Genomic DNA, 72089 nt, shown 5'->3' with positions numbered 1-72089 from the left:
CTGCTCATATGCACTGGCAAGATGTGTAACAACCAAATCAATTTTCTTTGTCAGTAAAATGGTATCTTCATAGATATCCTCAATTTTACAATTTTTCACTGTATCAACTGCTATACAAACATGACCTTTCAAAGAATCAACTCCACTAAGGTTTTCAAAATCATTCTGTGCAACTATGCTCCAGCTGTGTCACTGGAATGAAAGCAAACGGCCCAAGCAGAGCCACTAATGTGAGTCATTAGTCTATTGTGTCTTCAGGAGAATTAGATGACCATCAAAAGTCATCCAAATATGTAAATATTATAGGAACTCAACATGTAAACTGTGAAAGACAAAGCAAATGTTTAACCCATAGTTGCTACATTCAGGAGTCCAACTGCATCTGCATTCTGCATCTATGCACTTAGTCAAAGACAGATGAAGTATTTGAAATACAATTGGCATCTGTACTATAAGGAGACTATTGTTTTGCCCTTATTCTCCAAAAACAATACCTATAATAGCATATTACTTGCACAATGGTAATATTGCAGTATTATTTAGTCATTTAGAGATGTCTTTCAACATCCAGAAAGACTCAGAGTTGTCATAAATATATCTAGAATAGATCATCTTTAAAATAGAGAATAATATCATTCCATGCCTTCTACACTCTATTCAAATTCTATCCTTGTTCTTTCCGTAGCACAAAATGCAAGTGACTGTCTAGCCCTCACAGTCTCTGAGGAGCAAGGCTCTGGATCAGCCTTTCCCATTCAGTGACGAGGCTCCAACACATATCACTGCAACACTGATGGCCTCCGGTTAGAAGGTCTATCCTGGTGCAAGAGCACAGCCTCCTAAGCACCCCTTGTCCTTTCCAATCATGATGCTCCTTGTCATGGCCCCTGGCAGTGGGCACCAGACCAGGTAGCACTCTGGACTCTAACAAAGACGGTCCTCAGTGTCCCTCCTCATTCAGAACGCTTGGATGATTGCCCTGCTACTGCAAGCAGAACTGCCAGGTGAGGCAGCTCGAGACAGGCCCGTGCAGGCCCGAGGACAGCTGCGTTGGAACTTTGCTTGATTCTCGAGAACAACGGTCACTCTAGTTCAGTGTCCCTCGCCTCCCGGACATGTCCACAGTTCTCGGGAGAGAAAGTCGCTCTCAAATGGTCCTGCTTAACTGCTTCTTTCCGTGAGTCACCACAGGCAAGTACATTCGCTCCCCCTTCAAGTGAGAGTAACCTATTCCTCATTACTCCTTTCAATTTCCTTGATGACTCAAAATGGCCAGACGTGTGGAAAGGGGCCAGCAAGATTCAGCACAGACTTTACCGTCTGACCATAGACCGGGGTTACCGAACCTCTACTGCCTGGGACCCCCTTCAGTGTCCCCCAGTGGGGGAAGCACCTGACCAGCAAAGACCCGAGGGTCTTTGTACCTCCGGGGCTCATTAGACCGACTAGGCACAAGTTTAGGTGCCCAAAGCCCTATAAAGACCAGAGATTCCAAGACCGGATGCTAAGTTACAGAAAAGCTACAAATGAACTCTGGCAAATGGTGCGGTAGTTTTTCATGCCCTGAAAGAGCACTTTCCAATGGATTCACTGGGCAGGTACATTGTTATTTACAGTTCGTACTGAGAAGGCAATGGTAGCTTAGATGGTCAAGATCCAGAATTGTGATGGCGTAAAGACCTAGGTTAGAACCAAACAGGACTTTGGCAAAAAAAAAAAAAAAAGTCAATGAAATAATTTTTGATATTTGGCTGTACTCATAGAACACTGCCTTGCCTAATTCTTAGAGCGACTTTCTATAGCAGCTGATGGGAGAATATTCAGAGATCCAGAGCCAAGCATTTAGTGGTGCTGAGGGAATCAAGTGGAAGATGAGGAAGAAGGGTGTAGGAACCAGAGGGTCAAGGACACCAGAAGAGGACAGCCCACAGAATCAACTATCAAGGTTCATAGGTGTTCAAGATGGAACCACGGATCCCCTGTGGGTCTTCAGTAGGCTCTTTGCATATGTGCTGCGGTTGTTTAATTTGGGCTTATTGTTGGACTCCTCACAGTGGGGGTGGGGATGTCTCTGACTCTTTTGTCTGTTTGTGGGACCATTTTCCTCCTACTGGATTGCCTCATCCAGCATTGATAGGTTGGTTTGTGTCTAGTCTTGCTCTATTTTTTATGCCATGTTCAGTTGATGTCCCTGGGAGGCCTGCTCTTTTTTGAAGGGAAACAGAGGAGCAGTGGATCAGGGGGAGAATGGAGGGGAGGGAATGACTAAGACAAGGAAGTTGGGGTGGCTGCTCTATAGCATGCATTATATGAGAGGAATATTAAAAAAAATCAATGTAGCCTTAGAGGTTACACACATGTAAAAGGCTTCATTTGACCACATTCTTTGACCAAATGGAACACATATTTCATTTATTCCCAAGGTAGCATTATATATACTCTTTGGAATATTATTACCTCATACCTTGCAGCATTATTTCATGCATGCTCAACTCATTCCCTTATGCATTGGGGCAAAACAGACCTATGCTACTCTAAACAAGAGAGACTTAAACCTTCCACTTTTAACCTGGGTGCCTAGAAAAACATCCTTATGACACAAAGGACCTCATACCACACTGATTCATGGTTCCAGAGCCCAGAACTCATGTTATGTGTCTTTATGCTGGTAATCAGACATAGGAAAATCTACCCTTCATACCAACCCCTATGTAGCTGATGATAAAATTGAGATTACAGAAATAATGACTACCAGACTGGTAGATGTACTCCAATATTGCTGTCAGCCTGCAATGGAGTTTCCAAACATATGTCTACTCTAGACTCTGTGGATGAATGGACACTGAGTGGTATTGCGGATACGCCTGGTCAGAAGGAATTCTTTAGTATTTTTCCTTTGAACAAATTATCTGAAAGGTTTAGCATTTTGTTCCAGAGGATTTGCTCCTTGATGTTTGCCCTACTCTGCCTGACACTACCCCTCTATTGTCTGGAACAAGAGACTTTCCATTTCTGCTAAAAAAAAAGACATCAGTTCTACCCCTTCTAACCCAAGAGGAAGTGTTTTCATACTTTCCGCATGAGTGGAAGTGCCCTTGGAATATTCCACATTTCACCAAGGCTGTCCTCTCTGGTTAGAAGTTCAAGAATAAAAGCTGGTCCAGGAAATCAGGAATAGCCTTCATTCTATTTACCCATAATGGTGTGGTTTCATTCACACACAGATCTGTGTAGCAGAACCCAAAACTGAAGAGGTAGTCTAGCTTGGCATAGCTATCCAAGCCATGAACAAATAATGCAATTGCTGCTGGGTATCTTAAAGTTTCTACAAATAATATGGACATCCTATGCTGTAAGGAACTGTAGATTGAGAGTACAATGTTCAGACTGTTCCATTAAAGAATATATAAGTTTGTATTGAGGTGATTAAGTTCTTGTGTTTCATGTGTGTAGTTTCCCTCTTTGTGTTGGAGTTTTCCTTCTATTAGCATCTGTAGGGCTGGATTACTGGAAATATATTGTTGGAATTTGCTCTATTGTAGAATATCTTGGTTTCTCCGTCTATGGTGATGGAGAGTTTTGCTGGATATAGTAGCCTGGGCTGGCATTTGTGTTCTTTTAGGGTCTTCATGACATCTGTCCAGGATCTTCTGGCTTCACATTCTCTGCTGAGTAGTCTGGTATAATGTTGCTAGCTCGGCCTTCATAACGTTACTTGACATTTTTCCCTAACCAATTTTAATATTCTTATTCTAGCCTGTGCATTTATTGTTTTGATTATTATGTGACTGGAGGAAATTATTTTCTGGCCAATTTTATTTGGTTTTCTTTAGGCTGCTTGCATATTTTTACTATCTCTTCTTTTGGATTAGGGAAGTTTTATTCTATAATTTTGTTGAAGATATTTCCTGTAGCCGCCTGCGGCCACAAGTCAACTGGGTTCACCTGAAAGTGGGGCTGGGAATGAAAGGGGAAGGAGGGCGAGAAGAGATGAGGCCAAGACAAAGTTCTCTGATCAAGGCCACAAGCTTTAATGTTCAGCTCTCAATTTAAAGGATAAGACCCAACCCACAACCACTCCTGGTTTCAGATGGGTGGGATAATCCATAGTCCTTTCCAGGTCATGGCCGGAGATGTCTCAAGGCAAGCCCAGCGGCAGTTCTGCTGTGTTCCGGGCAGCCAAGGTGGGTAACTCCACCTAGATCCCGACATTTAACCTTCCTGTGGCAACCAAGGTCTCTCAGTCCTGCTCATGGGGGGAAGAGTACAATTTCCTGGCACTTTGCATTGGGATTCTTGTTTCTCTTCCATTCATATTATTGTTAGGTTTTGACTTTTCACTGTGTCCTAAATTTCCTAGATGTTTTGCGTTAGGAACCTTTTGAGCTTTGGATTTTCTTTGACTGTTGCATCAATATCTTCTATGGTATCTTCTGCACCTGAGATTCTGTCTTGTATCTCTTGTATTCTACTGGTGATGCTTGTGTCTATGACTCCAGATCAGTTTTCCAGATTTTCCATTTCCAGGGATGTCTCCTTTGTGTTTTCTTTAGTGTTTCTATTTTCATTTTTAGGTCATGGAACAATTTATTCAATTCCTTCACCGATTTGATTGTGATTGGCCTGTGTTTCTTTAGAGAATTAATGTGTTTCCTATTTAAGGGCTTCTACTGGTTTACCAGTGTTCTTCTGTGGTTTTTTTAAAGGGGTAATTTATATGCTCCTTAAAGTCCACTATCATCCTAATGAAAAGGCATTTTAGGTTTGAGTCTTGCTTTTCAGGTGTGTTAACAGAATCCAGGGCATGCTGTGGTTGGAGAACTGGATTGTAATGGTACCAAGAGGCATTGGCTTCTTTTGCTTATGTTCTTGGGCTTGCCCCTCACCATCTGGTTATGTCAGGTTTTAACTGGCCTTATTGTCTCTGACTGGGTCCTGTCCTTCTTGTGACCCTGTGTGCCTGATTGTGACAGAGCTCCTGGGACGCTAGCTGTCTCTGGGTGTGGGAGGTGGTCTGGAGCACTGGCTCTGCCCCAGGCCAAGTTGTGGGCCAGAAGGAAGACATACCTTTAGCAGGGCAAGGCAGATAGTGTCTGTCTCCACTGGGTCCCTGGAAGTCCCAAGTAGGCCAGTTATTGGGACAGGGAGTGTCTCATCTGTGAGCCTGATTATGACAGACCTCCTGAGAGTCAAGCTGTATCTGGATGTGGGAAGAGTGCTGGGACACCAGATCTGTCCCCAGGCTGAGTTGTGACATCATGATGAAATCTTATCCCTCTGGAATTATAAGCCAAAAAAATCTGTTCTTCTATCAGTTGCCTTGGTAAAGGTTGTTTATCACAGCATTAATTACTACACACACATTATGTTTTTATATGGTATTTATTCTATCATGCTTTTCTATTTTTCTCACCAAGATTTCTTTTCTTCTCTTATGCTTCATTTTCTAGTTTAATGAACTATCCCCACTCACCCACACACATTCATAAAAGATATAAATTTTACCTCAAACCCACATGAAAGAAAACCTATGTCAATTCCCTCTTTCTAAATCTGTGTTACTTCACATAACATAACAATTTCTCCTTTCATCCATTTGTCTCCAAATGCCATGATTTCGGCTACCTTTTCAGTTCACTAAAATATCATCACATATGTATGTATGAATATATATGATATGATATATATATATATATATATATATATATGTGTGTGTGTGTGTGTGTGTGTGTGTGTGTGTGTGTGTATATACATATGTGTGTGTGTGTGTGTATTCCATTTTTTCTATTAAACTCATAATGGAAAGAAATGGTTTATTTTCTTTGTTAGTGAGAATATTGCAGCAATAAACATACATTGCAACAATGTCAGTAGTAGGACTTAGGGTCTTTTGAGTATTTGTCCAGGAGTGTAAGAGCTAGGCCATAAAACAAGAATATGTTTGGAAACCTATGTAGTGATTTTCACAGTGCTATACTAGTTAACAACCACATATAAGAGATTAAAATAAGAGAGAAGGAAGTCAAATAATCCCTATTTACAGAAAATGTGATCCTGTGCTTAAAAGCCTTCAGCAGAAAATTCATATACATACATTTTTATGTCACTATTCAGGTGTTTAACATACCACCACATATGTTTGTATGTATGTATGTACATATGTATCTTTCAAATACAGAATAGTATCAGTAATATCATTCCATGCCTTCTACACTCTATTCAAATTCTATCCTTGTTCTTTCCGTAGCACAATATGCAAGTGGCTGTCTAGCCCCCACAGTCTCTGAGGAGCAAGGCTCTGGATCAGCCTTTCCCATTCAGTGATGAGGCTCCAACACACATCACTGCAACCCTGATGGCCTACTGTTAGAAGGTCTATCCTGGTGCAAGAGCACAGCCTCCTAAGCACCCCTTGCCCTTTCCAATCATGATGCTCCTTGTCATGGCCCCTGGCAGTGGGCACCAGACCAGGTAGCACTCTGGACTCTAAGGAAGACGGTCCTCAGTGTCCCTCCTCGTTCAGAACGCTTGGATGATTGCCCTGCTACTGCAAGCAGAACTGCCAGGTGAGGCAGCTCGAGACAGGCCCGTGCAGGCCCGAGGACCACCGCTGTGGAACTTTGCTTGATTCTCGAGAACAACGGTCACTCTAGTTCAGTGTCCCTCGCCTCCTTTACACATCCACAGGTCTTGGGAGAGAAAGTCGCTCTCAAATGATACATCCTGCTTAACTGCTACTTTCTGTGAATCACCATTGGCAAGTACATTCACTGCCCCTTCAAGGGGTAATAAACACTCTACCATTTCTTCTTTCAATTTCCTTAATGACTCAAAATGGCCACACGTGTGGAGAGAGGCCAGCAAGCCTCACCACGGACTTTACCCTCTGACCTTAGACATTAGCTTTCCCAGCCTCCATGGCCTGGGACTCCCTTCAGTGTCCCCCATCCGAATATTCACACCCTACCCAAAGTGGGTAGGCACTTGCAGGGAACCCCTTCAGTATTCCCCAATGGGAGAAGCACTTGATCAGCAGAGACCTGAGGGACTTTGCACCTCCGGGGCTCATTAGACCGACTAGGCACAAGTTCAGGTGCACAAAGCCCTATGAAGACCAGAGATTTAAAGAACTGGACACTAAGGTTACAGAAAAGCTACAAGAACTCAAAGCTCTTATAAAGGCTTCAGTCAATAAGAGTACCCTGGACCCTCTGAGGGATCTGAAAGAGAAGAGGACATTGACAGCTCCACTGCCTCTGAGGGTTCCTGAGGGCATGAGTAAAACACTGACTAGGGACATCAGACCATCTGTTTTACAGCCTGTCACCAGAAAAAGAGTGGCGTCATCTTCTGTGCCCATACCTGGGAAGGTGAAGAAAAGCCAGGCAGTGTCTACTGGGTTTGAAGAACCTATGCACTTTGACCAGTTGGGTCGCAGCGTACCTGCAACATCTATAAAACACAGTACTGAAGATGCCAGTTCAAAGTTCAAAGAAGATCACACTGTTGCCGGGACATCTTCTGCTGACTCTTCGGCTCTGCCTGGCACATCTTCGGACTCTTCTGCTCTGCCTGGGACATCTTCTGCTGACCCTTCTGCTGTGCCTGAGACATCTTTTGCTGACCTTCCTGCTGTGCCTGGGCCATCTTTTGCTGATTCTTTGGCTGTGCCTGGGCCATCTTCTGCTGACTTCTCTGCTGTGCCTGGCACATCTTCTGCTGCTTCTTCTGCTCTGCCTGGGCCATCTTCTGCTGATTCTTCTGCTGTGCCTAGGCCATCTTCTGCTGATTCTTCTGCTGTGTCTAGGCCATCTTTTGCTGATTCTTCTGCTGTGCCTGGAGCATCTTCCCCTGACATTTCTGCTGTGCCTGGGTCATCTTCCTCTGATTCTTTTGCTGTCCTTGGGTCATCTTCTGCTGAGTCTTCTGCAGGCCAACGTGAACAGGTAATTTCTGCACGCATTCAAGGTTCCCTACACCCTTCCCTATCTAGCCAAGGAGTTCTGGGACCTTCCCCTTCTCCACAAGATGCTCATGGATGGTCTGTATCCCACCAAGGAGTTCTGGAAGCAACCAAATGTTTTCAAGGGTCTGTGGGACATTCCACATCTGCCCAGGCATCTGAAAGACTTCCCACTTGTGCTGAAAGGATAATCATACATGTCTCCTCTTCCAGAAAGAGGTTCAAATGTTTGTCCCCTACCCTACAAGTCTCCAAACTTTTCAATTGTCCTCCAAAGCATGTTGGACAAGACCCCTCTGGTCAAATGGACCTACAACAGGACCCATCAGAAAAAGACAGATGCAAACCTTCTTCTCTCAATAGTAAGATCAGTGCTTTCTCATTTTTCACAAATGGAGCAAGTCCTTCCACTTCTTCTCAGAAGAGTTTAACATGTTTGACAGCTGCCAAAGCAGGGCAGAGAGATATGTCCTATCACAAAGACAACCAAAAATGTTCCCCCTTTTCCCCAATGTGCCCTAAGCAATCTGCTTCTATTAAAGCAAGCTTGAGACCTGACCCTGGTGACCAAGGGAATTTCAGAACTTCCCCAATAAGCCAGGAGGACTTTCAAAGTCCCCCACCATTAAAAAATGGGCTTAGGTCATCTTTTACAGTCCAAAGGGGACTAAATACAATTGCAGTTCCCCAAGTGAGCCGCTAAACATTCACACCTGCCCAGGTGGAGACAAAACTTCATACACTTACACCAGGAGCTCAAGGACCTTTGTCATTTTCAGAAGGAGTTCTTGAGAGTTCCACACAGACACAAGATGTGGTAGGAACTCCTGAGTCCACCCAAGGGACTCTTGTGCCTTCAGCATACACACGAAGTCATCTAAAACCTTCACCATCTTCACCAGGGGTTGTGAGACCATCCCAATGTGTCAGGAGTGCACTAGGATTGTCCCCCTCTACAGCAGATGGTCAAAGACATGTTTTCATATATGCTCTCCCATATAAAAGGAGACTAACATATTCTCCTTCTATGAAAAGGGATCCTGAAAATATTCACTCCAGCTAAAGGACACTGAAAGATACTCCTTCTGAAGAGCTGGTCTTCAAAAAGTCCATATCTGACAGAGAATTATTCATATATCCCCTAACATCCAAAAGGGCCCTCCTGACTTGTCATCATGACCAGAAGAGTCAAGGTTGTACCAAAACACTGCCAGTAGGCCATGCAAGCTCCATACTTGTACAGTGTACTGAGACGATACAACCTTCCCTGCCTCCCCTTGGGAATCTAGATCATTCTGTATCAGTAAGAGAGGCTCTAAAAATTTCTACTAACACATCAGATATGCTAGAATTTTCCAAATCTGTACAAATTTCTACAAGTACTAACCTAACTCAGGAAGGGACTGTGGGACAGAATACATCTACAAAAGGAGTTCTAGCCACAGCCCCATCTTTAGAAATGGCTTATGGATGTGGCACATCTACAAAAGTTGTTCTAGGACATATTCTACCTGTACAGAAAGTTCTGGATCCAATCCCATGTGTACGAGGGGCTATGGGACGTGATGTGCATACACAAGAGTCTGTAGCAACCTGTACATTTAAAAAAGGGAATTCTTTGGATTCCACCTATGTACTAGAATCCATGGGATCTCCCCAAACTTCACAGGATACTATGGGAACTTCCCCATATCTTCAAGAGTATCAGCCATTTTCTCCAACTACACAAGGTGCTATAGACTCTTCCTCAACTGCACAAAGGGCTGTTGGTCCTTCTCCATGCCCACAAGTGTCTCCAGAACATATTCCAAATACTTTCAAGGCTCTGGATTCTACCTTATCTTCCAAAGGGGCCTTGGACTCGGTTTTGCCCATCAAAATGGCCATGAAGCCTGATGTTTCTATGCAAAAGTTGTTATCCCCTTCTTCAGTTGAAAAATGTTCCCATCGAACTTCCACATGTACACAAGGAGGGGGTCTAGAAACTTCTCAACTTGCCCATGAGGCTCTTAGACCTCTCACAGATGTCCTTGGTGCTCTAGGAGAGGCCACATCTACACAGGTAGCTCTAGTACATTCCCCTCATGCTGAAGCCACAGTAAAGACTTGCACAGGTACACAGGGCACATTAAGACCTTCTTCATCTCAGCAAGAGGCCTTAGGATGTACTATATCTGATCAGGGAGCTCTACAATTAATTCCACCTACCCAAGAGTGTTCCTTGTATGTGCCTTCTCTTGGGGGAACTAGTAGACGTTCTCTCTCTAAAAAAGTGGTACCCAGGCATCCAGTTTCTAGGAAAAACAGGTTAAGAGTTGATCTTTCTGACAAAGGAGGCTTCAGAAGTTTCCCATCTGATGAAGACAGTTTTGACCTTCCCCCTTCTGCAAAACAGGTGCTTGCATCATCCCCTGTTGCCAAAGAAACTTCAAAAGCTACACTACTCCTCAGGTGAGTTCCACACCATCTATGTCTCTCCCAAAGGCCTTGGAATGTTCCACAAATAACCAAGGGACTCTGGTAAGTTGCCACTCTACCCAAGGACATGCTGGACAATCCATATCTTCCCAAAAGGCACAGGGGCCTTCTCTGTCTACCCCAAAAGCTCTAGTATGTTCACCATCTGCTCCAGGGCTTCAGGGAATTTCTTCATCTCTCCCAAGCGCTCCAGAACATGTTTCCCATGCTCAAAGTGATTTGTCACTTTGCAAAATAGAGTTCAAAACTCCAGAATCTTTTCTAAAGTTCCAAGGGTCTAAGGGAAAGTCCACATCTAAAAAAAATTGTCTAGAATGTGTGTCATTAGCCCAAACATCTCTGAATATTTCCACTTCTTTTAAAGCATCTAAAAATCCTTCTGCACAAGGGACCCTAGAGCCTTTGATATCTGAACAAGGGGAAGGGACAGAATACCAACTAGAAAACAACAATCTGAGACAATCTATATCAGCACAGGGGACTGGAGGCCATTCACCATGTAATACAGGGGCGTTAGGATCTACTTGACATGCACATAGAAGAGAAACAATATTACCATCTAATCAAGGGGCTATGCAGAAAAACATTCTCTGTCTCCGAGAGGGGCTAGGTAACTGCCCAAATCTGAAACTAGGACTCTAGAGAATTTGCCATCTAAACAAGGATCTTCTTCTAGTACCAGAACTAAAAAACCATTGTTATCTTCCAAAGGGAGTGTGAAACCTTCTTCATCTGCAAGATGTGCTCAGAAACCTCCCCAAGTGACAACAGTGACTCTCCCAACTGTGGGATGTAAAAAATGGCCTCTAGAACATTCTATCGTTGTCCAAGAAACTGTGGGTTCTTTCCCATCTATCCCAGAGTTTCCAGAGAATTCGACATCTATCCAAAAAGAGCTAGGGTACTCATCACACAAGGTAGAATCTCAGGATACCTCACCTTCTTTCCAAGGGACTACAGGCCATTTGCCATGTCCCTCAGAGCCTACAGGACATTCACTATATGATCATGGATCTCAGGAATCTTCTTTAGAAATCTGCAGTGATCCAGCACATTTTCTGTCTACCAAACTTTGCATATCTGCACAGGCAACTCTGTGCCAGTCACGATGTACTCAACATTCTCTCCAGCAGTCATCATCTTCTCAAAAGACTCTGGGAACATCTGAGTCTGCCCAGTGTACTCATAAGCATTTGTCTTCTGTCTCAGGTTTTTTAGGAAGGTCACAGTGTGTGCCGAGGACTACAGGAACTTTGCCCCATGCCCCGAAGCATTCCTCACCAAAACAAGCAAGTCCAGCCCCTACATCATCTTTGCCAAAAATTGTGTCAAGTTCCCTATATTCACAAGCAGCTCTTGAGCCGCCTACAGTGGCACAAATTTCTCCATTACCCTCAGCATTTACTCAGATGCCTGCACAAGCTTCCCTTTGTGAAGAAAACACTTTGGGAAAGCCCATAGCTGCCCAGGAGATTAAAGAACCTTTGTGTCATAGCTCAGGGACTCTAGGTTATAAAGAAAGTGACAAGCAGGAACTAGGAATTTTTCCATGTGCCCAAGTGCCTCTGGGAATTCCCTTATCTGCAGAAGGAACTTTGGGATCTTTGTCATCTGCACAAGGGGTTCTGGGAACTTCCCTATCTGCCCAAGAGTCTCTGAAATCATCCACATCCAAACAAGAATATACAGAAACTGTGTCATCTGTTCCAAAGTCTTTGAAACATCCCACTCCTTCCCAGAGGGCTCTTACATTTTCTCCACCTGCTCAACATACTGGACAATGCTCATCATGTTCCCCACAGACTACTGGATCTGCTCCAGGGGTTCTAGGAGCTTTGCTATCTTCTCAAAAGCCCAAGGAACTTTCCAGGGCAGCAGAGGAAACTTTTTCTGTGGGGCAAGACAAAGAAACACAGAGTACCTTGGGCCATTCTTCCCTGGTGAGGCAGGGTGTATCATCTTCTCAACCTGTGGCAGTGACTCTAGAAACTTTGCCACCATCACCTCCAGAACCTGGTAGACATTCATCTTCTACCCAAGGAGGTGCAGAAACTTTTGCATCCAGTCAAGGGTGTCTAGCACCTTTGCAATCATCCCAGGGGCTTCTGAAACTTTCCATCTCAGCCCAGGCAATGATAAATGCATCACAATGTTCTGAAGGATTTTCTAATCCTCTGGGTCTTTCCTCTACAGAACAGGGAACTCAAGCATCTTCAGCTTCTGCTCATGGAGCTGCAGGTCCCTGTTTATCTACACAGGGCACAGTATGTCAATCCACATCTACGCAAAGTTCTGGCTGTCATTCTACATCTCCCCAAAGGCTTTCAAGTCCTTTACATACACAAGGTACAGGAACACAGTGCACCTCTACACCCTACACAGTAGCAGATTCACCACCTACTCCAGTGTGTCAGGGATATACACACCCTGCTCAAAAGACAACAGGAACTTTGAAATCTGAACAAGGATCTCTGACAATTTCTGCAACTGCACAAGGCTTTGTTGAGCCTTTGCCACCTCCCCAGGGCCCTCTAGGATATTCATCATCTGCACCAGGTGTGCAAAAATCTTCAACATCTACCACAGGACATGTGGTATCTGGTGGCTCACCTCTGGAACTTTCAATATCTGCCCACCTTATTCCCTTACTTTCTTCCCTAAGCCTTTCGGATACTTCCCTTTCTGTAGAAGGGACTTTTGATCTCTCAAAACGTACAGAGGGTACTCTAGGACATTCTTCTTCATGCCAGGGACCAAATGAGTCTTTGAATTCTGCTCAAAGGGCCCAACACACAGATCCACCTGCTTCAGAATCTTCAGGATCTATGCATTCTTCCAAAGGTCCTATGGTAATTTCTTTATCTGGACAAGGAACACTAGGATCTGTATCATCTTCCCTAGGGCCTTTGACAATGTCTCTATCTGTTCAAGTGAATCCAGGACCGTTGTTATCTGTTCAAGAAGCTGGAGGCCCTTGCCTGTCTTTACAGGGGAATCTGGAAGGTTACAACTGTATGCATGGCAAGCCAGGAATATCCAATTCTTCAACAGATTTCAAATTTTCAGCATCTACTACAGTGAGTCTAGGATCTTCTCCATCTGTCCAATTGGATTTGACAGTGCCACAGCCTGACTTATTATCTCTCAACTCATCCCTGTCTGCCCAGGGTGTTCTAGGAACATTGACATCTACCCAAGGGTCTCCAGAAACTTCCTTGTTATCCCAAGAGCCCCCAGGAACCTGTTTGGATAAAGAGACTGTAGGATATTCACCATCTAATCCAGAAGATCTTGGTCTTTTTGAATCTGCCCTGGGCAAACTAGAAACATTGCCATGTGTGCAAAACACTGCGGAAATAGCACCTGTTGCCCAAGAAATTATAGAGCCTTTGTCACTTGCAAAAAACTCCCTCAGGTTTCAACCTTCTTCATCACTTAGTCCAGAGTCAGAAGAACCCCTGCCATCTACCCAATGCATTTCTATGAGTTCAGATTCTGTGTCAGGGACTGTAGAATCTTTGCCATCTGTGCCAGGGGCTCTGGGGCTTTGAAAAATAATGAAGGTGCTCTGGGTCTTTTAGTATCTGAAGAAAGGATTCTGGGAACACCCACATCTCCACAAGAAACTCTAGAACATTCTCAACCAGCCCAGGGGCTTCTAGAACCTACGCCATCTATCCAAGACACTGTAGAAACTTCCTGTTCAACAGAGTTTCTCGGACTGTCCCTTTGTGCACGTGATGACTTTGTTTCTATCTCTCCTCATAAAGAACGCCAGAGGCGTTTCTCTTTTCCCAAGAAAGGCCCTAGACTTTTCAATTCTACCAAAAGGGTATTGAAATCTGTCCCATTTCCTGAAGGGGATATCCAAACTTCCCTTTCAGAACTTGATGTCTTAAAACGTATCTCTTCTGCTGAAAGTAGCCTCACATCTTTCAAGTATGCCAAAAAAGACTCAAGTCCCACTTCCAGTTCCCCTCCTAAAGAAGGTGTCATTCCTTCTCCCTCTCCAGGAGGTTGCTCCAGACATTCTAATATGGTAGAAACAAGATCAAGACATGCCTCTTTAGACCAAACAGGATTGAAATCTGTGCCATCAGAAGATGAGGGCTGGGAACTCTGCCATTCTTCCAAAATGGGGTTAAGAGGTTGCAATTCTGACAAAAGGGGTGCAAAGCTTGAAACTGAGACCAACAGAAACTTCACCATTTCAGATTCTGCCAAAGGAGCCTGTGGATCCTCACCATCTCCTGAGGAGGGCCTCAGAAGTCCCCCACCTCCCCAAGGCATTCACAGACAGTCCAAGTCTACTAAAACCACATCAAAAGAGGCCCCTTCTGACCAAAGGGACACTCAAGCTTCCAATTCTGAACATGAGAGTTGCAAACCATCTTCTTTGTCAGAAAGAGAGCTCAGATATTCTTTATCTTCCAAAAAAGATAAGAAACCTAAAGCTACTCCCCAAGAGGGCATAGCATCCTCCATCTCTACTGAAGAGTGCACACAAACCACTAACTCTCATGAATAGAGCCTCAGGCATTCCACCTCTCCTCATGGGATTCCCAGACACACTACTTTTACCAGGAGAAGAGAGAGGAATGCCTCTGAAACCCATGGAGCCCTGGAAAGGTCTGCTGCAGACCAAGAAGGCATTGAGTCATCTCAAGATGGAGACAGTCCCCATGGGGGTGTCAAACATTCATCATCACCCCAAGAAGATACCAGCCACCCTGTTTCTACTAAGGAGAGCTCAAAACATGCTCCTATTGTCCAAGAAGGAGAGAAACCTTCCATTAGTTCCAAACGGGAGCACACAGCTTTGGTTCCTATCTTATGGGGATTCATCCCTTCACCAGTTCCAAAAGGGAGTACAACATCACTCCCTGTTAGACAAAGAAATTACAGTCATATCATATGTCAACCAGAGGACATGGTACCTTCCCTCTCCTACCAAGGGAGAGACCCAGCACTCCAATATGAATCTGGATACCCCCTTTATAACCCTTCTAACCTTGGGGGCCACAGATACACACATTTTGTTCAAAGCAATCTCAAAAGGATCCCACTTCAAAGTAGGAGATATACTGGTTATATCTTCTCCTCTAAAGGAGCTATCAGTCCTTCTCAAACTGAACAATATAGATTAAGACTTTCTAGTTCTTACCAAAGGGACATTGGATATGTATTCCCTGTTTCAGGCAGCCTCAGAATGTTTCAGGCTGAAAGAGATAGACTCTCAAATGCCCCATCTAAGACACTGGGTCTTAGAGAAGCTTTTTATGAGAGAAAAGTATTCAGAAATGTGTCGTCTAATCAACAGTGGGTCAGACCTTCAAGTTCTGCCCTAGGAAGCCTCCGACTTTCCTCTTCTTCCCAAGGAGGCATCAGAGCTTCCCAGCCTGCTAAATGGAAGCTCTAAGGCAGCCCATCTCAAGAGGGTGGCCTGGACCCTATTCTCATTTACCATGGCTTTTTCAATTCTTTTTTTTTAAATCTAAAACCACCCTTATGTTTTCCCACTCTGTGCCCCTTATAAACAGCAGGAGTTTAATTAATACTTTTTCTTCTCATCCACCATCTATCAAACTTACAACTTCTATTTCTAACTCCCTCAGATACACATTGAAGCATCAGGTAAGTTCTTCTGACTAAAAGAATGCTAAGTATTCCCCCTTCTGATTAAGAGTAGCTCACAATTTGTAGTCAAAATGGCAAGCTATACAATGTGCTCCTCGTAGAGAATAACATGTGCTTCTTCTGACCACTCTATATCTAGGCCTACTTGAACTTACCTAGTTGGTGAAAAAAATCAACTCCCTCTATTAAAGTTGCACTGAGTGCATCTTATTCTGATCTGAGGACCTCATGACCTCCATCCAAATAAGAGGGCATGGATGCCTGAGGTCCTGATGCCTAAGATTAGCCTGCAAAGTCATAAACCCAGGAGAATATATGTATATATTTAAGTATATATTTTTATATTATTTATATATTATATATAATTATATATGTATAAACACACAAAAACATATATATATATATATATATATATATATATATATATATATATATATATATAAAAGTTGTTCAGCAGAAATAAGAAATCATGCCATGTTCAAAAATAGGCAGCTGATTTATCAGGAGACCTAGCTAAGTACTGCCTCTTAGCGTGTTGGAGATTGATTACACTGCTCCCTGGCTTGCATGATATGAATGTTCTTGGTTCACATGAAGACTGGATAAGAAAATGTTCAGGCCTTCCCTACTCTCCAACTTGACTCTTGATCTTCCCCTGACACAAGAGTCTTTGAAATTTCTGCTTTCCCCTACGTGATATGAGACGTTTGCCTCTAAAGATTGGTATCCTTAATAGTTTTGGGATATGTCAACATTCTCATTCTGTCCATGGGTCCTTCAAATTGTGTTTCTGACACAGAACCAGGAAAACACACACTTCCCCAAATCTCTGAATTGGAGCTCAAATCATTCTCAAGGTTCTCAAGTGGTCCTCAGGCATACTCTGTCTTAACCAGGAGGCTAAATGCACTCCAGTTATTCTCAAGTAGGCATCAGACCTACAGCTTAAGAACTACTGATCTTCCAAATTTCTGTATGGATCAAGGGGGCTTCTGACCTGTCCATTGTGAACCAGGGATACTCAGATCTTCCCCAATAGCCTAAGTGACCTTCATCTTAACTGTATAGGACCAATGTGCTTCACAACTTTCAGCAGTAACTCAAGGGTGGTTCAGATGTACCCTCTCAATATCAAATGTGTAACAAATTCCCCAGTGTTCAAGGGAGCATTAACATACAATTCCTTTGAGAACCTGAAACATCAGACATTCATTAATTGCTCAAATTGACCTCAGAGTTACCACCTCAGAACTAAGGTGTCCCATAAGTCCTCAATGACTTGAAGAGGTCCTAAGATTCATGGCATAATAAGCATAGGCCTCCTGACCTTGACAAGAAGGCCACAGATACAGCCCTTTTATGATCAGCATACAATAGAACTGATGAAGTCACAATGGGGCCTCAGATGGACCCTTCCAGAACAAGGACAATTTAGGTCTCCAGCTAATAACTCCTTCAAGTCATGCCCGCACAGAAGTAAACTAACCCATGACGACAAGGAGGCTGATACTCAGTTGGAATATCTTCTGAAGAGGGCCTTAGCCTTATTTCCTCTAACCATAGTAGCTCCTGACATTAGGGTATGCCAATGGTGTGAGCTGAACTTGAATAAAAGCATTTTATTCTTCCTCTGTCTGCACTGGAGGTGTCTGACACATGGCCCTCTATTGAATCAAGCAATAGAACTGACTTTGTCACTGAGGAGTGTATCTCAGACATTCAGGCTCACCTGTGGAGTGACCTACAAGGATCCTTGTGACCAAGAATGCACTGGAGCTTCTCTCTTTGTTCAGGGCTGACAGGTTTACCACTCAACTAAGAGAAGAAAGAAATTCTCCCTCAGATTTTATTGGTTAGGGAACACACCTTTGACCACCAAGAAAACCTCAGAGAACCCTAGATTCAAGTCCCATGGCCACTGAATCAAAACCTCAGCCTGGATCCAAGGCCATCTATCTTTAATCTGCTCACCAGAAAGGTAACTGTCCTCCACACCCACACCTGGGTGGCTTATTTTAAGGTTAAATAGGGAACACCCCAAGGAACTTTGGCCCAACTTGTCAGAAGAATCCTCAGCTTGCTGTCAAGTCCACAACAGAGTCCTCAGAGATAAGAATTTTCTAGAGTTCGATAAAGATGTGGAGGTTTGGATTTCCTGGACCAATCTCCTCTACAGAAGGTAAACAGGGGTACTCCTTTACTGTCCAACAGTGTTGAGGGCCTTTCTCTTTCTCAAAATGTTGGTATTTTTCTTCCTCTGATGATTGACATCTAAAAAGTTAACCCTTTGACCCAAAAGGCTCTCATAACAATCCCTACTGCTCAGTGGCCTGTGGGATATGTTACCTCTGACCAAGGAGCATTGCTTCCTTTGGTCAAAGTTCACAGAAATCAAGAGGAGGAAGCAAATCCTGGAACCTTATGCTACTTCCTTTAGTAAAGTCACATGACCTGTTGTGAAATCATCTGTCTATCTTAGTTCTGGTTGGTTGAATATAATTCTTAGGAGGCAATCATGCTGAGGTGTGATCACATACCCAGAATGATCATGAATCCTGGGAACTGTATTTGGTCTCCTGCTGCTCGGCTAAAGATATGGATATTCTAGACTGAAGAACAGTTTGAAGGGGAGGCAATGTTAAGACCTCATGAGCTAAGGTAAGCAATTTAATTTTTCCATAAAATATTATGGAATTTTTTATACTCGGATCATCTCTCCCATCAAAAGGCTATTTTTGACAGTATAGGTCAAAGATTCTTCATTGCATCATTAATGAACCTACAAAACTGAGCTGAAAGGGAAATCTGGGTAACAATAGGAAAACTATCTGAGGCTCAGTCTATAACATCAGGAAGCTGTGAACTATTGTTTCCCAAATTTCTCCTTCAGCTCAAGAAAAACTGTAGGTTTAGTAATGATGCAATGAAGAATGTTTGACATGCATATTTGGTGAATGAAGAAGTATACGTTCTATCTTCTTGGAATAAGGGAGATGTAGACACCCTTCAATTTGAAAGGGACTTAATACAAATTCTTCTGATTACAGAGCTTACAGAGAAGCCACCTACATGAAAACTCACAGAGTTGTTCAGGAAGTTGTCTGGGATTCCTCAACTTAAATGAATGTTTAAGCCTCCTTTAGACAAACTGGAATGATCTGAGGCTCCCTTTGCTTCAGTGGGAAAATATGATGCCCCTTAATCAAAGGTAGAAGGAATGAGTACCCCAGGGAAGAAAGGAGGTCCTGATATCCTTGAGATAGGAGCAATGATCAAAGTATAAAATTCCCATAATATTTTGAGCAAGCATCCCCCTGACAATGGTTTCCTCAGAGAATCCAATTCTAGTCATAGAATTCTCTGTTCGATTTCTCTAGGAGGTCTTAATGTTTCCCTTCGGATCTGGATGACAAGTCATCCCCAAATGACTGAAGGGATGGCAGACCACTGTGAATGGATATCCTGGGACATAAAATGATATCTTTGAACCTGACCTTAAAAATCTGAGCCCTGATCTAACTTCTAACTTTAAGATTGACACTTGAAATGGAGCAGGTCCAACTTTGTTGCTCCCGCCTGTTCTGCTGTTGAACAGCTTGTGGAGAACTTAGAGACAGAGATTTCCAACCAATTTGTGAGAACAAGGTACCCTAGTCCACTCTGATTTGAGGTCCAATAGTCCAAGTTTAGAATCAGAGCCTAGAACCTGTGCCATCTGGTGCCAGGCAAGTTCACAGAAACATACTGACTCCCAACATTTCTGCCTAGATCTGGACAGCTGAACAAACTAGAAGTAACCTAGCAAGCAACAGTCATCCAAACCCTTGGGAAAAAGAAATGAGTTTCTGCCTGCTCTCTCTGAGAATAAACACAAGCTATACAGATACAAAACTCTGAATTGGAAACTTATAATCACTGCCAGAAAATTTCTCCACTGTATAAGGTACGTGGGGGCCTTTACATTTGACAGAAGTGTATATGCCACCTTCACTCTGCCTGAAGGAAATTCTGTCCCACTTTTTCAATAGGGCCTCAGGGTTAATATTAACTTACTCCTTCTCACTACATTGAACAAAATGGCAGAACTCTCCTAGGACTAACATTGCCTTAGTCACCATTTTCCAAGTCGGCCCTTAAACACCTATTATGCCTTACGTGGTCTTTACATATTCCTATTCCTACCAAGTTGCTTTGAGTCTTTTCTCCTTAAAGGGCTGTCAGATCAAGGGAGATTTATACCACTCATTCTACATAAAAGAGCATCTTACATTCCCTATCTGTCTTCACAGTAGGATTGTGGGCCTATTGTTGACCTCCACCAGCCAAATGGATTTTGGACCTTCAATATCTGCAAAGAGGGCCCTGGGAAATCAAAATCTATTGATAGGGGCTCTCAAAACTAGCCCCTGTGTAAAATGGGTGTTTCAAACCTTCATCCTCTACACCAAGGGACATCATGTCCACTGGTGCAACTAAAGAACCACCAGACAATGCCTCACAAACACCCCTATTAACTAAGTTTTCTTTAAAGCTAACTGCTCTGTCCAAGATGTCCTTACAACACATTTGTAACCAATGGTACCTCACATTTCTCTGCTTTTAGATCGAAGGATAGAAGAAAGAAAGATGAAATCAGCTTTCACACCCTGTGCCTCAAATTTGGTCATGAAAAATGCAGAACTGACCTTAAGAGTTACATGTAATTAAAATGGTATAAAAACAAGAAGAAGGAGGGGGAATGGGCTAGGGGGTGCTAGGGAGGGGAAATGGGGAGAAGGGATGAAATCTGTATAGTAAATAAAATATCCAACAAAATATTTTAAATTAAAAATGCATGATGCTTATCATGTATTGGCAGATGTGTGCAGTTGGAACACAGCCTTTGAGAAACATCAATGCTTGTTGGAAGATTGTGGTTATCATTGCCCAGACTATCAAAGATTTCACATAGGGTATGCATCTGGGGTGAGGCAGTCAGAAAATTCCCCCAGTGCCCAGTGTAGTCTAGAACCTTCCCCTGCTGACCATGGGTGTACTGGATATTTCTGTTCTACAAAATATGACTGGGGACCTCTACCTTATGAACCAAGACTTTCAGGATTTCTCCTTTGCTGAAGGTGGTCTTAGAACTTCTCATTCTGAGAAGAGGTTCTCAGAACTCCTCTGTTGCACAGTTACTTCACACACTCCTTATTTGTTGTTGTTGTTGTTTTTTTTTTTGCCTGAGAGAAAGTGGCCTCTGCACTTCCCTTCACCAACAATGTGGCCTTGGATCTTGTCCACTTCTGCAAGGGGGGATGTGAGCCACTGTCTTTGACCAAAGGAAGCTCCCACATTCCTTTTCATCAAAGGTGACATTAGATATGCTTTTTTGAATAATAGTGTACCGTGCCTTGTATCTTCAAGCATTCTCATATGTCCTTGAACTACCTCCAATATATACACTATAATAAGAGAGATTCAAGCCTTTCACCTTTTACCATGGTGGCTAAGGAAATATACTGTTTCACTCTAGTTTGAGGTCCCAGGTCTATGTGGAAAATTATTGACTGGATCCTATGTTGTGCTCCATAGCCCAATCTCATTGCTGCTGTCCATACATGGACATGTGAAGACTAACTGAAGGAGGCAACCCAGCCAGGGACAGGCATCCAGGCTGTTTGAAAAAGGCTTGTCTTGTTGCCTGAACTCCCCCAGACCAAACACAAGATATGAAAACTCTACCAACTAAAGAAGAGTTAGAAGCTGAAGAGCAGTGCTGGGACCATCCTATACTGAATAAGGTAACAGGGGCATTCATGTCTAACAGGATGCTGGATGGTACTTACCCCTTCTCCTAGGGCTTTCTAACCCATCCATACCTTTGCACAACCAGGTCTCAAAGTTTTCTCTTTCTCATAAATGGCTGAGCACTTTCTCTCTTCCCAAGATACCTCAGTCCTTTTACTTTGCTGAAGAGAATGTCAGACCTCCCTCCTCTTCCCAAGATACCTCAGTCCTTTTACTTTGCTGAAGAGAATGTCAGACCTCCCTCCTTCGACTAAACCTACTGCAGACCTTCCTCATTTGTTCAAGGTGGTCTAAAGTACTCACTTAGAAGAAACTGATGATCCTGGGCCAGAAGGCAGAAGAACAGATGCTCCAACGTTTTGAAGTAGAGCGAGTGTCCAGGTGTTCAGAGGTCTCTATAAATTGGCTAAGTTTTAGAAGCTATGCTTTGTGCTTCCCACAATTATAGTCAACTCAGTCATTCTGGATTTCTGATGGGGTGAAAACTTATAGCTATTTACTTTGAGAGAAAAGATCTGAGTGTATGGTCATCAGCTGACATTCATCCTAAAGCCAAGGAAAAAGCCAGGTTCAGAACTAAGTGTTTTAGTTAGGATAGATGACAGAGGTGCTGTTTAGTCAACAAAAGGATGGACTGGGTATTAGGACTATCTTGTACCTCACTGGTACAAATAGGCATAATTATGCTCTAATTGTATTTTGAGAGAAAAGTTTCCTTTTAACAGGAAGGGTGATGTGTAGGAGGAGCTAAGGTGGGAGGAGTACTGAGAGGAAGAAAAGGAGTAAAAAGAGGAGAAGAAGAAGGAGAGGAGAAGCTAGGTGATGAAAGAGAGATAGAGGGGGGAGACAGGGAAGCAGATGTTCATGTATCTCCACCAGTCAAAGATAGTTGATATATCTAGGTTGGTTAGTGGGTTACACCTCTGATTGAACAATTCCAAACTTATAAAGCCTATGATTAACATTTCTTAAAAAAATGTATAAATGCAAAAAGGAAAAGGGGGCATGGGGTAGGGGTTTTCTAAGGGGGGGAATGGGGAAACGGGATGGTATCTGAAGTGTAAATGAAAGATCTAATAAAAAAATTCAATAATGAAAAAAAAAGGAAAAAAAATAAAGTACTCACTTAGAGGAAACACCCTCAAACTTTCTGTTTCTTTGAAAGCAGGCCTAAGTCATATGTCTTCTGGCTAAAGAGGCCCCAGGTCAAGTAAGCCTTATGCCATCCCTTCTGTAGAAGGCAGAATCAAATCCACTCACATGCAGTTCAGTGTAGTGTAAAAAGAGGCTATGATTTACTCTTTCAACCACAAGGACTATAGACATCCAGTTCCTGGCCAAGGGTGTATGTCTCATGAAACAATGATGACAGAGATCACAGGTTTGTCTCCTGTGGCCCAGTGGGTCTCATGCATTACATCTGTAGTAATGGGAACTTCAGATGTAGCCTCTAGCTATGGGATACCCTAGTTCATAGTTTCATTCCAAGGGCACTTTACACTTGACTTTTAACTCGTCTTATGTTAGTGCCAATCTCTCTGACCAAATTGCCAGGCAAACACAATTGCAACCTCAGAGTGGGACCCCACAAGTTTCTGGGTGTAGGAAAGAGGGCAGAAAAAGAAAAGCAAAAACTAACAAATATGCAGTCTATAGATAGTTGTCAGAAATGCAATCTTCCTGTCTCTCATTTAGGGATATACACAGACCAATACCACTTCGAGTGAGCATCAGATTTCAGACCACTTCTCATCCTGAAGAAAGAGCTTGCTGATTGTTTCTTGTATTCTTCCCAACAGGATGTACAATATACAGATAATGAAAGCTTGGAAGACTCTTTGGATGCAAATGATGCAGTACCATACTGTTCTCCCACTACCCAAGGTAAGCTAGATTTCTCCCTTCTGCACAGTGAGAGGATTAGAGCTTGCTATTTGGTTAAACATGGCCAGGCACTTTATTTCTAAGCAAAGTAATTCTGGATGACTCCAGGTGTTCCATTTATGAATACAGGCTACTGAAACTGCATCTATTTTCCTGGCATCTCATACCATCTCTTTTGGATGAAGGGTCATCAGCACTTAACTTGGAATAGGTGGCCTTCAGGCCTTTCTGCTCTTACAAATACTACCATAACCTTCCCCTTCTGTCCAAGGTCAGTAATAAAAATGACTGGAGTTCACTACTGGGATCTCAGAATTTTCATTTTGCCCAAAGAGCCCGAGATCAAAGGGTCCTCAAATTATGCCCCACCTATATATGGGCCTCAAACATAACCCTCTGATGACTAACTTTAGATCATTTCCCTCTAACCATGGCCACTAAGAAAATACCTGTGTGACCACAGGGGCAACATTTAATTCTGCCCTGTGTTAACAGAGCCTGACACTTCAGTCTTCTGTTTTTCATACCATCCTTCATGCACTTACCCATGTAGCTGATGGCAAATTTCAGGAGGTCTTCGAGACTAACAATCATGACTCATGAATAATGCTTAGATTGCTGCCTATCACAGTGTAACTGGGGTTGCAAATCTTCTAAACTGTGAAGCAGTGCTACCTCCCCTGCTCAAGGTAGGCTAGGACATTTTTTTTATCCTTAAAGAGCTTTGGGACTTTAAGCAGACTCTAAGTATGCTTTAATCTTCTACTTCTGAACATCATTGATTTAGATAACCAACTTCTGTTCATTATAAATCAAATGCACCCTCTGTATATAAGAGGGTCCAATATCTATCTTACAAGATGGACAGGGCATGAGATAATCTCTCCCTGCACAAAGCCTCAAACTCCACTTCGAGGCAAAAAGGTCCTCAATAATTACACTCTGTGATCAAGAAGGATTTCAAATTCATTTCTGATGACAGAGGGCACACAAATTCCACTTAACTGTATCTCACATCTAACACCTCTCATCTGGAAGGGACATCAGAATAACTACTTTTGTCCCAGTAGTCCTCAAATGCATATACTCTGTCCAAGAGGTCTGTAAATGTCAGCCTTTCATAGTGGGTCTTTGATGCCTTTATCTCTCCCTATAATGAGGAGCCTCAGACACTCCATGTCTACTCATAAAGATTTCCTCTTATCCTTCTGTCTAGGGGGCAACAACACTTTCTCCTAATGCCCACATTTCCGGAAATCCTTTATCCCAATGTGGACTCCTGCCGACCCTCTCTTGAAAGGTGTCAATTGATCTTGTTCTACTGACATGGTGTGCCTGCTATATCCCAACTGTCTAGGATATCTTCTGAACTTATTCCTACTACATATATTCTGAGACATTCCTCCACTGAAGAAAGAGGCCTTGGACTTATTTCCTCTGACCAAAAGATTCATAGCCTAAAGATAACCATTCATCCTGTTGGAATAATGAAACAACTGCAGCCTGGACTTTGATACAGCACAGAAAATATAGGGGCACTCTAAATACTGAAAGATACTTGGAAAGTAAGCAAGCAATCCGGAAATTTCCTCTGCTCCACAAGGTATTTACATGTTCTCCAATGAGAAATGGCCTTTATTATTTTATTGAAAATAGAAAAATATTTTACCTCTGTGACAAATAGGTATAGAATTTCACTTTTCACAGAGTTTCTCAGAAATCCCTCTTATGACCAGGGTGCTGTGTCACTCTTATTCCCATGAAGTCTGGCACATTACCTTGTAGAGGAAGGGCACAACAGTGCTACTTCCATGCAAAGTGGCCCAAGCTCCTCTACCATTCTACACAGGAATATTTATACATTCATAAGAGGGAGTGCTCCAGACCTGGCCTGTGTGATTGAGGAAACCAACCAGAATCACCATCTTCCCAGTGCATCTTTTACAAACAACTTCTAATTTCAGTGGTCTGGAAAGCATTTTTCTGACCTAAGAGATCTCAGAGCACTGTGAACTGAGGTCCCAAAGAGAAGGGAATCAAGACAAGGGAAAATCAGATTACTTTCTTTGTTTTGGTCTCACAGACACAGATAGTTTGTCCTCCATGCAGAGGAATGTATTGATGGACATATATTTGAAGAAGACACTGAACCTGAGGCTACTGCATTGCAGCCTCTTAAAAGACTTCTAAGACATCTGACATGCCTAGCAAGGACATTCACATAATATGTATTCTAGATTGTGATTTCAGGTTTGGAGCTAATAAAGGAGCATTCTATAATTCTCAAGGTATCAATAAACCTTCAACGTCTGCTCAGTAGTATTCCAGACATAAAGAATAATAGAGGCTGAGCCTCTTCCAAATAATCTTGGAGGACTCCAATCTCACCTTTCTAATTTTGAGCATCTTGGATCTATCACATGTCCCCAGAGGGGCAGAAACAATTCCTCTTCTGCACACAGGGAGATTGGATATGTCTCCCATTACCCAAAGTACTCTGAGTGCCCTCTATTACTGACTTGGCTTCTAGACGATTTCCTCTCCCTAATTACACCTGAAATATTCCTCTTCTCACCAAAGGATCCCATGCTGCCTGTTCTAATAGAGAATTACAGTCCACCAGTACCCAAAGGATTCTCAGAACTTCAAAGTATTCTCCAGTAGGAGTGTACTCACTAAGTACTTAATTGGGCCTCAGATCCTTCCAAACTCCTGCCTCTGATTTTCCAGTGGGTCTCAGATTTCATTTTTCCCAGGCCATCTTCAAATATGCCTTCTAACCAAGGAGGACATCACATTGTCCTCCTCTGGTGCAGGGTCCTCAGACATTCCCCACCCTATCTTTAGGACCTATATTATTTCCATCCACCCAAAGGGACCTCCAGACCTCCCAGATTGTAAGTTGCAGAGCCCAAGCTTAGCCAGTGCAGCCCAGAACAGAAGCTCACTGCCTCAAGGCAGAAACCAAAATGATGTGTTCCCCACATTTCATACCTAGACCTAGCAGCTGAACATATGCTTAAGAAGGAGAACCAGTGGGGGACTGTCACCCAGGTTTTTTTGATAAATGCTCAGACTGCTGCATGACCTAGCACCACATTCACTATAATGAACAGATGTCTCTGAGGAAGAGTATTGGAATTTCAAACTCTACCCAACCAAACATGCTAGTTTACCTCTATAAAAAGATCATAGATTTCCACTCTCTTCCCAAGAAGCCCTCAAGTATTTCACCTCTGATCCTAGGGATCTTGTATTTTCTCCATGGCTTTTGGGGTTTCATTTCTTTCCCATACCCCTCGACAAGATTCAGACTACTCACCTCTGACCCACTCATCCCTGGTCATACATCCCTGACTAGTCTTGAGAGCATTCAGTGTCTGCATATGAGGCCATCAATAATGCCCACATTGTCTCACACATACTCTTTCTGACTAATGGAATCTTCAAACTCCACCTCTGGCCAAGGAAACTTCACACAATTCTTTCTCATTAGCTGGGTTCTCTGAATTGACATTTTTATCCCGAGCAAACTCTGGTTTTACCTTCTGACCTAGCAGCTTTCCCACTTTGCTCAAAATATGTAACACTTACACAATGTGGACAAAGAGGCCTTGATCATTCTCCTACTTATCGATATAACATTCCTTCCCTCAGGTATGAGATCTCCAGAGATGCAGAAAAAGGCTGAAATACCAGTCATCATCTTCAGAGCTTTCAGCATCAGTGGAGTGGTCCCAACCTTACTGCTCAGACATAGATGGTTGAACACAAACCTGCTGTTGCATGCCACCTTACTGAAATCAGTATACCATCCCTTCAGCAATTTCTGTCCCATTATATTGTGATTACAATTTTTCTATAGAAATTAAATGATTTTAAAACACATATGTGAAATGTTTACTAATTTCAACCTGCTTTATGCCTGGTTTTGTTATTTGATGTGCTAATTTGTGGACTTAATTCAAGTGGTCTGTATAGATAACTAAAGACCAGTTAAGTACTCTTCAATCTCAGGCTACTATTCCATGTTTGGAATGTTTGAAAGAAAAGATACATGTAACATTTTTCACACTTCTGCACCTTCTTCTAAGTGTATCTGTGGATGATTGAGTGAGGAGTGAATGAACATGTTTCTTTTACACGCATACCAAGAACATACTCATGGTTAATGTAAGTTGACAATGTGATGCAAAGAATAGTTGTCACCAACTCATTTCTTTATGATGTATAATGAAAAATACATTTTGTATACACATTTAATTCTGTAAATGGATGCATGATCAAAAGATCTATGATGGTCTTGTAATCTTAACCTAATATACTTTAGATATTTTAATTTCCCCTTTCAAGGAATACATTTAGTGTGTGTAGAAAAATACTTCATGATATTAACATATAAGATTCTATAACTTTTTATACATAAATATGAGGTTCGTTGTAGGAAGTTTATAAAACCAAGCATTTATTCTAGGATTTCAATTTAATCTGTTCCTTGACTCTATTTATATGTGGCCCTTGGGAATATATCCCAAAAAATTCCATTGCTAATACAGCAATAAAATACTTTGGATACTGACATAATCCTTGGAGTGTGTACTTATAAAATCACAAAATTTTATTTATATTCTTTCTGGGATATATTATTCTACAATCTAGAATGTCTTTTGCCTCATTTTTTAAACCAGTGTTTCCCTCGCTTTGCTGTACTTACAAGAGTTGCTAGAAATGACTGCTGCTTTAGGGGTTAAGTAATTTTGTTAGTGAAGATATAACCAGAACTCAAAAAAAACTTTCTCACTGAGTGATAGGTAAATTTAGTTGGGCTATATTCCAAGTTAATTTATCATCGAACCGTCCCCTTTGTTTTACTGGAAAAGAAAAAAAAAAGGTTTGCTTTTTACTGCTGGGTCACAGTTTGTATAGCAAATAAATGTTGTAATCTTTATATCTCAATTTTAAGGTTTCCTTATTTGTATTATAGGAAATTGATGATTTTGAAAAAAAACACATGTATTTTGGAGCAGAGGTTGTATGACAAAATATATTCAGCAGCACAAGTAATTTCTGTAGAAGTGTGTGTGGAAACAGGGATTTCAAGTAAAAAGCTGGGTCTGCAGAGAGTGATTGACTGACTGGAACTTTAGTGCTTTTGAGACAAGGGACATTTTTTTCACTGAGTATATATCAGTATGGCTCAGAATACCCATCTTTCTCACACTGTTACCCACTCATATTGCCATTCTATAGTTTGAAGCTCAGTTTGACCCAGTATTGGCCAGTGGAATTTGTTGTGTTCATCTGATGCCTCTGGAATATTTCCTGAGTCTGAACATTTCACTCTGTGCCTTTGTATAGTACAGGAAATGCGGGGCACCTGGAAATGTAATGGTAAATGGACAAGGTCATGCTTCCACTTTGAGTATATATTCCCTGGCATTGCTGGGTGTGTCCAGGGTTATCAACTAGGAAGAAGAAAGTGATCCTGTATTCCTTCTACTGAAGTAGTCTGGCCAGACAAGCCACCATCATTCCATCCTCTGGGATTTAGCTGCATTCTCCTCCTGGTTTCCTCTACTCCATGTTTCTTTCCTGTGTGTTACCTTCCAGTGTGACAGAGAAAGGTTTGATCTCTGTATCCCAGAGGCATGAGCTCATTGTGAAGAATGCAGTGTGCTGTGGAGATTCCTGGCCTGAATGGATGTATAGAATGTGTGTTTGCTCTGGGCAGGCTTTTTCTCTTCTACCATCTTTACCTACTTAACAGGTTATCCATATCCTGTCTCATGATCATCAGCTGTCTTTGAGGTTAAGTGTGATTCCATGTACACAAACACTGTGCCAACTCAAAAAGAAGGAGGGACAAAGACTCTCTGGAGTAATTCTTTTACAGCAAGTGTTCAAGAACTCAAGGGTGGGTACTAGATTTGTGGTCCTCCCATGTGGTGTGTGCTGCATATCCAGCTCTCTCTGGTGTCATTCTTAATATTGTTCCATCACAATCTTCCCATGTACTGTTGAGTTCCTAATACACCCCTTTGTTCTCCACATGGGAAGCACTTCCAATCACTCGCTCAGGAAATCTTTGGGATCTTCATATGGAACACACACACACACACACACACACACACACACACACACACACACACTCACACACTTCCCACCCCCACACAGGCATGCATCAGTTAAACTGTAATTGCCTTGGCTACCTCAAAGGCAATTTCTAAAGGCACTCCTAAATCTACCTCTGCTACCCCATGTCCAATCAAGGAAGTGGCCAGTGGCCACTTATCAGAAATTTCACATGACTCTTTGGCCTTATCTACTGAACCTCTTATATCCATCCATCTTTCTCTCCCATGTCCTGGTGGTTCCTTTCTTCTCCCTCCTGATTCCTAGCATTTGCAACTCTGTGGTCCTGACCCATCTCTCTTTACACAGTCATTGGCCACTGGCATCTTTATTGATCAATCAAAATCCCATTGGGAACAAAGACCTTTAAGTTTTGGACACACATTTCCCAGTTGAATCAAGCATTAGAACCAGTCCCAACAACCAATGTAATAGTAAAGTCTCCAATTCATATAACCTGTATCTTTAGAGAACAACATTACATCATACCACAACACCACATCTAATCACACCACACTATAGCACATCACCACACACCATAGCGCACCACAATACACCACAACACATCACCGCAACACACTACATCACACCACATCACACTATAGAACACCACACTACACCACACTACACTACAGCATATACATTCTTGTGCCACCCGACACACAGATTGATATAAAGAGCAAATAAAATTTGTACATTTTAATGCATTTTCTTCAGTCTTTATGTTGTACTGTCTTCCAAGTGTTTCTCTTTTCCCTCTATAGACTTGGCTCTCTTTTAAGAACTTCCTTTTGTCCTGATGAAAAGTATGTGTCATGTTAACAAACCAGTTTTTCTTTGTATTTTATGTGTTAATCCCCTTAAAGTCCTAAAGAATAATTTATCTACACGTAGAAATTCAAGGTGGACAGCTGGTTTATTTCAACATCTGCTGTGCCACATTCTCTGGAATATGTGACTTCTTGAAATAAATTGTGTGTGTGTGTGTGTGTGTGTGTGTGTGTGTGTGTGTGTGTGTGTGATTTCTAACAGAAACAGGGTACAACTTTCAATGGTTTCAAGATGTTTTCCTTTGTTTCCATTTTCTGGTGTCTTGATTTACTACAAAATTTTCGGCATATCTGTTTTTCTACTATGTGTTTTTTCACAAGTAGATTTACGTTCTCCTTTCATGTCACATATTTCATTGTGCTCTCTCTGTCCAACCTCCTCACATCTTGTCTACTACTGTTTGTCCACTTTCTAGATTCATGACCTGCACACACACACACACACACACACACACACACACACACACACACACTCTCTCTCTCTCTCTCTCTCTCTGTCTCTCTCTCTCTCTCTCTCTCTCAAACACACACAAACATAGAAACACACACACAGACACACACACATTGAACTATGAGACAATGACCGAGGGCAGACAATGTTTGGAATGTAAATAAACAAAAAAGTTAGAAATAAAATAAATTTTAAAAGAAAGAAGAAAAAAATGACTGAACATAGACAGCAACATTGGAGAACAAGGAACCTTCGAGGTTGGGTTGGATGTAAAGTATCTGATTATGGTGAATGCAGGGACTGCACCCTCCATAAAACAGACTAGGAGGGCGTTTGTGGTTATGATGGCTGTGAAGGTCCTCTGCATATCACCTAGCTATTGCACCATTTGTTAATCTCGGTTCTGAGATCTACTTCCTGTGGTGGCCAGATGCCATCCAACCAGATAGCTTTCATGTCATCAACGTACCTCTGCACTCTGGAAATCAGTGATTGAAACTGTCAAATAGCAGCTGATCCCAATGCAGAGCCTGCGTGCCCAGAAGTGAAGAAAAGGGGCTTCACAGGAGATCACATAATCTAAGGGGAAGGATGAAAACTGTTTCCTCAAGGGGCGGGATCTAGACAATTCTGTGTGATTGTCTCTGTAACGCTGTGTCTGATCTTCAAGGTACAACCTTCTTCTGTACCTTTCTAAATGTATGTTTTTGCTGAAGAAGTAGTTCAAACCTACATTTGAGCAGCCATGTGGCCCAGGACTCAGAGGGCTCCTGGTAGGCTCCCCTGAAGGGAGGGACATAAGGCTAAATGTAGCCCCAGGTGGCCTCTCTGTACCCATCAACGCAATGCCATCTTCAGAACCCCTGCTTCAAAATGGTGTGATGTTACTAACCCTGCAGAAAGACATTGTAATTACTTTGTCATGATAGTCAAGTTATTGTGGGTGTGCCATGTTTGAAAGAAGATAAAATTTGTTACTATTCATATTATTTTGTTTCATTGAATAGAGATTGTTGTATATAAGCAATAAGGTAAAAATCCCATAAAAGTAGTAAACAAGAAACCATGAATGATTCCGAAAGAAATGATGCAGATCCCTTGAAGCTAAAGGAAGGCAGCTTCTGGGACTGTGGCTTGATATAGGCTTTGATGAGTGGTGTCCATGTGTGGGGCTGTAGCTCAGTGGTAGAGCACTTCCTTTGCATGCATAGGGTCCTGGGTTCGATTCCCGGTATCTCCATACTTCTACATTTTTCTTGTCAGGGACTTTTTTTTAACATAGGGTGTCACAGCCTGGACCATTTCCATGGAGACCTCCATAAACCGGAGACTATGATAAAAAAAGCTCATCGATGACCATGACAACAGTGTTCCTCTAGAACCCTGATGACATTTCCACGGAGACTTCCATAGCCTGGGCAGTACAGCGTGCTCAAGCCTCCAGGAATAGGTTTTGGTCACAGCTTGACCAAAGCTCTGCTTTCATGCTGGTGGCAGTTGCCTAGAGGATGTGCTTTCTTAGGTCATAGATAGATAACAAGGGTGAATGAGTTCTGCTTTAAGAAAAAGAAAGCGAGGGGTGGGTGGAGCATTCCTAGGTACTGAGCAGAGAGAGGAGCCTTATGGTTGTCATAGTAACCTGGGGTCTTTTGGAGACCTTCTTCAATGGAGACCTATTTGATGCAGTGAGAGAAGCATTCTCTCTTACCAAGATTATGGGTTCCCAGAGATGAAAACTTCAATGTCCCTGAGGGTGGGAAGACAGGTGCAGGGATCCCAGACCCGAGTTGGCTCACTTCCACCTTGGGATTTGTGGCTAGTGAGTCCCCTCCAGAAAGAGAGGGACATAGGGCAGTCTGCCTCTCAGAGGGTGCTGCTCTGTACCATGATGCACAGGTGCCATTTCCGGGGAGGGGAAGTGAGGAGGGGGAGATAGGAGAGAACAGAGTGTGTACACTGTGGTCCCAGTATTCCCCTAGTGAAACCGGTATGAGAGGTGGGACATTAGGTGGAAAATTCTAAACAATAGTCTATGATGGTCCTGTATAGATGTCTCAGATGATTATTTACATATGCAGTTGGCTAGAATACTTTCTTTTCCTTTCTTTACTAATTTTTGGTGGTGTTGGGTTTTGTTCCTTTGTTTTTTTTTTTTAAACTTCCAGGTTTGCTTTGTTTTGAGACAGTATCATGGTGTCCTAGCCTGGCTTAGAACTCTAAATGATCCTCCTACCTCAGCTTAGTGGTGATGGGGTTTTAATTGTGGAAAACCTATGGGCTTTGGATTAACCAGAAATTTTAAGTTGTCGATTTTTGAGGTACCCACTCTACCAAGTGACCCTGGTTCTCCTCAGAAGCCCCAGCCATGCTGCTGTCTGCATACCTGACTTGTTAGTGTTGCTAACAAATCCCTTATAAAATGAGCAATCTTACTCAATGTCCCAGTTCACACAACAGCCCATGTGCAACCTTTCACATTTTTCAATTTCTGTTTACTGCTTGACTTTGGAAGCTTTTGGCAAGTTCCAGAAAAGTTGCTACTGGATATGAACTGTTCAAAATTTTCCCCTAGTCATGGACTGAAATCTTCTCATTTTTTAACCAATGGAAACTTTTATATTTTATAGATTTCACCTTCTCCAGTTCTCCAATTTTGGTTTTCCTTGCTGTTTTTTCTGTGAAATATTAATGTAGCAACACGTGATAGAGAGTGGGTTTTTTTCCTGTGTCATGATATATACTTTATTTGATAACTGTGTACCTCCAAATTATATTTTAATATTTAACATATTTTATTTGACAGCTGTCATAGCCACAAATGCCCTACTGTTCTGTTTATGGAATGTGCAGCCCCTGCATTGAGCATGATCAGATACATCCAACCCAACATTGAAGGTTCCTTGTTCTCCAATGTTGCTGTCTACATTCAGTCATTTCTCTTCTTTCTTTTTATATTTACTTTATTTTTAAGTTATTTTCTTTGTTTACATTCCAATCATTGTTTTCCCTCGGTCCTCGTCTCATAGTTCCTCATCCCATTCCTTCTCCCTCTTGCCTCTGAGAATGTGCTCCCCTCCTGCCTCCTCCTTACCTAGGGCCTCAAGTCTCTTGAAGGTTAGGTACATCTTCTCCCCTGAGGCCAGACCAGGCAGATCTCTGCAATATACCTGTGAGGTGCCTTGGATTGGCCCTGTATGCTGCCTGGTTGGTGTCTCAGTCTCTGGGAGCTCCCTGGGGTCTATGTTGTTTGAGTCTGCTGGTCTTCCTATGCGTTCACTCTCCCTTTCATCTTCTTCAGTCCTTTTCCTAATTCAACCAATTCAACCATAGGGGTCCTCAATGACTTCAGGTCAATTGTTGGGTGTATGTATCTGCCTCTGTCTCAGTCAGCTTCTGGTAAAGACTCTCAGAGGACAGTCATGCTAGGCTCCCATGTGTCAGCACACCATAGCATCAGTAATAGTGTCAGGCCTTGGGTACCCCATAAGATGGATACCAAGTTGGTCTGGACAATGAGACCCCTTTCCTTCAATCTCTTCTCCATTTTTGTCTCTGCTGTTCATCCAGACAGGAACAAATATGAGTCAGAAATTCTGACTGTGGGTTAGTAATCCGGTCTATCTACAGGAGGTGGAATCTTTGAGTTCCCTCTCCCCAGTGTTGGGCATTTTGACTAAGGTCACCTCCAATGAGTCCAGAGAGTCTCTTCCCTCCAGGGCCACAGGTACTATCTAGAAGGACCCCCTACTTTTCACTCCCAGAGGCTGCATATTTCCAGTCATACTCCTGGCCCTCTGGGCTTCTCTCCTGTCCCCACTCCCCACCCATATCTCATCCTGTTCCTCTTTTCCCTTCTACCTCCTCAATCCCGAGCAGATTCCTCCCTCCCTCTGCCTCCCATGATTATATTCTTCCCACTTCTAAGTGGCATCAAAGGCTCTTCACTTGGCCTTTCTGCATGTTACTATGGTCTGTAGGCTGTATCCTAGGTATTCAGTACTTTTTGGGTAATATACACTTAACAGTGAGCACATACTATGCATGTCCTTTTGGGTCTGAGTTACCTCAGGATATTCTGTATTGGGATTAGCTCTTCTTTGAAGGTCTGGTAGAATTCTTCATTAAAACCATTTGACTCTGGGTGTGTGTGGGGGGGCGGTTGATGATTATACCTATTTACTTAGGGTTTATGGAACTGCTTAGATAGTTTATCTGATATTGATTTAACTTTGGTATGTGATATCTGTCTAGAAAGTCACCCATTTCATCCAGATTTTCCACTTTTGTAGAGTATAGGTTTTGTAGTAGGTCCTGATGATTTTTATGAATTTCCTGGTTTTCTGTTGTCCTGTCTCCCGTTTCATTTGTCATTTTGTTAATTTGGATATTGTCTCTGTGCCCTTTAGTTAATGTGGCTAAGGCTCTATCTTGTTGATTTTTTTCAAGAACAAGCTGTTGGTCTTAATGAACCTTTGTATTTTTCTCTCTTTCTAACTGGTTGATTTCCGCCCTGAGTTTGATCATTTCCTTCAGTCTACTCCTCCTGGATGTTTGCTTCTTTTTGTTGTAGAGCTTTCAGGTCTGCTTTTAAGTTGCTCATGTGGGATCTCTCCAATTTCTTTATGAAGGCACTTTAGTGCTATGACTTTTCCTCTTAATACTGCTTTCTCTGTGTTCCATATGTTTGGGTTTTATGTGCCTTCATTTTCATTGAGTTCTATAAATTGGCAGAGTATATAAGACTGTTTCTAAGATTATGGACATTGCTCTACTTCACCGACTATAGGAATACTTCAAAAATGCAATCAAAATAAGGCTATAATTTCAAAAAGACAGGAAGTACTGGCAGAAGAGGAGGTAGCAAGAGAGAGTGAGAGCAAGTAATAAAAGTGAAGACAGAGCAAAAGGAGAGGGAAGGAGAGAGGGGACCCAAGGTCAAGTGTGGGGAAGGGATAAGCAGTAGCAGTCCATTGCCAATGGGGACGGAGTGCTTAGGCAGTGGTGAATAACTGCTGATACTCAAACGACCCAGTGCTAAGAAGATGTGTGTTAGTATATCTCTGTGTTCATGATCCTTTTGCATTATGTTTCACTCTGGGGGTTTTCCTTAAAGTTTCCACTTTTATTTGTGACAAATTCATGGTTTTCTCCTAAAATATGATAATGATAGCTTCTACTCCCTGTACTCCTCCCAGATCCAGTCCACATCCCCTTTCATCTGGATGACCTGTGTTTCTGTCTCTCATTACAAAAGCACAGGCTTCTAAGAGATTAAATGAAAAAAATAAGAAAATAACATAGAATAAGATAAAACAAAACTATCACATAGAACGTGAACAAGACAACAGAAGAAAAGAGCCCAAGAGTAGGCACAAGAATGAGACCCAGCTATTCACATAGTCAAAGGTCCCACACAATACAAACCTGAAAGCTATAGTATAATATATTCAGATAATGTGGAGCAGTCCATTTGACTTTATAATAGTGACTTTATAATATATAATATATTATATAATATAATTTTAATATAATAGGATATTAAAATCCTTTCTGTTATTGAAACTGCAATAAGAACTCTGTCTGTCTCCACCTGTCAAAATGTAGTTGATTCAGAGATAGATAGCAGTTATTTATAATTTCAAACAAATTCCAACAAGTTGTAAACCAATTGACTAAAGTTTATAAAATAGAAGCAAAGACTTATTGTAGGTGCAAGGACTGAGGGTATAATAATAGCTGTGTTTATGTATCAAAACTTCAATGATAACTCAGTTATGCTCTTTAACTCTGCACCAGCCTGTAGAGCTAGTGACAGATAATGAATGTCTAGGCTTATTGGATACATATGCAAACATCACTGACGCAAACTTCTTATTCAATTTATGAAGTGAATTTGTGTTTGAAATTTTAGCAAACTTTTGTGAAAAAGAAAAATGGATGCGTGTAAAAACCATGTGATGTATGCCGTAGAAAAGTTACCAAAAACTAGGACCATTACCTTGTATGGCATTGTTACATCAGAGCAGGAGGAGACAGCAAAATTAGGAGGAGGAAGGAGAAAGACAGCAGAGTGGAGTTACTTACAAATTGAGAGGGAAGTTGGGAATTAAGAGAGTAATACCCAGAATGCAGACAGAAAGAGGGACAAAGAAGAGGCTGCAGAGAGAGCAAAAGGAGCAGGCAGGCATCTCCTTGCCATGAGACAGAACACGTCTTTTCTTAACAGCAAGGCAGGCTTGGTCTTACTAAAGAGGACAAAGCTTATCTCTTTCTTACAGACTTGGTTTAATTCATTTAGCAATAAAAGGGTTTTCATTCTCTATGAAATGAAGATGTTAGCTCATCTTTCAAACAGAGTGTGTGAATTCTCTCTGCACTCATACTTGGACTTTTGACCTGTATGCATATGTAAGTATGGATGTGTGTGTGTGTGTGTGTGTGTGTGTGTGTGTGTGTAAAAGTATGTAATTATGATATAAGTATGCAACTGTGTTCAGCAGGAATGAATGAAGATGTATCGATGTGTATACATGAATTTGTGTATGAATTTATGTATTCACGTATATTTGTTTGTGTTAAAGGTTTTCCTTTTGTGAGTGACTCTCTTCTGGTTCAACACAAGTCTCTTGCTCTAAACCTCTCTCCTGCCTGACAAGCTAGAGGCAAGTCTTCTGGGAAAGAAGAAAAAAACCCTGACAATTAGTCCTTTACTTAATCCCCCCATGTTTTATCATGAGGTGCTAAAAGTCAGAGACTGCAGTGTCTGGCCTCAAAGGACAGGCAGGCCAGCTACTTTGGAAAAGTAACTTGGACTTAAGATAGGCAAACGTTATTATTATGAAAATTACAAGGCCAAGTGTTGTTCCCACTGATACACTCTGCTCCAACAAGTTTTGGAACAGAACAAGAATGTCATAATGGTCTCTGAAAGAGTATTACTCAGATGCTAAAAGTAAAAAAAAATCATGAAATTTGCATGCAGCTGGATGGAAGAGTACACTCTTCTTGAGTGAGGTAACTCAGATGCAGAAAGAAAAATATGGGATATATTTGCTTACATGTGGTTATCATCAGTTAAATAAATAATAATAACCAAGCTACAGTTCATCGACCCAGAGAGGTTCTGTATAGAAGAAGTACAAAGTGGACACAAAAATCTCTCTGGGAGGAGAGAATAGAGTAGATAATGTGGATGAATGGGGAGGGTGCATGAATAGGAGGATTACATGCATTGGGAGAGGGGTGATGACATTGATGAAGAGAATGTGGTAGAAACAACACTAATGGGTAGTTGGGAGGTGGTAAGGAGATTACTGCAGTAGAAACATTGTAAAATATATGAAGTCCATGCAAGTGTAGTATCCAAATAAGGAGAAAGTTGGAGTCTAAATTGGCCCTCTTGGGTCCCCATGCAGGGATCATAAAATCCAGTTGAGAGCATCACATAGCACCCCAGGAATTGCTGAGACCATAGTTTGCTCTCTGCAAACTGAGAGGAACCTTCAATTCTTAAAGAAACACACACACACACACACACACACACACACACACACACACACACACACACACATCTCATTGAACATGGAGAGGTGTAGAGCTGGTGTCTACCCACACAGATCTTTCACCCCTACATTCTGGTGTCTTTGGTACAGCAAAGTACTCTGCAAGCCACCAAAAGAGAAAGGCAAACATCAGTCCAGCCACAAATATCTGGATCTACATGGTGGTCCCAAATGCAAAATATGCTAGATCATCTGTGGCATAATCCTGTGGGAGTAAACAACCAACATCTGAATTGACTTAAGGCCCAACCCACTACAGGGGACCTACACCTGACACTGCTTTGGTGATCAAGACCAGAGACTGGATAGCCCAGAGACCTAGAGTAAATCTAAATGCTATGAGTCATAACACAAAGGGGGGGAGATAAAACAAAGTGGGGAGATAAAATGAATCTTGAGGTAGCCTCAGGTAAAATATGTTTTATTTCTGCAGACCTAATTGTGACATTCATTCTGATGCACTTATTCAGACCTGGCTTGTACATAGAGAAACTAGGTAGACAACACTGGTTTAGAAAACAAAACCCAGGTAAATGTTCTGTGACCAGAATTTGGTGGTCCTATGTTCTGGATGGCTTGGTTTAGGACTATATCATCTATTTAGAACATGATCTCATGTTTGCATTGCATATGCTAGGCCTGTGCACATTTGCCTTCTCCTGTCATTGCTGGTTGCATGAAGACAGTATTGGGATGGGGGTGTTGTAGGTCTCTTGTTCATTGCTTCTGGGGTCTTGGGCTCAATGAGACTGTTAGCTCAGGTCTGACCCCAAGTGCTTCAGTGTTAACATTTTCTGCTCTGGAAGATATGGGGCTGAATGGGATTCTATAGGGACCATCAACTTCTCCCTCCTGTGGAGCCACTGCTGGTCTAACTGGTAAATAGGAGCTTGCTGCCAATTCAAAGGACTGCATTGGAGATAATGCAGAAGAAGCAGGTTGGGAAGTCTTCATTCCATGGTCTTCACAGGCACCCAAGAGAATGAGGAAACAATAAGGAATGGAAGGACTAATGGAAGGAGTGCATTTCCATAAGTAGCTTTAAAGTGACTGGATACACCGTCTGTGGGTAGATAGGTTACACATGTTATTAATAAACCACCATATTACCTAGCTTTCCTGACTAAAGGACATCCCTCTTCTGCAGTTGGATATTTCTGTAGGAGGAAAGAAGCCAAGGAAAAGTCAGGTAACAGTGAAGCCAATCAAGATAAGAAGGTATCGCCTAACCCTTAGATCTAGAGAGCCTTTCTTGCTGAGTCTAGAAACACAGCTGGTTAAATCAAAGTAGTCTGCATAGATAATGAAGCACAGTTTCCCAAGGACATTTTAAGTAATAAACAACAAATCTTATTTGGGCCAGACTGTTTATAGTCTTCAGGTTTACTATATTAGCACCCCCTTCTCCTTCCTACATCTGCAAACCACACACTGAAAAGCCCCTTACATGTTCCTTCACAGAAAGGCTATCCTAAAAGCCAGCTCATGCTGTTTCACTTCATTTTAAATCCCCAGGTACATTTTAATCTTTGCTTTTAACCTTGTTTGATATTATATGCATTGAGACATATGACTCCAAATTCCACAGGCTCATAAGTATAAGCATCTCAATGCCACCTACGGGGCACATCCTCTTGAAAAGCATATGCCCACCCAATTCTTGTGCTTACTTGCATAGTGTCTTGTGTCCTTTTTCTACATGACTCTTTGTCTTACTACTTAATAGACTCAGTGATGTTGCTTCATGGTGACTATTTCTGAAATTCCTGTCTAATGTGGAATCATTGACTTCCTTTATATGAGGAAAATTCCCTGCACTGCAGGGGACACAACTCCTGCTTGTCTTGACATTTGTTTATGTTTATGTTTTCACCTTCCCAACCAAGATTGTTTGGTTCAGACAACAATGGAAAATACATGTAAGGACTGAAACTGTTTTGATGAATAAGAACTGTGTGTGCCTGTATGCATGTTGCATGTTTGGTGTGTGTGTGTGTGTGTGTGTGTGTGTGTGTGTGTGTGTGTGTGTGTGTGTTTGTGTCTGTGTGTATGCATGTGGATGTGGATGTGTGTTTTTCTGGGTATTGAACCTAGTCACTTGCATAGGCTAGTAAATCACTGTAATGTCATGAAAGACATTTTCAACTTTTATATATGAATGTCCCTCCTAATATAATATTTAAGAATAGGAATAAGGGCTGGAGAGATGGCTCAGCCCTTCAGAGCACTGACTGCTCTTCCAGATGGACACAGTTCCATTCCCAGCAATCACACAGTGGCTCACAACCATCTGTGATGTGATCTGATGTCCTCTTCAGATGTGTTTGAAGACAGTGACAGTGTATTCAACTATAGGAAACAAACAAATCATTAAAAGAGGAATTGAAATATTATCCTACTTCTGGTATTTAAAGAAATATTACTATTATATAGTGTAGAGAAGATGCCATGAGGAGAAGGCTGACATGAAAAGAATCTGTTTCTCACAGTTTCTAAAGTCATCCTACACAACTCCACACAGGGTATAGTCTCCATGGTGTCTGTGCCCTGTGTGTGCTGGATGCTTCTGTTCACACTATTGAATACATCTGGCTTTCATTCACCCTGCTGACTGAAATGCTTATGTCTTCTAGAAATAGTTCCACAGCCTATAAAACAAACCTAGCTCATCTTTCCTGGACTAAGTCACATTCACACATAAAACTATCAAAGCCACAAGTAGGACTGCCTGCTTCCTCACATAGTATGAGAATTAATATTGTTCATACTTACTGTTGAATGTTTTCTGTAATATATATTCCCTGTAATATATATTCCAGCCATGACCAGAAGGGGTCTGCTTTTGTAGATCTAAGCAAGTCACACTTTCACTAAACCACAATACATGCTAATATATAATTATGATGCTAGAAATCTAAGTTTGTTTTCCGTATCATACTTCCTTGTTTAAGGTGTAGTTCACATTATGCCTCAGACCATAACTTAGAGTACTTCTAGAGTTTGTACAGAATCTGTGGTGACTGAATCACACCAGTTATATACCCCAGGGAAAGAGAAAATGTAAAAGAAGGAAACTTGTGCATCCCTGGAAGCAGGCATGTACCTTCCTTGAAGAAATCCAGGATCATACTACTGAGAAATATATTGTGAAGCAAGATTGTGGTGAATGCTGTACAGCTCTAGTCTCAGCATTCAAGAGGAAGAGGGTCATGTGGATCTCTGTATTTGAGGCCTGCCACATTTGCAGAGTGAATTCTAGGACAACTAAGGCTACACAGTGACTCCCTGTCTTGACAATCAAATAAAGAATAGTAATATTAAAATGTGAGACTTTCACAACTAACTCTGATGTGGGAATGTGTGTCAATGTAGAGGACAAAGTCCTAAGCATATGTGTCCCAGAAAAGATGTACAAGGTCAGTGATGATCTAATGGCTTCTAATATTGAAGTAGTCCAAGATGACATGACTACCAGAACCTCTGGGACAATTTCTGAGGAGAAAAGGTAGAATCTGGATCTTAAATTATGGTTTTTGTTGACAGATGGGCACATCTCAGTAACTATGTTTGACATTATTCTGTAAAACAATTTCAGGAACAAATAGTACCATTATTCTTAACTTACCTATTTTAGGATGAGGCACACTAATGGGAAATCACACAAACTCAATTACAGGGAAGGAATGAGGTTCTATTTCACATCCTTCTTCAAAGACTACCTCCTAGTCTCCTATATCAGTGAAAAGTGCCAAAGTCATAGTATAGTATGTTTGTTCCTACTGAGTCAGCAACCCCTGTGCAATGGAGCAGAGGGCATCCCAGAGCAGGAAATGGATTGGTTATAAAAGCCAAGAGGACCATGATTTCTCTTTCTATTTCCTGTGTGTATGAACACACAGTGGGAATCTACTTTTCTAATATTGAAGTACATATGAAGGAGACATTTGCTAATATGGATAAAAACTGTCTGATGGTCTTTTTCCTCATTAAATCTCCCATCCACATCTCCCTGCATCACGTTAATGGCTGTAAAGCTTCAATCTCAATGCAAGTATGAGTGTGTGCTGTTCTTACTGAGATACTTCCAGGTGGTCTCTCTGATGGCCATAGTGTTTGATTTCAGCAACTCTCATCCTTTCTATGGTAGGAAGGGGAAAGTTGGGCCAGGGTGGACTTTGTTGACAACCTACCATGTACCATGAAGAGCATGCAGGATTTTACATCTGTGAGGGTACATCCACTCATTTAGAGATACCCAGTGGTAATAACTAGAGCCTGGAATGTCTCAAAAGCATTTCCTGTTGTCATGCAGGACCCTGCGTGTACTGATTTCCCTGGCACCCTGAATCCATGGATCCATGGACCTCCATGAGTTGCCTGAATTCTCCTGTTTATGGAACAACTCACTAGCTGACTTGTAGTTCTGCAATTTTCAAAAGGGTCACCTGATGTCACCTGATACCATCTTTAATAGATGACCTTTCTCACCATTAAATGCTATAATTTTTGTAAACAGAAAAATTTTCCCTAAAAATATAAAAGGACAAGTACTAAGTTATCCCAGTTGGTTGTTTTGTGTTTAGATTTTTACTTTCAATTACGGGAGAGGAAGGTTGTGGATGTGTCAAACCCAGAGTCATTGGATCCTCTGTAGCTGGAGTTGCAGGCAGTTGTGAGCTTCATGACATGGGTGCTGGTAACTGATCTCAGGAACACTGGAGGAACAAAGAGCTCTTAGCTGCTGAAGAATCTATCCATGTATTTTTCCAGTGTCCCAACCTAGGGCTCTTTGAATAAAGGACACACACAGACACACACACACACACACACACACACACACACACACACACACACGCACACACACACGCAAACACACACTCACATGCACACACATGCACACACACAGGCACACACATGCACACGCACAAACACACACACACACAGAGAAACACACACACATGGAAACACACACTCATTATTAAGTAGACTTTTATCTATATACATAACTGACCAAGCTGTGATTATGTTACATGTGCATACAATGTAAAATGAGGAGAAGGATGACATAATATTCTGAAAAACAAAGCTCCCATAAAAGCCTCTTTGCAGAAAAACGAGTGTCTCTCAAGGAGAGGTAAAGGTGAAGACTTTCATAAAGCTCTCTTAGCTATAGTGTAGAGGATCTGAGGAATATATGCATGGGCATGTGTAGAGCTCTAGTATCTTTGATGTTTTGCAGGGAGTGATGCTTTGAATAAGACTGACTCACATTTTCTATGCTTATTCATTAGTGAGTGAAACTATTTGAGAAAAATTAGAAGGTGTGACCTTATTGGATTAGATATGGCCTTGTTGGAGGATATGTGGTATTGAATCCAGGTTGAGTTTTCAGGTTTCAAAAGCCAATGCCAGACCCAGTCTCTCTTTCTGTCTGTGGATCAGTATGTACAACTACTGTTCTAGCCACGTTTGCCTGCAGGTCACCATGCCCCTGCCATGCTGATAATGAACTAACCTCTGAAAGTGTAAGGAGGCCAATTAAATGCTCTCTTTTCTTTTCTTGTTGAGGATGGTCTTTTTCTGTCCAGGGTATTTTGTTATTCAAGTTGAAATTGAGAATTGCTTTCTATTGCTGTGAAGAATTGAGTTGGAATTTTGATGGGGATTGTATTGACTCTGTAGATTGTTTTGGTCAGATGGCCATTTTTACTATGTTATTGCTACCAATCCATGATCATGGGATATCTTTCCATCTTCTGAGGTCTTCTTTGACTTCTTTCTTTAGTGACTTGAACTTCTTGTCATACAGACCTTTCACTTGCTTGGTTAAAGTTACACCAAGATACTTTGTATTATTTGTGACTATTGTTAAGGCTGTTGATTCCTTAATTTCTTTCTCAGCCTTTTTATCCTTTGAGTAGAGGAAGGCTACTAATTTGTTTCAGTTAATTTTAAAACCAGCCACTTTGCTGAAGTTGTTTATCAGATGTAGTAGTTCTCTGGTAGAATTTTTGGGGACACATCTGTATACATCCCTGTCTCTCCAAGATGTCTGTAAATGTCATCCTTTCATAGATGGCCTTCATTATCTCTCATCCTACCTACAGGAGCCTCAGACATTCCACTTCTACTCAAAAAGATTTAGTCTTACACCCCTGTGTCTAGGGAGCAACAAAATCTTACCCCAATGTCAACATCGGTCTGAAATATCCCTCTTTGCCCAACAGGGATTCAGACCTACCATCTCTCTTGTCAATGTTTCATGTTATATTGACTTTGTATGCCTGTCATATTTGAAACTGTCCAGGATTACTTCAAAACTTCTTCTTGCTACATATATTATAAGACACTACTGCTCTGAAGAAAGAGGCCTTGGACTTGTCTCCTCTGACCAAATGCTTCATAGACCAAAGATAAACATCTGACCTGTTGAAATAATGCAACAATTATAGTCTGGCCTTCCACATAGCTGAAAAATATATGAATATTATAAATACAGAAAAAATGGAAGCTGATCAAGCAGCACTGGAACTTCCTTGGCTCCACAAGGTATTTACATTTACTTCAATGAGAAATGGTCCGTTTTATTTTATTGAAAATAGCCAGAAATTTTATCCCTCTGACAAATAGGTATAGCATTTCACTTTTCACAGTTTCTCAGAAATCCTACTTAGGACCAGGGTGTTGTGACACCCTTATTTCCATGAGCCTGGCACAATACCTCTTTGAGGAAGAACACAACAGTGCTGCTTCCATGAAAAGCTGCCCAAGCTCCTCCCCCATTCTTCACAGGAAGATTTAGACATTCATAAGAGAGAGTGCTCCAGACCTGGCCTGTGTGATCGAGGAAACCCCACAAAGTCACCATCTTCCCAGTACATCTCCTACATGCAACTTCTAATTTCAGTGATCTTGGAAGCACTGTTTTGACCTAAAAGATCTCAGAGAACCATGGTCTGAGGTCCCAAGGACAAGAGTATCAAGGCAAGGGTAAATCAGACTACTTTCTTCATTTTGGTCCCATAGACACAGAGAATCTGTCCTCCATGCAGAGGAATGTGTGGATGGACATATATTTGAGGAAGACACTGAATATGAGGCTACTGCATTCCAGCCTCTTAGAAGACTTCTAAGACAGTTGTGCCTAGCATGGACATTCAGATGATATGTACTCTAGATTGTGATTTCAAGTTAGGAGCTGGTAAAAGAGTGAGTGCCTAGAATGTTCTATAATTCTCAAGGTATCAATCAACTTTCAACTTCTGCTCAATAGTGCTCCAGACATAAAGAGTAAGAGAGGCTGAGCCTCTTCCACACAATCCTGGGGAACTCCAATCTCATCCTTCTACTTTAGAGCATCTTGGATCTATCACATGTCCCCAGAGATGCAGAAACAATTCCTCCTCTGCACACAGGGAGATTGGATATGTTTCCCCTTACCCAAACTTCTCTTTGTACCCTCTTTTACTGAATTGGCTTCTAGACTATTTCCTCTCCCTAATTATACCTGAAATATTCCTCTTCTCACCAAAGGATTCCATGCTGTCTGTTCTAATATAGAACTACAGTCCACCAGTATCCAAAGGGTTCTCAGAACTTCAAACTGATTTCCTGTGGGAGTGTACTCACTAAGTACTTAATTGTGCCTCCTCAGATCCTTCCAAACTCCTGCCTCTGATTTTCCAGTGGGTCTCAGATTTCATTTTCCCCAGGCCATCTTCAAATATGCCTTTCTAACCAATGAGGACATCACATTGTCCTCCTCTAGTGCAGGGTCCTCAGACATTCCCCACCCTATCTTTAGGACCTATATTATTTCCATCCACCCAAAGTGACCTCCAGACCTCCCAGGCTGTAAGTTTCAGAGCCCAAGCTTAGCAAGTGCAGCCCAGAACAGAAGCTCACTGCCTCAAGGCAGAAACCAAAATGATGTGTTCCCCACATTTCATACCTAGACCTAGCAGCTGAACATATGCTTAAGAAGGAGAACCAGTGTGGGACTGCCAGCCAGGTTTTCTGATGGATGCTCAGACTGCTGCCTGACCTAGCACCACATTCACTACAAGGAACTGATATGTCTCTGAGGAGGAGCTGCTAGCTGATAAGGCAGTACCTGGAATGTTCCACATTGCCTGAGGTAGGCTCGGACTTTGATATTACGTCAAAAAAAGTGTATGCAAAGTCTTTTGGAAGACCATTACTTCCTGATATATTTAAAACAGATATATCTTGGAACAGAGGGTGTATGACTGAATATCACCAGCACTACAAATACCTTCTGTAGCATTGCTGTCTATTGGATTATAAGTATCAGTTAGTACACAGTAATAACTGAAGCAATGAACAACTATGAGAAAGAGTTTTTAGGGTGTAATTCCTAAAAATAGCCAGAAACAAAGGAAAACGTAGTTATTAATCAAATCTATGCACATCAAATGAACATTTTATATTTTGTAGAAGACTTTGACATTTGAATGTCCAATTGTTATGTGTTAATTTAGAATAGTAAACTATGCTCACTGTGTGTGTGTATGAAGTAAAGGGCACCATATCTTTAGTGTTTAGATTATCATCTCATCTATCTGCCTGTCTATCCATCATATATATATATATATTATATATATATATATGTGTGTGTGTGTGTGTATGAATGTATGTATTTATGTAGTTATGAATGTAAGTATCTATCATCTGTCTATCCCTCACTCTGTCCACCCACACCCCCTCTCTCTATCACTTATCCATGAATATATGTATGCATGTAGCTAGGTAGGTGTGGTACTTTGATGTAATTGGTCCCCAAAGGCCCATAGGCAGTACTAGGTGGTATAGCCTTGTTGGAGTAGGTGTTTCTTTGTTTGAGGCAGGGTGACACTGGAGGAGGTGTGTGGTCTCATACATGCTCAAGCCATGCCCAGTAGGCATCTGTCTGTCTGTCTGTCTGTCTAAGAGTAACAGGCTTCAATTTGCAGTTATAAAGGATCAATTACTTTATTATTTATGTAAAAAGGTAATCTTACATAAATCTTAAAAATTTATCACAGAATCACAGAACTAAACTTTTATATAAAAAAAAAACCAATCAGCCATTTCTACTTTGATTCCTCAGGGTGCACATCTATCCGTTAACCATTTTCTTTTTATTAAATCATATCAGGAGATGGAGGGGGAAAGTGGGTACAAGGAATTAATCATCACCTGATCACTAGGTCAGCTTTTGCAAGAAAAGCATGCTTGTTCATAGTAGTTCTTTCCAAGAGTGGTGGCTGAATCATTTATCTGCCCCAGCGTCAATGCTTGAAGAAGTTCAATCTAACTAACACTTGGGTGAGAATGACATTGTCCAATGAGGGTCTAGGACACTCCCCCTTAGAATTTTCATACAACTCATAGATTATGATGGATGTGATGTGAGGGTAGCAAGCAGAGTGAAACTCCACAATCACATGAAGTCCTCAGGAAATATAGTCCTCGGGGCTCTGCCTCTCTCAGGCACACCCACAGCGCTTGGGCTAATGGTGGGCCACAGGCCATAAGTTCTAATGGTTTTGTTGTTCCTCTTGCACAGCATCTGACATCTATCTGTGTAACATTATTATTTAAGTTTTGAAGGGCACATAACATACATATGGAAGTCAGAAGTACATTGTCTTTCCTTCTATGATGCACATCTTGAGGATCAAACAGATTAGCTGGCATAGCTGAGTTACCACTTACCTGTCTAACCAGTCCCAATACTGTGTATAACAAAACCATATATATATATATGTGTGTGTGTGTGTGTGTATACATATACATATATATTATATATACATATATATGTATGTATACATGTATACATATGTATGTATGTGTATGTATATATATATGTGTGTGTATATATGTATGTATATATATGTATATGTGTAGACATACATATATGTATATATGACATATATATATATATATATGACTTCCTTCCTTCAGACTAGAGAAAGCCTTGTTCTTGATGCTTCAGTCTCTCTGAGTTTATATGAGCCCTGTTCAGTAGACTCTAAGGGTCTCTGATGGCCTCAATCCCTGTCTGGCTCTTACACTCTGCCTGCCTTTCTGCAGCATTCCCTGGCCTCTGAGTGAAGCGGTGATGGACAAATAAGGTACTGATCTATGAGAATAGGAAAGTATCAGTAGGAGTCATTTCATCACTCCATTTCTCTTCTTTTGTAGACCACTATTATTTGACTATACCCTAGGTATCTGGGCTATCTAGTCTCAGGTTCTTGGTCACATGAGCAGTCTTTCATATGGGTTCCATCTTGAGGAGTGCACCTTAGGTGAAATCAGTTACTGTTTGTTCACTCCCACAAGTTCTCTACCAACATAAACCTAGCATATCTTGTAAGCACAACAGATTCATATCAAAGATTTTGTGGCTGAGTTAGTGTTTACATTTCTCTTTTGTTAGGCTCCAGAGTATCTTCCTGCATCAAAAGCACTAGAATGTAAGAGTAACTGCCCTGTGTAGGCAACAGCCTGCTTTCTTCATGTTCGCTGACTTGTGTTGGTATTTTCCTCAGCAATGGATCCCCAGAGTCAGTTTGCAGAGAGCAGTCCATTGAATATTAATTACTGAGTTAAATGCTACAAGATATACTATTCAGTTATTTCATTTCTAAATTTACTATGCAAAAAAGTTGTTTTATTTGAACAAGTTTACAATGTTATTATTAATAATGATATTATTTAGGGAACATTCACAAGTATGTAAAATAATTCACAGAAATCTTAGCCAATCATAAATCAAGTAATCATCTTCAGACATTTAATTTCAAAGTGAAAATTTGAAATTTCTTTTAAATATTACCATGTTTAAAGCAGTCATTCGTGGACATATAAACCACTACTCAGTTTACCTTGGTAGATTATGTGAACTAAACATAGTCACTGTAACTTAAATTGAGAAACCCATTTTGTGCTGACATTAGAATTGCCAAATCAATTCTTAAAAGGTGTTTATTATCTGAATTGATACCTATAATATCCTGTCCATTTTACCCTGCAGCAAGTTCTTCATGCCTAGCAGGAATATTCTGGTATGTAAATTCAATCTCTTCAAAGATTGTCAAAGACCAACAGGAAATTCAGATAAGCAAGACAAAAGTTATGATATGTACTAGTATGAGGATAAGCACTGTAAAGACAGAATTAGTCAAGAACAGAATTTACCCCAGACTGTAAGAAAAGAACGGATTTTCCTGGCAGCAGATGCCTTTAAAATTGAAATTATTGGGATATATTGGGGTTAAACCAAGAAAGTGGGTAATGAAGCATTTGGAAATTTCAAGGAGAAAGAATGGAACAAAGCACCAAGCTAGTGGCACAGGGAAATAATTATATGATAGGAAAGTGCCCCTATGCTTCTGAATGATGCAAAGCTTATTGGTTGTGTAGGCAAAGGGAAACAGAAATCATTCACAAAAAATCAAATATAGCACCTAAACAAATGCCCTTCATCCATCAAGATCAAAAACTGCTCAAATACACTGGCAAGGTGTATAACCACCAAATCAAGTTTCTCATGTCAGTAAAATGGTATCTTCATATGTATAAGCAATTTTACACTTTCTCAGTGTATCAACTGCTATACAAACATGACCTTTCAAAGAATCAACTTGGCTAAGGGTTTCAAAAATCATTCTGTGCAACTATGCTCCAGCTGTGTCACTGGAATGAAACCGATCGGCCCAGGCAGAGCCACTAATGTGAGTCATTAGTTTATTGTGTCTTCAGGAGAATTGGATGACCTTCCAAAAGTAACCCAAACATGTAAATGTTACAGGAACTCAACCTGTAAACTGGGACAGGCAAAGCAATTGTTTAAGGCCATAGGTGCTACATTCAGGAGTCCAACTGCATCTGTGTTCTGAATCTAATGCACTTAGTCAAACACAGATGGAAGTGTTTGAAATACAACTTGCATCTGTACTTTAAGGAGACTATTGTTTGTTCTTATTTTCCAAACAATACCTATAATAGCATATTATTTGCACAATAGTAATATTGCAGAGTAAGCATTATTTAGTCATTTAGAGATGTCTTTCTGCATCCAGGAAGGCTCAGAGTTGTCATAAATATATCTAGAATAGATCATCTTTAAAATACAGAATACTCTCTGTAATATCATTCCATACATTCTAAGCTCTATTCAAATTCTCACACTTGTTCTTTCCGTAACACAAATGCAAATGACTGTCTAGCCCCCACAGACTCTGATTAGCAAGGTTCTGGATCAACCTTTCCCATCCAGATACGAGGCTCCAACAGACATCACTGCAACATCGATGGCCTCCGGTTAGAGGGTTCTATCCTGGCACAAATGGGACTTGAGAGCACAGTCTCCTAAGCACCCCTTGCCCTTTCCAATCATGATGCTCCAACAATTCATTGTCATGGCCCCTGACAGTGGGCACCAGACCAGGTAGCACTCTGGACTCTAAGGAAGACGGTCCTCAGTGTCCCTCCCCATTCAGAACGCTTGGATGATTGCCCTGCTACTACAAGCAGAACTCTCAGGTGAGGCAGCTCGAGACAGGCCCGTGCAGGCCCGAGGACCGCCGCTGTGGAGCTATGCTTGATTCTCGAGAACAACGGTGACTCTAGTTCTGTGCCCTTCACCTCCTGGACATGTCCACATTTCTCGGGAGAGAAAGTCGCTCTCAAACCATCCTGCTTAACTGCTACTTTCTGTGAATCACCATTGGCAAGTACATTCGCTGCCCCTTCAAGGGGTAGTAGACCCTTTCCCATTTCTTCTTTCAATTTCCTTAATGACTCAAAATGGCCAGACGTGTGGAGAGAGGCCAGCGAGCCTCAGCAAGGACTTTACCCTCTGACCGTAGACCTCCGTTTTCCCAGCCTCCACGGCCTGGGACTCCCTTCAGTGTCCCCCAACCGGATATTCACACCCTACCCCAAGGGGGGAAGCACTTGCAGGGTTCCCAGCCTCCACGGCCTGGGACCCCCTTCAGTGTCCCCCAATGGGGGAAGCACTTGATCAGCAGAAACCCGAAGGACTTTGTACCTCCGGGACTCATTAGACCGACTAGGCACAAGTTCAGGTGCACAAAGCCCTATGAAGACCAGAGATTCAAGAAACCGGACGCTAAGGTTACAGAAAAGCTACAGGAACTCAAAGCTCTTATAAAGGCTTCAGCCAATAAGAGTACCCTGGACCCTCTGAGGGATCTTAAAGAGAACAGGACATTGACAGTTCCACTGCCTCTGAGGGTTCCTGAGGGCATGAGTAACCCACTGACTAGGGACACCAGACCATCTGTTTTACAGCCTGCCACCAGAAAAAGAGTGGCCTCATCTTCTATGCCCATACCTGGGAAGGTGAAGAAAAGCCGGGCAGTGTCTACTGGGTTTGAAGAACCTATGGACTTTGACCAGTTGGGTTGCAGTGTACCTGCAACATCTACAAAACACAGTACTGAAGATGCCAGTTCAAACTTCAAAGAAGATCACACTGTGGCTGGGCCATCTTCTGCTGACACTTCTGCTGTGCCTGAGCCATCTTCTGCTGTGCCTTCTGCTGTGCCTGGGCAATCTTCTGCTGATTCTTCTGCTCTGCCTGGAACATCTTGTGCTGATTCTTCTGCTGTGCCCGAGACATCTTCTGCTGATTCTTCTGCTGTGCCTGGAACATCTTGTGCTGATTCTTCTGCTCTGCCTGGTACATCTTGTGCTGATTCTTCTGCTGTGCCTAGAACATCTTCTGCTGACTCTTCTGCTGTGCCTGGGACATCTTGTGCTGATTCTTCTGCTGTGCCTGGCACATCTTGTGCTGATTCTTCTGCTGTGCCTGGGTCATCTTCTGCTGACTCTTCTGCTCTGCCTGGGGCATCTTCTGCTGATTCTTCTGCTGTGCCTGGTACATCTTGTGCTGATTCTTCTGCTGTGCCTGGGTCATCTTCTGCTGACCCTTCTGCTGTGCCTGGGCCATCTTCTGCTGACCCTTCTGCTGTGCCTGGGCCATCTTCTGCTGATTCTTCTGCTGTGCCTGTACCATCTTCTGCTGATTCTTCTGCTGTGCCTGGAACATCTTCTGCTGACTATTCTGCTGTGCCTGGAACATCTTCTGCTGACTATTCTGCTGTGCCTGGGTCATCTTCCGCTGATTCTTTTACTGTGCCTGGGTCATCTTCTGCTGAGTCTTCTGCAGGCCAACGTGAACAGGTAATTTCCCCACACATTCAAGGTTCCCTACACCCTTCCCTATCTAGCCAAGGAGTTCTGGGATCTTCCACTTCTCCTCCAGATGCTCAGGGATGCTCTTTATCCCACCAAAATGTTCTGGAAATAACTAAAGGTTTTCAAGGGTCTGTGGGACATTCCACATCTGCCCAGGCATCCCAAAGACTTTCCACTTGTCCTGAAAGAAAAATCATACATGTCTCCTCTTCCAGAAGGAGGTTGAAAAGTTTATCCCCTACCCTACAGGTCTCCAAATTTTCCACTTCTCCTCCAAAGCATGTTGGGCAAGACCCCTCTGGTCAAGGGGACCTACAACAGGCCCCATCAGAAAAAGACAGCTCCAAACCTTCTTCTAACAAAAGTAAGATCAGTGACTTCTCATTTTTCACAAATGGAGCAAGTCATACCACTTCTTCTCAGGAGAGTTTAACATGTTTGACAGCTGCCAAAGCAGGGCAGAGAGATAAGTCCTCTCACAAAGGCAGCCAAAAATGTTCCCCCTCATCCCCAAAGTGCCCTAAGAAATCTGCTTCTAGTAAAGTGAGCTTGAGAACTGACCCTGCTGACCAAGGGGATTTCAGAACTTCCCCTTTAATCCAGGAGGACTTTCAAAGTCCCACACCATTAAAAAATGGGCTTAGATCATCTATTACAGTCCAAAGGGGGCTAAATGCAATCACAAGTTCCCATGTGAGCCTCACAACGCTCACACCTGCCCACGTGGAGAAAAAACTTCCAACATCTATACCAGGAGCTCAAGGACCTTTGTCATTTTCAGGAGTTCTTGAGAGTTCCACACAGACACAAGATGTGGTGGGAACACCCAAGGCCACCCAAGGGACTCTTGTGCCTTCTGCACACACACAAAGTCATCTAGCACCTTCACCATCTTCACCAGGGGTTCTGAGACCGTCCCAATCTGTCAGGGGAGCACTAGAATTGTCTCCCTCTACAGGAGATGGTCAAAGACATGTTCTCAAGTCTGCTCTCCCACATAAAAGGACAATAACATATTCTCCTTCTGTGAAAAGGGATCCTGAAAGTTCCCATTCCAGCAATTGGACAATGAAAGATGCTCCTTCTAAACAGCTGGTCTTCAAAATGTCCATATCTGACAGAGAATTATTCATATATTCCCTACCATCCAAAAGGGCCCTCCTGACTTGTCATCAGGACCAAAAGAGCCAAGGTTGTACCAAAACACTGCCAGTGAGCCATGCAAGTTCCATACTTGTACAGTGTGCTGAGACAATACAACCTTCCCTGCCTCCCCATGGGAATCTAGATCATTCTGTATCAGTAGAAGAGGCTCTAAAATTTCTACTAACACATCAGATATGCTAGGATTTTCCAAACCTGTACAAATTTCTCCAAGTACTAACCCAACTCAGGAAGGGACTGTGGGACAGAATACATATACAAAAGGAGTTCTAGCCACAGGCCCGCCTGTAGAAATGGCTTGTGGATGTGGCACATCTACAAAAGATGTTCTAGGACATATTCCACCTGTACAGAATGTTCTGGATCCAATCCCATGTGTAAGAGGGGCTGTGGGATGTGATATGCATACACAAGGGTCTGTAGCATCCTGTACATCTAAAAAAGGGAATTCTTTGGATTCCACCTATGCACAAGAATCCATGGGATCTCCCCAAACTTCACAGGAGGCTATGGGAACTTCCCTATCTCTTCAAGAGGATCAGCCATCTTCTCCAACTACACAAGGTGCTATAGACTCTTCCTCATCTGCACAAAGGGCTGTTGGTCCTTCTCCATGCCCACAAGTGTCTCCAAAACATATTCCAAATACTTTCAAGGCTCTGGATTCTACCTTATCTTCCAAAGGGGGCTTGGAAGCTGTTTTGCCCATCCAAATGGCCATGAAGCCTGATGTTTCTATACAAAAGGTGTATTCAGCTGAAGAATGTTCCCTTCGAACTTCCACATATACACAAGGAGGAGGTCTAGAAACTTCCCTACCTGCCCATGAGGCTCTTAGACCGCTCACATATGTTCATGGTGCTCTAGGAGAGACCACATCTACACAGGTAGCTCTAGTACCTTCCCCACATGCTGAAGCCACAGTAAAGACTTGCACAGGTACACAGGGCACATTAAGACCTTCTCCATCTCAGCAAGAGGCCTTAGGATGTACTATATCTCAACAGGGTGCTCTACAATTATTTCCACCTACCCAAGAGTGTTCCTTTTACATGGCTTCTCTGGGGGGAACTAGTAGACGTTCTCTGTCTAACAAAGTGGTCCCCAGGCATCGAGTTTCTAGGAAAAACAGGTTAAGGGTTGATCCTTCTGACAAAGGAGGCTTCAGAAGTTTCCCATCTGATGAAGACAGTTTCGACCTTCCTCCGTCTGCAAAACGGGGGCTTGCATCATCTCCTGATGCCAAAGAAACTTCAAAAGCTGTAACTAATCCTCAGTTGAGTCCCACACCATCTATGTCTCTCCCAAAGGCCTTGGAATGTTCCACAAATGACCAAGGAACTATGGTAAATTGCCAATCTATCCAAGGGCATGCTGTACAATCCGTATCTTCCCAAAAGGCTCAGGGGCCTTCTCTGTCTACCCCAAAAGCTCTAGTATGTTTACCATCTGCTCCAGGGCTTCAGGTAATTTCTTCATCTCTCCAAAAGGCTCCAGAACATGTTTGCCATGCTCAAAGTGATTTGTCACTTTCCAAAATAGACTTCAAAACTACGCAACCTTTTCTAAAGTTCCAAGGGTCTAAGGGAAAGTCCACATCTAAAAAAAATTGTTTAGAATGTGTGCCATTAGCCCAAACATCTCTGAAAAGTTCCACTTCTTTTAAAGCATCTAAAAATCTTTCTGCACAAGGTACCCTAGAGCCTTTGATATCTGAACAAGGGGAAGGGACAGAATACCAAACAGAAAATGACAATCTGGGACAATCTATATCAGAGCAAGGGACTGGAGGCCCTTCACCATGTCATAAAGGGGCTTTAGGATCTACTCAACATGCCCAAAGTAGGAAAAAGTATTGCCATCTAATCAAGGGGCTGAAAAACATTCTCTGTCTCCGAGAGGGGCTAGGCAACTGCCCAAATCTGAAACTAGGACTCTAGAAAATTTGCCATCTAAAACTAAAAAAACATTGTTATCTTCCAAAGGGAGTGTGAAACCTTAATCATCTGCACGATGTGCTCTGAAAGCTCCCCTAACGACAGCAGGGACTCTCACAACTGTGGGATGTAAACAATGGCCTCTAGAACATTCTATGGCTGTTCAAGAAACTGTGGGTTCTTTCCCATCTACCCCAGAGTTTCCAGAGAATTCAACATCTACCCAAAAAGAGCTAGGGCACTCATCACACATGGTAGAATCTCAGGATACCTCACCTTCTTTCCAAGGGACTACAGGCCCTTTGCCATCTTCCTCAGAGCCTTCCAGACATTCACTATATGATCATGGATCTCAGGAATCTTTTTTAGAAGTCTCCAGTGATCTAGCACATTTTCTGTCTACCAAACTTTCCATATCTGCTCAGGCAACTCTGTGCCAGTCACGATGTACTCAACATCCTCTCCAGCAGTCATCATCTTATCAAAAGACTCTGGGAACATCTGAGTCTGCCCAGTGTACTCATAAGCATTTGTCTTCTGTCTCAGGTTTTTTAGGAAGGTCTCTGTGTGTGCCAAGGACTACAGGAACTTTGCCCCGTGCCCCGAAGCATTCCTCACCAAAACAAGCAAGTCCAGCCCCTCCATTATCTTTGCAAAAAACTGTGTCAAGTTCCCTATATTCCCAAGCAGCTCTTGAGCCGCCTACAGTGGCACAAATTTCTCCATTACCCTCAGCATTTACTCAGATGCCTGCACAAGCTTCCCTTTGTGCAGAAACCACTTTGGGAAAGCCCATAGCTGCCCAGGGGATTAAAGAACCTTTGTGTCCTAGCTCAGGGACTCTAGGTTATAAAGAAAGTGACAAGCAGGAACTAGGAATTTTTCCATGTGCCCAAGTGCCTCTGGTAATTCCCTTATCTGCAGAAGGAACTTTGGGATCTTTGTCATCTGCACAAGGGGTTCTGGGAACTTCCCTGTCTGCCCAAGAGTCTCTGAGAACATCCACATCCAAACAAGAGCATATAGAAACTGTGTCATCTGTTCCAAAGTCTTTGAAACATCCCACTCCTTCCCAGAGGGCTCTTACATTTTCTCCACCTGCTCAACATACTGGACAATGCACATCATGTTCCCCACAGAGTAGTGGACCTGCTCCAGGGGTTCTAGGAGCTTTGCTATCTTCTCAAAAGCCCAAGGAACTTTCCAGGGCAGCAGAGGAAACTTTTTCTGTGGGGCAAGACAAAGAAACACAGAGTACCTTGGGCCATTCGCCCCTCGTGAGGGAGGATGTAGCATCTTCTCAACATGTGTCAGTGACTCTAGGAACTTTGCCACCATCACCTCCAGAACCTGGTAGACATTCATCTTCTACCCAAGTAGGTGCAGAAACTTTTGCATCCAGTCAAGGGTGTCTAGCACCTTTGCAATCATCCCAGGGGCTTCTGAAACTTTCCATCTCAGCCCAGGCAATGATAAATACATCACAATGTTCTGAAGGATTTTCTAATCCTCTGGGTCTTTCCTCTACAGAACAAGGAACTCAAGCATCTTCAGTTTCTGCTCATGGAGCTGTGGGTCCCTGTTTATCTACACAGGGGACATTATGTCAATCCACATCTATGCAAAGTTCTGCCCATCATTCTACATCCCCCCAAAGGTTTTCAAGTCCTTTACATACACAAGGTACAGGCAAACAGTGCACCTCTACACCCTGCATAGTGGCAGATTCACCATCTACTCCAGTGTGTGAGGGATATACTCACCCTGCTCAAAAGAAAACAGGAACTTTAAAATCTGAACAAGGACCTCTGACCAATTCTGCAACTGCACAAGGCTTTGTTGAGCTTTTGCCATCTCCCCAGTGCCCTCTAGGATATTCATCATCTGCACCAGGTGTGCAAAAATCTTCAACATCTACCACAGGACATGTGGTATCTGGTGGCTCACCTCTGGAACTTTCAATATCTGCCCACCTTATTCCCTTACTTTCTTCCCTAAGCCTTTCGGATACTTCCCTTTCTGTAGAAGGGACTTTTGATCTCTCAAAACCTACAGAAGGTACTCTAGGACCTTCTTCTTCATGCCAGGGACCAAATGAGTCTTTGAATTCTGCTCAAAGGGCCCAACACACAGATCCACCTGCTTCAGAATCTTCAGGATCTATGCATTCTTCCAAAGGTCCTATGGTAATTTCTTTATCTGGACAAGGAACACTAGGATCTGTATCATCTTCCCTAGGGCCTTTGACAATGTCGCTATCTGTTCAAGTGAATCCAGGACCTTGGTTATCTGTTCAAGAAGCTGGAGGCCCTTGTCTGTCTTTACAGGGGACTCTGGAAGGTTACACCTGTACCCATGGTAAGTCCAGAACACCCAATGCTTCACCAGATTTCAAATTTTCAGCATCTACCACAGGGAGTCTAGGATCTTCTCCATCTGTCCAATTGGATTTGACAGTGTCACAGCCTGACTTATTGTCTCTCAATCCTTCCCTGTCTGCCCAGGGTGTTCTAGGAACATTGACATCTACCCAAGGGTCTCCAGAAACTTTCTTGTTATCCGAAGAGCCCCTAGGAACCTCTTTGGAAAAAGAGATTTTAGGATATTCATCATCTAACTCAGAAGATTTTGGTCTTTCTGAATCTACCCTGGGCACACTAGAAACATTGCCATGTGTGCAAAACACTGCAGAAATAGCACCTGTTGCCCAAGAGATTATAGAGCCTTTGTCACCTGCAAAAACCTCCCTCAGGTTTCAACCTTCTTCATCACTTAGTCCAGAGTCAGAAGAACCACTGCCATCTACCCAGTGAACTTTTACAAGTTCAGATTCTGTGTCAGGGACTCTAGAATCTTTGCCATCTGTGCCAGGGGCTCTCGGGCCTTTGAAAACTAATGAAGGTGCTCTGGGCATTTTAGTATCTGAACAAAGGATTCTGGGAACACCAGCATCTTCCCAGGAAACTCTAGAACTTTCTCAACCAGCCTAGGGGCTTCTAGAACCTACGCCATCTACCCAAGGCACTGTGGAAACTTCCTTTTCAACAGAGTTTCTGGGACTATCACTTTGTGAACATGATGACTTTGTCCCTACCTCTTCTCATAAAGAACGCCAGAGGCGTTCCTCTTTTCCCAAGAAAGGCCCTAGACTTTTCAATTCTACCAAAAGGGTTTTGAAATCTGTCCCATTTCCTGAAGGGGATATCAGATCTTCCCGTTCAGAACTTCATGTCTTAAAACGTATCTCTTCTGCTGAAAGTAGCCTCACATCTTTCAAGTATGCCAAAAAAGACTCAAGTCCCACTTCCAGTTCCCCTCCTAAAGAAGGTGTCATTTTTTCTCCCTCTCCAGGAGGTTGTTCCAGACATTCTAATAACAAGATCAAGACATGCCTCTTTAGACCAAACAGGATTGAAATCTGTGCCATCAGAAGATGAGGGCTGGGAACTCTGCCATTCTTCCAAAACGGGGTTAAGAGGTTGCAATTCTGACAAAAGGGGTACAAAGCTTGAAACTGAGACCAACAGAAACTTCACCATTTCAGATTCTGCCAAAGGAGCCTGTGGATCCTCACCATCTCCTGAGGAGGGCCTCAGAAGTCCCCCACCTCCCCAAGGCATTCACAGACAGTCCAAGTCTACTAAAACCACATCAAAAGAGGCCCCTTCTGACCAAAGGGACACTCAAGCTTCCAATTCTGAACATGAGAGTTGCAAACCATCCTATTTGTCAGAAAGAGAGCTCAGATATTCTTTATCTTCCAAAAAGATAAGAAACCAAAAGCTACTCCCTAAGAGGGCATAGCATCTTCCATCTCTACTGAAGAGTGCACACAAACCACTAACTCTCATGAAGAGAGCCTCAGGCATTCCACCTCTCCTCATGAGATTCCCAGACACACTACTTTTACCAGGAGAAGACAGAGGAATGCCTCTGAAACCCACAGAGCCCTGAAAAGTTCTCCTGCAGACCAAGAAGGCATTGAGTCATCTCAAGATGGAGACAGTCCCCATGGGGGTGTCAAACACTCATCATCACCCCAGGAGGATACCAGCCACCCTGTTTCTACTAAGGAGAGCTCAAAACATGCTCCTATTGTCCAAGAGGGAGAGAAACCTTCCATTAGTTCCAAATGGAAGCGCACAGCTTTAGTTCCTATCTTATGGGGATTCATCCCTCCACCAGTTCCAAAAGGGAGTACAACATCATTCCCTGTTAGACAAAGAAATTACAGTCATATCATATGTCAACCAGAGGACCTGGTACCTTCCCTCTCCTACCAAGGGAGAGACCCAGCACTCCAATATGAATCTGGATACCCCCTTTATAACCCTTCTGACCTTGGGGGCCACAGATACACACATTTTGTTCGAAGCAATCTCAAAAGGATCCCACTTCAAAGTAGAAGATATACTGGTTATATCTTCTCCTCTAAAGGAGCTGTCAATCCTTTTCAAACTGACCAATATAGATTACGACTTTCTAGTTCTTACCAAAGGGACATTGGATATGTCCCCCCTGTTTCAGGCAGTCTCAGAATGTTTCAGGCTGAAAGAGATAGACTCTCAAATGCCCCATCTAAGACACTGGGTCTTAGAGAAGCTTTTTATGAGAGAAAAGTATTCAGAAATGTGTCGTCTAATCAACAGTGGGTCAGACCTTCAAGTTCTGCCCTAGGAAGCCTCCGACTTTCCTCTTCTTCCCAAGGAGGCATCAGAGCTTCCCAGCCTGCCAAATGGAAGCTCTAAGGCAGCACATCTCAAGAGGATGGCCTGGGCCCTACTCTCTTTTCAATTCTTTTTTTAAATCTAAAAGTCACCCTTATGTTTTCCCACTCTGTGCCCCATATAAACAGCAGGAGTTTAATACTTTTTCTTCTCATCCAACATCTATCAAACTTACAACTTCTATTTCTAGCTGCCTCAGATACACATTGAAGCATCAGGTAAGTTCTTCTGACTAAAAGAATGCTAAGTATTCCCCCTTCTGGTTAAGAGTAGCTCACAATTTGTAGTCAAAATGGCATGCTATAAAATGTGCTCCTTGTGGAGAATAACATGTGCTTCTTCTGACCACTGTATATCTAGGCCTACTTGAACTGACCAAGTTGGTGAAAAAAACCAACTCCCTCTATTAAAGTTGCACTGAGTGCATCTTATTCTGATCTGATGACCTCATGACCTCCATCCAAATAACAGGACATGGATGTCTGAGGTCCTGATGCCTAAGAGTAGCCTGCAAAGTCATAAACCCAGGAGAGTATATATTTAAATATATTTTTATATATTTATATATTATATATAATTATATATATATGTATATATACATTTATATGTATATATACATATGTATGTGTGTATATATAAATATATATATATATATATATATATATATATATATATATATATATATAGTTATAGTTATATAGTTATATAGATTTATATTAAAATTGGTCAGCAGAAATTTCTGTATGGATCAAGGGGACTTTTGACCTGTCCATTGTGAACCAGGGATACTCAGATCTTCCCCAATAGCCTAAGTGACCTTCATCTTAACTGTATAGGACCAATGTGCTTCCCAACTTTCACCAGTAACTCAAGGGTGGTTCAGATGTACCTTCTCAACATCAAATGTGTCACAAATTCCCCAGTGTTCAAGGGAGCATTAACATACAATTCCTTTGAGAACCTGAAACCTCAAACATTCATTAATTCCTCAAATTGACCTCAGAGTTACCACCTCAGAACTAAGGTGTCCCATAAGTCCTCAATGACTTGAAGAGGTCCTAAGACCTATGACATAATAAGCAAAGGACTTCAGACCTTGACAAGAAGGCAGCAGATACAGCCCTTTTATGATCAGCATACAATAGAACTGATGAAGTCACAATGGGGCCTCAGATAGACCCTTCTAGAACAAGGACAATTTATGTCTCCAGCTAATAACTCCATCAAGTCATGCCCCCTCAGAAGTAAACTAACCCATGATGACAAGGGGCCTGATACCGAGTTGGAATATCTTCTGAAGAGGGCCTTAGCCTTATTTCCTCTAACCATAGTAGCCCCTGACATTAGGGTATGCCAACGGGGTCAGCTGACCTTGAATAAATATATTTTATTCTTCCTCTGTCTGCACTGGAGATGTCTGAGACATGCCCCTCTGATGAAGCAAGCTACAGAACTGACTTTGTCACTGAGGAGTGTATCTCAGACATTCAGACTCGCCTGTAGTGTGACCTACAAGGATCCTTGTGACCAAGAATGCACAGGAGCTTCTCTCTTTGTTCAGGGCTGACTCAGGTTTACCACTCAACTAAGAGAGACCAGAAATTCTCATTCAGACTTTATTGGTTAGGAAATACACCTTTGACCACCAAAAAAAAAAAAAAAAAAAAAACAGACAACCCTGGATTCAAGTCCCATGGCCACTGAATCAAAAGCTCACCCTGGATCGAAGGCCATTTATATATAGGAAACACACCCAGGTACTTTTGGCCCAACTTGTCAGAAGAAACCTCAGATCAATGTTAAGTCAACAATGGAGTCCTCAGAGACAAGAATTTTCTAGAGTTCTCTGAAGATGTGGAAGCTTGGAGTTCCTGGACCAACCTCCTCTACAGAAGGTAAACAGGGATATTCCCCTACTGTCCAACAGGGTCGAGGGCCTTTCTCCTTTTCAAAATGGTGGTATTTTTCTTCCTCTGATGATTGGGGCCTTCAAAGTCAGCCCTCTGACCCATTAGACTCTCATAACAATCCCTACTGCTCAGGGGCCTGTGGGATATTTTACCTCTGACCAAGGTGCATTGCTCCCTTTGGTCAAAGTTCACAGAAATCAAGAGGAGAAAGCAAATCCTGGAACCTTATGCTACTTCCTTGAGTAAAATCACATGACCTGTTGTGAAATCATCTGTCTAGCATAGTTCTGGTTGGTTGGATATAATTCTTAGGAGGCAATCATGCTGAGATGTGATCACATACCCACAGTGATCATGAATCATGGTAACTATATTTGGTCTCCTGCTGCTTCAGCTAAAGGTATGGATATTCTAGACTGAAGAACAGTTCGAAGGTGAGGCAATGCTAAGACTTCATCAGCTAAGGTAAGCAATTTAATTTTTCCATAAAATATTATGGAATTTTTTATACTCAGATCATCTCTCCCATCACAAGGATATCCAGGACCTCCTTTCTTCCCAGGGATATGCACTCCTTCTACCTTTGATTAAAGAGGCATCATATTTTCCCACTGAAGCAAAGGGAGCCTCAGATCATTCCAGTTTGTCAGAAGTCTTAAAAATTCATTTAGTTTGAGGAATCCCATACAACTTCCTGAACATCTCTGTGAGTTTTCATGTCAGCGACTTCTCTGCAGGATTTGTAATCAGAAGAATTTGTGTTAAGTCCATTTCAAATTGAAGGGTGTCTAGATCTCCCTTATTCCCAGAAGATAGAAAGTTTGCTTTTTCCTTGACAGTGTATGTCAAAGATTCTTCATTGCATCATTACTGAACCTACAAAACTGAGCTGAAAGGGAAATCTGGGAAACAATAGGAAAAATATCTGAGGCTCAGTCTACAGTATCAGGAAGCTGTGAACTATGGTTTCACAAACTTCTTGTTCAGCTCAAGGAAAACTGTAGTTTCAGTAATGATGCAATGAAGAATCTTTGACATGCATACTTTGTCAATGAAGAAGCATACATTCTATCTTCTTGGAATAAGGGAGTTCTAGACACCCTTAAATTTGAAAGGGACTTGATACACATTCTTCTGCTTACAGAGCTTACAGAGAAGCCACCAACATGAAAACTCACAGAGATGTTCAGAAGTTGTATGGGATTCCTCAACCTAAACGAATGTTTAAGCCTCCTTTGGACAAACTGGAATGATCTGAGGCTCCCTTTGCTTCAGTGGGAAAATATGATGCCCCCTTAATCAAAGGTAGAAGGAGTGAGTACCCCAGGAAAGAAAGGAGGTCCTGATATCCTTGTGACAGGAGCGATGATCAGAGTATAAAAATTCCCATAATATTTTGAGCAAGCATCCCCTGACAATGGTTTCCTCAGAGAATCCACTTCTAGTCATAGAATTCTCAGTACTATTTCTCTAGGAGGTCTTAATGTTTCCCTTCTGATCTGGATGACAAGTCATCCCCAAGTGACTGAATGGATGGCAGATCACTCTGAATGGACATCCTGGGACATAAAATGATATCCTTGAACCTGACAGTAAAAATCTGAGCCCTGATCTAACTTCTATCTTTAAGATTGACACTTGAAATGGAGCAGGTCCATCTTTGTTGCCTCTTCCTGTGCTGCTGTTGAACACCTTGTGGAGAACTTGGAGCCAGAGATTACCAACCAATTTGTAAGAAAAAAATTTCTCTGTTTCCTGGAAAGCACACATCAGAGTCCAAGAGCACATGGGTATTTTGGACTGTGAGGACATTTGCACTTGATAAGGTATTTTCTGCACCTTCTTTCAATTCCCATGGTAATCTATTGCCTGAGTGATTATGTGACCTTTCTGCTCTTCCCTATCCTCCCAACATATTTTCTATCTCAAAAGTGAGACCCATGACCTTCTCACAAAAGGTCAATGTACTTTTTATAACTAACTGATCAGGCATAGTTCCAAAGGTGACTATTTCTGTAAACAAGGGACCCTAGTCCACTCTGGTTTGAGGTCCAATAGTCCAAGTTTAGAATCAGAGCATAGAACCTGTGCCATCTGACACCAGGCAAGTCCACAGAAACATAATAACTTCCAACATTTCTGCCTAGATCTGGACAGCTGAACAAACTAGATGTAACCTAGCCAGCAACAGTCATCCAAACCCTTGGGAAAAAGAAATGAGTTTCTGCCTGCTCTCTCCCAGAATGAACACAAGCTATACAGATACAAAACTCTGAATTGGAAACTTATAATCACTGCCAGAAAATTTCTCCACTGTATAAGGTACTGTATAAGGGCCTTTACAATTGACAGAAGTGTATATGGCACCTTCACTCTGCCTGAAGAAGATTCTGTTCTCCTTTTTCAACAGGGACTCAGGGTTAATGTTAACTTACTCCTTCTCACTACAGTGAACAAAATGGCAGAACTCTCCTAGGACTAACATTGCCCTAGATCCCATTTGCCAAATGGGCCCTTAAACACCTATTATGCCTTACGTGGTCCTTACAAATTCCTATTCCTATAAAGTTGCTTTGAGTCTTTTCTCCTTAAAGGGCTGTCAGATCAAGGGAGCTTTATACCACTCATTCTACAAAAAGAGCATCTAACATTCCCTGTCTGTCTTCCCAATAGGATTTTGGGCCTATTGTTGACCTCCACCTGCCAAATAGATTTTAGACCCTCAATTTCTGCAAAGGGGGCCCTGGGAAATCAAAATCTATTCAAAAGGGCTCTCAAAACTAGCCCCTGTGTAAAAAGGGTGTTTCAAACCTTCATCCTCTACACCAGGGGACTTCATGTCCACCTGTGCAACTAAAGAACCACCAGACCTTCTCTTCAGCCCATGCCTCACAAACACCCCATTAACGAAGTTTTCTTTAAAGCTAACTGCTCTGTCCAAGATATCTTTACAACACATTTGCAAACAATGGTACCTCACATTTCTCTGCTTTTAGATCATAGGATAGAAGATATAAAGATGAAATCGGCTTTCATACCTTAGGCCTCAAAATTGGTCATCAAAAATGCAGAACTGACCTTAATAGTCGCATGTAATTAAAATGGTATAAAAGCAAAACAGAGGAGGGGGAATGGGATAGGGGGTTTTAGGGAAGGGAAATGGGGAGAGGGCATGACATCTGTATTGTAAGTAAAATATCCAACAAAATATTCTAAATTAAAAAATGCATGATGCCTATCAATTATTTGCAGATGTGTGCAGTTTGAACACAGATTTGGGGAAACATCAATGCTTGTTGGAAGATTGAGGTGATCATTGCCTGGACTCTCACAGATTTCACATAGGGTATGCATCTGGGGTGAGGCAATCAGAACATTCCTCCAGTGCACAATGTAGTCTAGAACTGTCCCCTGCTGACCATGGGTGAACTGGATATTTCTGTTCTACAAAATATGACTGGGGCCCTCTACCTTATGAACCAAGACATTCAGGATTTCTCCTTTGCTGAAGGTGGTCTTAGAACTTCTCATTCTGAAAAGAGGTTCTCAGAACTCCTCTGTTGCACAGTTACTTCACACACTCCTTATTTGTTGTTGTTGTTGTTGTTTTTTTTTTTTTTGCCTGAGAGAAAGTGGCCTCTGCACTTCCCTTCACCAACAATGTGGCCTTGGATCTTGTCCACTTCTGCAAGGGGGGATGTGAGCCACTGTCTTTGACCAAAGGAAGCTCCCACGTTCCTTTTTTCCAAAGGTGACATTAGATATGCTCTTTTGAATAATAGTGTATCGTGCCTTGTATCTTCAAGCATTCTCTTATGTCTTTGAACTACCTCCAATGTATACACTATAATAAGAGAGATCCAAGCCTTTCACCTTTCACCATGGTGGCTAAAAAAATATATTGTTTCACTCTAGTTTGAGGTCCTAGGTCCTATGTGGAGAATCATTGACTGGATCGTATGTTATGCTCCATAGCCTAATCACATTGCTGTTGCCTATACATGGACATGTTAAGACAAATTGAAGGAGGCAACCCAGCCAGGGACAGGCATCCAGGCTGTTTGAAAAAGGCTTGTCTTGTTGCCTGAACTCCCCCAGACCAAATACAAGTTGTGGAACCTCTACCAACTAAAGAAGAGTTAGAAGCTGAAGAGCAGTGCTGGGACCTTCCTTTACTGAATAAAGTAACAGGGGCATTCATGTCTAACAGGATGCTGGATGGTACTTACCCCTCTCCTAGGGCTTTCTAACTCATCCATAACTTTGTACAACCATGTCTCAAAGTTTTCTCTTTCTCATAAAGGCCCGAGCACTTTCTCTCTTCCCAAGTTACCTCAGTCCTTTTACTTTACTGAAGAGAATGTCAGACCTCCCTCCTACGACTAAACCTACTGCAGACCTTCCTCATTTGTTCAAGGTGGTCTAAAGTACTCACTTAGAGGAAACACCCTCAAACTTTCTGTTTCTTTGAAAGCAGGCCTAAGTCATATGTCTTCTGGCTAAAGAGGCTCCAGGTCAAGTAAGCCTTATGCCATCCCTTCTGTAGAAGGCAGAATCAAATCCACTCACATGCAGTCCAGTGTAGTGTAAAAGGAGGCTATGATTTCCTCCTTCAACCACAAGGACTATAGACATCCAGTTCCTGGCCAAGGGTGTATGTCTCATGAAACAATGATGACAGAGACCACAGGTTTGTCTCCTGTGGCCCAGTGGGTCTCATTCATTCCATCTGTAGTCACAGGAAATTCAGATGTAGCCTCTAGCTATGGGACACCCTAGTTCATAGCTTCATTCCAAGGGCACCTTACACTTGACTTTAAACTCGTCTTACGTTAGTGCCAATCTCTCTGACCAAATTGCCAGGCAAACACAATTGCAACCTCAGAGTGGGACCCCACAAGTTTCTGGGTGTATGACAGAGGGTAGAAAATGGAAAGTGAAAACTAACAGATATGCGATCTATAGGTGGTTGTCAGAAATGCACTGATCCTGTCTCTCATTTAAGGATATACTCAGACCAATACCACTTCTAGGGAGTATCAGATTTCAGAACACCTCTCATCCTGATGGAAGAGCTTGCTGATTGCTTCTTGTACTCTTCCCAAAAGGATGTACAATATATGGATAATGAAAGCTGGGAAGACTCTTTGGACACAAAAGATGCAGTACCATACTGTTCTCCCACTACCCAAGGTAAGCTAGATTTTCCCCTTCTGCACAGTGAGGTGATTGGATCTTGCTATTTGGTTAAACATGGCCAGGCACTTTCTTTCTAAGCAAAGCAGTTCTGGATGACTCCAGATGTTCCATTTATGAGTACAGACTACTCAAATTGCATCTATTTTCCAGGCATCTCATACCATCTCCTTTGGATGAAGGGTCATCAACACTTGACTTGGAATAGGTGGCCTTCAGGCCTTTCTGCTCTTACAAATACTACCATAAACCTTCCCCTTCTGTCCAAGGTCAGTAATAAAAATGACTGGAGTTCACTACTGGGATCTCAAAATTTTCATTTTGCCTAAGGGGACCAAGATCAAAGGGTCCTCAAAGCATCCCCCACCTATATATGGGCCTCAAACATAACCCTCTGATGATGAACTTTAGATCATTTCCCTCTAACCATGGCCACTAAGAAAATACCTGTGTGACCACAGGGGCATCATTTAATTCTGCCCTGTGTTAACAGAGCCTGAAACTTCAGTCTTCTGTTTTTCATACCATCCTTCATGCACTTACCCATGTAGCTGATGACAAACTTCAGGAGGACTTAGAGACTGACAATCATGACTGATGAATAATTCTTAGATTGCTGCCTACCACAGTGTAACTGAGGATGCAAATCTTCTAAACTGTGAAGCAGTCCTACCTTCCCTGCTCAAGGTAGGCTAGGACATTTTTTCATCCTTAAAATGGTTTGGGACTTTAAGCAGACTCAAAGTATGCTTTAATCCTCTACTTCTGAACATCATTGCTTTAGACAATCAAATTCTGTCCATTATATATCAAATGCACCCTCTGTATATAAGAGGGTCCAATATCTATCTTACAAGATGGACAGGGCATGAGATAATCTCTCCTGCCCAAGGCCTCAAACTCCACTTCGAGTCAAAAAGATCCTCAATAATTATACTCTCTGATCAAGAAGGATTTCAACTTCATTTCTGATGAAGGAGGGCACAAAAATTCCACTTAACTGTATCTCACATCCAACACCTCTCATCTGAAAGGGACATCAGAATAACTACTTTTGCTACAGTAGTCCGCAAATGAACACTCTCTGTCCAAGTGGTCTGTAAATATCATCCTTTCATAGTGAAGCTTTGGTGCCTTTCTCTCTGTCTATAATGAGGAGCCTCAGACACTCCATGCCTGCTCATAAATATTTCCTCTTACCCTTCTGTCTAGGGGGCAACAACACTTTCTCCTAATGCCCACAGTTCTTGAAATCTTTTAGCCCAAGGTGGACTCATGCCCACCCTCTTTTGAAAGGTGTCAATTGATCTTGTTCTACTGACTTTGTGTGCCTGCTATATCCCAACTGTCTAGGATATCTTTCAAGCTCATTCCTACTAACATATATTCTGAGACATTCCTCCACTGAATAAAGAGGCCTTGGACTTATTTCCTCTGACCAAAAGTTTCATAGCCTAAAGATAACCATTCAACCTGTTGGAATATTGAAACAACTGCAGCCTGGACTTTCCCACAGCACACAAAATATATGGACACTATAAATACTGAAAAATAATTGGAAAGTAATCGAGCAATACTGAAATTTCCTGTGGTCCACAAGGTATTTACATTTTCTCCAATGAGAAATGGTCTTTATTATTTTATTGAAAATAGAAAAATATTTTACCTCTGTGACAAATAGGTATAGAATTTCACTTTTCTCAGAGTTTCTCAGAAATCCCACTTATGATCAGGGTGCTGTGACACTCTAATTTCCATGAAATCTGGCACATTACCTTGTAGAGGAAGGGCACAACAGTGCTACTTCCACGCAAAGCTGCCCAAGCTCCTCCCCCATTCTACACAGGAAGATTTAGACATTCATAAGAGGGAGTGCTCCAGACTTGGCCTGTGTGATCGAGGAAACACCACAGAGTCACCATCTTCCCAGTGCATCTCCTACACACAACTTCTAATTTCAGAGGTCTGGGAAGCACTGTTCTGACCTAAGAGATCTAAGAGCACTGTGGAGTGAGGTCCCCCTGAAAAGAATATCAAGGCAAGGGTAAGTGAGACTACTTTCTTTGTTTTGGTCCCACAGACCCAGGCAGTCTGTCCTCCATGTAGAGAAATGCATGGATGGACATATATTTGAGGAAGACACTGAATATGAGGCTACTGCATTCCAGGTTCTTAGAAGACTTCTAAGACATCTGTCATGCCTAGCACCAACTATCGGATGGTATGTCTTCGAGATTGTGATTTCAATTTTGGAGCTAATAAAGGAACATTCTTTAATTCTCAAGGTATCAATCAACCTTCAACTTCTGCTCAATAGTGCTCCAGAAATAAAGAGTAAGAAGGCTGAGCCTCTTCCATACAATCCTGGGGACCTCCAACCTCATCTTTCTACTTTAGAGCATCTTGGATCTATCACATGTCCCCAGAGATGCAGAAACAATTCCTCCTCTGCACACAGGGAGATTAGATATATCTCCCCTTACCCAAAGTTCTCTTAGTACCCTCTATTACTGAATTGGCTTCTAGACTATTTCCTCTCCCTAATTATACCTGAAATATTCCTCTTCTCACCAAAGGATTCCATGCTGCCTGTTCTAATAGTCCACCAGTATCCAAAGGGTTCTCAGAACTTCAAACTGTTTTCCTGTGGGAGTGTACTCACTAAGTACATAATTGGGCCTCAGATCCTTCCAAACTCCTGCCTCTGATTTTCCAGTGGGTCTCAGATTTCATTTTTCCCAGGCCATCTTCAAATATGCCTTTCTAACCAAGGAGGACATCACATTGTCCTCCTCTGGTGCAGGGTCCTCAGACATTCCCCACCCTATCTTTAGGACCTATAGTATTTCCATCCACCCAAAGGGACCTCCAGACCTCCCAGGCTGTAAGTTCCAGAGCCCAAGCTTAGCAAGTGCAGCCCAGAACAGAAGCTCACTGCCTCAAGGCAGAAACCAAAATGATGTGTTCCCCACATTTCATACCTAGACCTAGCAGCTGAATATATGCTTAAGAAGGAGAACCAGTGTGGGACTGTCAGCCAGGTTTTCTGATGGATGCTCAGACTGCTGCCTGACCTAGCACTACATTCACTACAAGGAACCCATGTCTCTGAGGAGGAGTATGCAAATTTCAAACTCTACCCAACCAAACATGCTAGTTTACCTCTATAAAAAGGTCACAGATTTCCACTCTCTCCCCAAGAAGCCCTCAAATATTTCAGCTCTGATCCTAGGGATCTTGTATTTTCTCCATGGCTTTTGGGGTTTCACTTCTTTCCCATACCCCTTGACAAGATTCAGACTTCTCACCTCTGACCCACTCATCCCTGGTCATACATCTCTGACTAGTCTTGAGGGCATTCAGGGTCTGCATATGAGGCCTTCAATAATGCCCACATTGTCTCACACATACTCTTTCTGACTAATGGAATCTTCAAACTCCACCTCTGGCCAAGGAAACTTCACACAATCCTTTCTCATTAGCTGGGGTCTCTGTAGTGATATCTTTATCCTCCGTGCAAACTCTGGTTTTACCTTCTGACCAAGCAGCTTTCCCACTTTGCTCAAAATATGTAACACTTACACAATGTGGACAAAGAGGCCTTGATCATTCTCCTACTTATCGATATAGCATTCCTTCCCTCAGGTATGAGATCTCCAGAGATGCAGAAAAAGGCTGAAATACCAGTCATCATCTTCAGAGCTTTCAGCATCAGTGGAGTGGTCCCAACCTTACTGCCCAGACATGGATGGTTGAACACAAACCTGCTGCTGCATGCAACCTTACTGCAATCATCCCTTTGGCAATTTCTGTCACATTATATTGTGGTTACAATTTTTCTATAGAAATTAAATCATTTTAAAACACATATCTGAAATGTTTACTGATTTCAACCTGCTTTATGTCTGGTTTTGTTATTTGATGTGCTAATTTGTGGACTTAATTCAAGTGGTCTGTATAGATAACTAAAGCCCAGTAAAGTACTCTTCAATCTCAGGCTACTATTCCATGCTTGGAATGTTTGAAAGAAAAAATACATGTAACATGTTTCACACTTCTGCACCTTCTTCTAAGTAAATCTGTGGATGATTGAATGAGGAGTGAATGAACATGTTTCTTTTACTGGCATACCAAGAACATACTCGTGGTTAAGGAAAGTTGACAATGTGATGCAAAGAATAGTTGTCACCAACTCA

General features: G+C 42.1%; 1 pseudogene; it reads right to left on the bottom strand.

Annotated features, from left to right (window-relative positions):
- Nucleotides 1–31283: 31283 nt before the first annotated feature.
- Nucleotides 31284–51513, bottom strand: LOC117701297 (presenilin-associated rhomboid-like protein, mitochondrial pseudogene; annotated as a pseudogene).
- Nucleotides 51514–72089: the final 20576 nt, after the last annotated feature.

Source organism: Arvicanthis niloticus (assembly GCF_011762505.2).
Source record: "Arvicanthis niloticus isolate mArvNil1 chromosome Y unlocalized genomic scaffold, mArvNil1.pat.X SUPER_Y_unloc_4, whole genome shotgun sequence".
Classification (NCBI taxonomy): Eukaryota; Metazoa; Chordata; class Mammalia; order Rodentia; family Muridae; genus Arvicanthis; species Arvicanthis niloticus.
Note: the sequence above shows the minus strand (reverse complement) of the source record. Positions and strands in the feature narration are given on the sequence as shown.